The 71,653-nt window shown below is 47.8% G+C and overlaps 1 non-coding gene across 1 annotated transcript; it reads right to left on the reverse strand.

Moving 5' to 3' along the window:
- Positions 1–32,956: 32,956 nt before the first annotated feature.
- LOC149991592 (U6 spliceosomal RNA) lies at positions 32,957–33,060 on the reverse strand. Its single transcript, XR_016508736.1, has one exon. It is a non-coding gene; the product is annotated as a U6 spliceosomal RNA (small nuclear RNA).
- Positions 33,061–71,653: the final 38,593 nt, after the last annotated feature.

The following is a 71,653-nucleotide window of genomic DNA, read 5'->3' on the forward strand; positions in this document are numbered from 1 at the left end:
CATTTCACCTCCATTGGTCCCTTGCATGCCTGTTTGTTCAGCATTAGACTGCTAGTCCAATGATATGTAAGTCAGTCTTTCTCATGCCCCTTCCCTACTCATATACTTACAAGGACTCTCTGATATGCCATGGGTCATGTTCTGGCTCTCAAAAGCCTTCCTCACCTGTGCTCATGCTCTCCATACCTCCAAGTGCCCACTACTTGCCAGTATTCTGGAGCCTGGGGTGGTGGACATCATTAGTGTTCAGCATTAGGGCACAACTAACTTCTGCTAACATTTTATTGGCCAAATCAAGTCAAATGGCCACATCTAATTTCAAAGGATGGCAAAAAAATATATATAACTGTACATATGCCAGGAAAATAGAGAGCTGGAAATACTTGGTGAACTAGTTCTTAACTAATATGCCAGATAAACTGGCCCCTCCATACCCTACTTCATCCAACTTCTAGAACTTATTTCAGGCTGCTTTTTTACCTTTTAACCACAACTCCAGGCCATTCTTTTCCATAAAACCTTTTTTAGTATTTCCAGCACATGCGTTTCCTGCTTCTTAACTCCTAGGGCCTATAAGATGGTCCAAATTAAATTGGTTATTCATTGGTTCATGTATGAATGATGAGACCACTTTTGCTTTTAACAAACATACTTGAATGCATTTGCATATACATATATTTATATACACACGAATCTACCTTATCTCCTCAAAACTATCACCTGGGTGACTGTTTATTTAGTCCAATGATGGGTTTACTGCTCAAAGATGTCTGTAGAATTGCCTTGGAGTCTGCGGCACAACTGTTTTCTTCTCTGTCAAAAGGTTATAATAATGGTGCCTATTTTATACTAAAAAAGTTAGTGCATATGAAGTGCTTAGAACAACAGCTGGCACACAATAAACACTCAATAAACTTCAGCTATTATTATTACTCCTCTAGAAATCTGTGCTGATAGCAATCTTTACCTCCTGAAGGTGGCTTTGATTTCTTGCTGACAATTCAGAGGTCATCCAGATCTGTAGCAGGTCTTGTTGGTGCCCATGGGCCCTCCGCCCATCCCAGAGGCCCCTGCTTCCTGCCTGTCTCTGCCAGAAGGGGTGTCTGGCCTTGGAAGGGATGAAGGCATTTCTCAGGGGCTGGCAGGAGGGATAACGGCACTGCAGTTGCTGGGGAGTGAACACCCTTGGGGAGATTCTCAACCAGTGAGGCAGGGGAGATAATGGATCGGTATCTCTGTTTCCTCACAACTCAGAGGGTCCCAAATAGGTCATTTACCTACAGTGGGGATCTGCTTTTTTTTGTTTTTACGCCCCTTTCTTAACTCATTTTCTCCACTCTTGCAACTGTATTTCCTGGGATCACCCCCTGAATAGATTACCTGTACTCCAGGACTAAGACTTTAGGGGAGGAGGCAAACATGAAGCTCAGCTTAATGCAATGAAACTGAATTTTTCATGTGGTCTGTTAACTACCTCTGGCGGTGGATGTGAAAGTCAAGTTTGTCGAGGTTTTGAGTGGTGAGTGCATCATCAAAATAAGTTGCAGCCTTGTACGATGTCAGCAGTGAGAAAGACCCCTCTGGATGCATGTGTTTTGGGTGCAGGCTCAGTGAGGACAGGACACTGTTGCCCGCTTGGTGGTGGGTTTTGTGAGCTCTGGGGAGCCAAGTGCAGAAATGTTTGCTTCTTGTTCTGCCCTCTGCGGTGGGCAGTGGACATGGGCCTCTCTAGAGTTAGTGACAACCTCTTCCCTATTTTCTGAAAACCTGCAGGATGATGAGCACCAGCAACTGTTCGGGGCAGTTAGACTACCGATAATGTTTTGTAATCAAGAAGGAAGATATTAACCAACTTGTGCACATGTGCAGTGGTGTCAGAAAGAAACTTCCAATCAGGGAAAGAATAGAAAAAAAAAAAAAGAAGAAAGGAAGAAAACGGAGCGCCTCCCCCAAATAGTGAAGAGGTGGGTGCAGACAGCTGTGAGAAGCCCTTGGAAGCCGCTCTTTGTCTGAGTTCACCTGCATCTATAGCCAAAGGCTGCCCTTCCATCTCATCCATACACATCAGTTACAGCATTCAGAAAGATAGACCTCTGCCTGCTTTTCCCCCCAAAGATCATGAGCTTTTAAAGTTTGTTTAGGATTGCATGTATTTTAGAAACGTGTAGGTCCAGAGAAGGGAATATTTGCAACTGCAGAAAAAATTAACTCACAGGAGAGTTCTCCAGAGTTCCAGAGTGAAAATGGTGATTGTAATATCTGCATTGCTTGTTGTGAGGATTAAATGAGGTAACATATGCAAAAACACCTGACACTGCTCCCGCTCCTAGCAGGCAGTCAGAATGTGAGACTTATTATTCTAATAAATGTAGTTCAATATAATACATTCGTTAACTTTTTTTTATGCCATTCTGTTTGTTTGCTTGTTTGTTTGTTTGTTTGTTTTGCCTATTAGGAGCCTTATTCTAACCTTGGACAGCTTGGGACCCACCTTGAGTTAAGCATTGTCCAGTAGGTTATACCCATTTCTTTGGCCTCCGTTGTACACAGTGGACAGTACTATGCTCTCTATGTACATGTTGTAGAGGTTTATGGCATCATCAGCAACCCCTCCACTTGAAGTAACAAGCCTCAAGGGCACCCCACGGGGCTCCAAGGACTGCAGACTGCAAACAGGAATGAACAGAACCAAATTCAGCCAGTTCCTAGTGTCAGGGAGGAAACTGGCTGAGAATCTGAACACTCCAAACTTGACACGGCAGCGAGGGCCTCTGATCCAGCCAGTCCATGTGAAAAGACTGCTGGACCTAGAACCAAATTCCCGGGCAGTTATATTTTAGGGCTGGGAAATCCATAGAAGCCCTTTTCCCCTAGCTGCACGTGAACTTCGGGGAGCAAAAATTATGCTTCTGCAGGAGCCAGGAGAAAAGCCAAACTCTCCAAACCGCCAAGGCAGCTGTCTGAAACGTACACGTTATTAGGCTGATTGAAATAATCAGAAAACAGCTCCAGAATGCTGGCTTGGAGAAAGGCAGGCAATTTCTGCTTGGCAGAGAATGATGTCAGCCTCCTCAGCAGGGGAAACCGAATGTTGTCTTTCTCACTCTCTTTCTTCTTTTTCTTTTCTAAAAACTTCCCTGCATCATTTGGTGAAAAGGGCTGTTGGTGAATCTCACCTGCTGCGCCCTGTGGCCCACTGGCACTCCGGGTCACCAAGTGACAGGAGAGATGCATAATGACCCCCCGTAAAAATGTTGACTTTGGATTGTAAGAAACTGCCTAGTACCTGGAGCCTGTGTTTTTCTCCATCTCTCCTTCTTGGCCTCTCCCTTACTCAAGTTGTCATTAAGCAAGTAAGAAAAGGCTAAAAAGCCTGAAAATCTGACCTCGTGAGGCATAAGCAGCCGTCCCTATCAGAGGAGATAGATGGAAGCGAAGGACTGGAGAAAAATGATTCCTGTCTTCCTGTGATAAAATTGAATTAGCGCTGGTCGCATTAATGCCCACTTAGAGTGCAGAGGGGCTGTGACCCGGTCAGGGCTGGGGTGAAGAGTTGTGAGGGGCAGGGGGAAGAGACCACAGCAAGGCCCTTGCCATACTGCGGCTTCCTGGTTCTTAGCATTCCTTAGCCTCCTCTTCAACCTGGGCCCAGTGGTCCCTCTTCAATGTGCTGTCTGGCCTGGGTTTGCAGGTCTTGAAGGAGGTATTGTGGGTCAGCTGAGTGCTAGCCTTTCATCCAGTCCTTCGGGAGAAATCTGCAAGAGGGGTGGGTGAGGGCTGGGCAGGGAGATGTTGGTGGTTGTACTCTCTGGACAGGCTGCCCAGCAGGACTCTGGCACTGATAGCTTTTGCTGCAGGCAGTTGCTGTGCGAACAACCCTGGGGGAGGCTGAGGACCCAGCGATAGTGGACGGGGGGTGGTGGAGAGGAACCTTTCTGTGTGGTATTTGCACGTTGGTGGGATCGTGCTGCTTCCAGGTTTCCAGCAATAACGAGGCACATTTGCTACTGCAGGTTCATTAACGAGGCCTGCGGGAGTGAGGATTGGCTTGGCCACTGTGTTAACTGGACTGTAGGAAAAAAGAAAAGTCAGAAAAGGGAGAGCAATGATCAGGTTTGGGTTCAACTTTCACTACTCCTCTGGACTTGAAAGGTTCCCCACTGACAACTGCCTTAGCCATTGCCAAGGTGGGGGCAGGGGAGGAGAGAGGATGGGGGACTGAGAAAGGGGGTGTTGTTACTTCTATGGATCCTCTGCCCTCTATTTTTTCTTGTTAATACTGGGCACAATTTTTGGTGTCCTTGGATCACAACTGGGCATTTCCCCCAAAGTGATGATCACAAGACATACCTTTTCAACAAAATAGGTTCTGCCAGCTCAGGCATGGGGCCTGAGCTATATGCTCTGCCTGCCCACTCAGGAGGAAAGACCACTTCAGAATCCTTGCCCCCCCCAAAAGTCATAAAACAAGGAGCCCCCTGGATGTGCCATCTTTCCTTCACTCCTGTTCTCCCTCCAGGCTCTTACATGTCTTAGTTTTGTCTCCTGCTCTGGGTGGCCATCCTGCCTCAGGAGGCTCCTGAGTCTGTGGGACACGTGGTAGCCCACAGCAGCCCTTGTACAGTTGTGGTCCCAGAGGCCCTTGCCCTGGAAACTGTTGTCCTACCTTCCTGTGCTCGAAGGTGGCTTGAATTCACAGCCAGCACTCCTGTTTGTTGGGCAAACAGACAGTCAAAACAGTCCAGCGCCAGGAGGCTTGGAGTCTGGCAGCTCGCCAGGGGATCTGGCAGCTGCCTCCCAGGTATGGGAGGAAAGGCTATCCATTTGGGCATTATTTAGGGCCCACCGGCTTTTCCCCCTGCATCCACAAGAGGTGTCAAGACAATGACAGAGGGAGAGGAGGAATTGGGGATTATTTTTTTCTGCCACTTGTCAGGAGATCAGGAGTCCTAGCAAGAGGTTACTCGGGGAAGGTGGATGATGTTATCGACCAAATTGGGGTTTGGGGATTATCTATGGATTTCATTTATCTGTGTTTTCCCTGGTCTCTCTTGTTGTAGGTAATTAAGAGCTGATTGCTGGTAATTAAGAGTTGTTGAGAGAGCAAGCAGGATCCAAAAAGGAGACTAGCGTGTTTTGTCTCCTTTTGGACAGACTCCTGACATCCTGCCCCTCCTCCTCAGCCTGGCCCCCTTTTCATGGGTGTGTCTCTCGCAGGCATGTGGACCCTAGAAAGCAAGTTGCAGCTTCTCAACTGGATTATTTACGTGCAAACTGCATTCTGGCCTCATTCGCTCCTGTTATTCCCAAGCCTTAAGTAAAAGTCTTGCGTAGCAGGTTGAAGTTCTAGTCTCCTGACACTCAGGTGTGTTAAGAGGTAGCTTTTCTTTATTTCTCCCAAACTACAGCCTTAACTGGGATCTTGAGCCCCCATTTCTCCTGATGTTAGACAATTTGAACTTGTCAAGTTGAGGTAACAGTCACTTCGGATTGAAACCATGGTCATTTTGAGGCTGATGTCTCTTCAGAATTCTCTCTTGCCCTTTCCGCTCTGGTGTGAGCTGTGGCCCTGGGTGGAGTAGGGCAGGAGGGAGTCCTGTGCCATCCTGGCATTGACCAAGGGATATGTGTCCACATGCTGCCCTGTTTTCTGGCCCCACCCACTGGACTGGAGCGCAAATTCTGATGTTCTGGGCAGCCATGGCCTTAGGTCCATAGGTCACATTGGACCTACATGCTCCTGGCAGGCCCCTGCAGTGAGTCCTTCTGGATCCTGTGTGGGCTTGGGTGCTCTTGGCTGCTCTCTCCACTGTGCTTGGGTGTGCAGGTCTGGGCCACCCTTGGTACTACTGCCAAGGCCACTCCTTCAGCCAAGACCCCTCATTTAGCCATGGCCACTTTACCACTGCAGCTCTAGGCTAAATATGGTCCTTCTCTCAAGGGCAGTCAGTCTGCTCTAGATTCACCAAGGCTTTGTGGAAGAGACCTTAGGAGATTTTTCATCCCCTGTAGATTAACATTTATTGCCCACCTCCAAAGTGTCCTGCACTTTGCATGGGTTATCACCTTTAATCCTCACAACTGCCCTGTTAGGATATCCATTTTGCATATGAGGAAACTGAGGCACAGAGGTTAGAGAACTTGCTCGACCATCTGCCTGTGGTGCCTTGGCTTACTTCCCTGCAGCCTGACCTCCACTTCCAGCTGTGGATATGGTGGACAGTTCCATGAGGACTTCAACTCAACTCACAATGACAACATCTCACTGAAAGTATGAACCATGCATCTGTGCCTTCCCTTTTCTGCCTGGGGCTGCTCTGCTGCTATAGACACTGGGGGAGCCTGCTTGTCAGGCAAACACACACATCCTGGTAGGAGGCTTGCTTGCTCATATGCTGGCTGTCCCCTGAGCCCTTCGCTAGGGCTGTTGGCCAAACACCTACACATGACCTCTCCATGTGGCTTGGGCTTCTGCATAGCATGGCAGATGGGTTCCAAGGGTGAGTGTCCCAAGAGAGAGAGAGAGGGACAGAACTAGGTGGAAGCTGCTTGCATTTTATGAACTAGCATCGAAAGTCACATAGCATCACTTCCATCATGTTCTATTGGTTGGAACAGTCACTAACCCACCTGGGTTCAAGGGGAGAGGAAAAAGATACCACCCCTGATGGGACTGGCAAGATTCTGGAAGAGCATATGGGACAGGATACATTGTTATGACAGAAGTGTCCAAGGAAAGAGTGAAGACATTGCTCAAACATGTTCAAAGCTCATATTCTAGAAAACCAGCCCATGGAGCACTCAGGGCGCCTTTTGGTCCAGGTACCATATAAGCACCTGCCAACTTGCCTTGATCTGAGAGATACCAGGAAGTCACTCACCCCAGGTATTGGAACACAGGAGACACCCTCTTCTGGGTTAGTCTGCTGCAATCTAGGGAAAACTAAGCCATTAGGGCTGCTATCACAGACGTTCTGGGAGGTATATTCTCAGAGGTTCTGCAATGATAGCACCCCATCCCTGCAGCTTTGTGTCAACCTGGTGGGATAAATGTTCTGATGAAGACTTCGGGGAGCATGAGGGAAGGACACCTCCCCCACTGGGGCTTGCTGTATAGGCTTGGATTGGGACATTTCCTGGAGGAGGTGACATCGGACCTGGGTAGTGAGTGACAAGTTGGAACTGGCCAGAACACGGTGGGAAAATGGCACCTCTGCAGAGGGGATAGTCTGTGCAAAGGCAGGGAGGAGAAAAGAATGGACAGATGACAGGAGGATGGGTGGAAGTGGTGAGGGAGAGAAGAGTGTACGGAGTGCTGGGACCATATCCACCAGATCTGCAAAGGAATTGGGATCAATGGAGAAACTGATTTTCTCTTTCCTCTGTCTAGGGCATCAGGAAATTCCTGGTTTCCTTGGGAAGAAGTTGTTAAGAATATGTGCTAGGCAAAGAGGAAGAGAAGAAAAATAGGAACCGGAGGAGAGTGGGGAGGGAATGGAGAGGAGGGGGTGGGGGAAGAGGAGGAGGAGAAGAAGGAATAGAAGGAAGAGGAAGAGAAGGAGGAAGGAAAGGAGGAGGAGATGGGAGGGGGAGGGGAAGAGGAGAGGAAAAGAGACAGGTCTTTTGACAAAGGACTTTTTTATACCCTAGCCTAGAGCCAGCTGGGACATTCTGGCCACATCTGAGAGCCTTTACTTCACGGAACCTTTTCTTGTCTGTTTATGCCCTGTAGTTATTCATTCATTGATTTCATTGATAGGCACTTACTGTTTGCACTCTATTTCCTTAGGTTTCCTTCTCATAGTTTCTCATTTTTAACAAATAGATTTTGGGATACAGCCTAACAAAAAAAGTGAGCTGATGGGACAATGGACTGGCATATTTGAACTCTGATGTCCAGCCAATCCATGCCACATACCCCCTTACCTCCTTCCTGCCCTCAGCCCATCCGCTCTTGATTTGAAAGCTTGCTCTGTACCAAGAACAGGACATGACAGTTTGTGCTCTTGGTATTTATTAGGATTAAGCTGAGCCAAGGGTAACTGAAAAATCCCAAATGACAGTGGTGTGTCCACAATAGAATTCAATTTCTCTCTTGTGTTTAGGAAGTCCAGATTTAGGCAGTTCTGAGCAGCTGTGGCATTGCACAGGGTCAGACACCTGGGTTCGTTGATCTTGTTGTTCTGCTAAGTATGGCTTCTACGGTGGTTGAAAACCATGTCCAAATATTCTTCAACAGTCTTTCCAACCAGGTGGCCCCGAAGTCCCCTTTCCTTGAATATGGTCCTGATTCTCTCTTCTAATGAATTAAATGAGGCAGAGGTGATACTGAGTGACTTCTGAGAACAGGTTACAAAAGGAGATATGGCGTCTAAATGGTTCTCTCTTGCATCCCCCCAACTCCCAGATCTCTGGAGCCTTGAGCTGCTATGTAAGAAGTTTGGCTGTCCCAAAGCCACCATGTTGAAGATGTTCGAAATGTCCAGGTATTCTGGGCCTTTCACCCCCAGATGTTGGAGCCCAGGCACCAGACATACGATAGTAAGAAAGCCTTTAGATGATTACAGCCCCAGCCACCATCTAACCACACATGAAAAAGCAGAATTATGGAGCTGAACCCAGCCAACTCCCAGGACAATGGAAAAAAACAACAACACAGAAACCTTCAATGATGTTGTTTTAAGCCGCTAAATTTTGGAATAATTTGTCATGCAGCAGTGAATAACTGATTCAGTTCCTGTTCCCAAAGTCACCTCATGGCCGAAAATGCCTTCCAGAGTTTGAAGTTTATTGACTGAAATACTGACTGGCCTGGAAAACCTCAGGCATCTGATTGCTATGCAGATGGCCAGACCCACTTGTCTACATGACTGTCTGACTGTTCTGATCGAGGGACCACATATTTCTGGTCCTACTGGAGCTTGCTGAGCTGATTGTTCCACTTGGGGACAGCCTTCCTGAGGACAGAGGACTCTTTGGAGCATGTGATGGGCCCTCTGAGCTTTTGGGGACCCTGACATACCTGCTGCCTGCCTTGGCAGCTTCTCCCCATCTCTGCACTAGCTTCTTGCTCACAGTCCCCAGGTGACTTGGTACATGTGGTTGACACAGAGCCTTTCAATTTCCTTCCTCCCCTCCCCTCTGGCCTCCTGGCTTGCAACCGATTCTTCCTGTTTGGGGGGCTGAGGGCACTGCGGCTTTGCACTGGCTTTCTCTGGCCCCTCTCTCTCCCCAAGGCAAAAGGTTTGGGGAGCAGGGCAGGAGGAACAGTGGCCTTCATCCCTTATGGTGCAATGGGAATGGCACTAGACTGAAGACCTGGGCTGTCATGCAAGCTCAGCTACTAATTGGCCATAAGATGTGGGCTATTCCTTTACCCCTGGTCCCAGTTCCTCACCTACAAAGCCTTCGCAGGTTCTGACTTTGTGATTCTGTAATATTTTGAGTGTCCTTGTTATCATAGGCTAGGCTGTTTGGAGGATCTGAAAGAAATTGTATCCGTTAGTGATCTTTCCACTGTAAACCGAACCCAAACCAGTGTTAGCAAAAGGGAAATTTTATTGATTTATATTACTGAATGGTCCAGGGGTAACCTTCTTCAGGTATGCTTTGAGGTAGGACCTGCATATGACACCAGCATCCATTGTTTGCTTTGTTTCCTCTGGATGGGCTTCAGTGGCTGCACTCAGACGTTGTTCCCTGCACCCCAAACCCATCCAAATCTGGAACTCCTAACATCCTGCCACTGCCTCTCCCTGCTGCCTTGCCTTAGTTGCAGCCATTGTACCCTAAGCCTTGTGTTCTCCACAACCAAACGAAGCCCCAGAAAAGAAACTGTGTCCCAGTATTCCTAGCAAAAGTCCTGATATTCACTCTGATTGGAACAATTCAGTCATGTATGCCCTCTGATTAAGCCAGTCAGGCTGATCCCTCACACTGGGGGCCTAGCCAACCCCAACTTTCCAAACTGCCTGGCTGGGAAAGAGAGGAAATGGATATTGGTGGAGTGTGTGTGTGTGGGGGGGGGGCAGGGAGTACCTATACTCAAATATCTTACTCAGAACGCAGATTTATACTGAGGACACAGATTGCTGGACCCTAAGTGTCCTTCTTATAGTGCACTGGAGTTCAGCAAAAGGGAAACTCCATCTGAGCTCAGCAGTCAGGGAGGGCTTCTTGGAAGAGGTGGGACTAGTATGTTGAGGAAAATTTACACGGGGGAGGGCAGACTAGAACCTTCTGATGTATGGTTTACAGTCCTGCATCTTTTCCCAGCCTGGAATCTATGTTGCCTAGAGTTTGAAAAGGTTGCAATTACGGAAGCAAAAGAGAAACCTGGTACTAGTGTCATGGGTGAATTGTGCTTCCCGAAAAGTCATGTTAAAAGCCTAATCCCCAGTACCTTAGACTGTGACTGTATTTGAGGCTAGGATCTTTAAAATGGGGTCACATGGATAAGCCCAAATCCAATTGGACTGATGTCCTTATAAGAAGAGATTAGGACACAGACACACACAGGGAAGACATGTGAGGACATGGGGAATAGATGGCCATCTACAAGTCGAGGAGAGAGGCTTCAGAAGGAATCAACTGTGCTGACACCTTGAACCTGGATTGTCAGTCTCCAGAACTGTGACATAATAAAACTCTGTTGTTTAAGACACCCAGTCTGTGGCTTTGTGTTATGGCAGCCTGAACAGACTAATGCAACTGATTTCAAAAATTACCAGGAACCCCACCTTTCCATGGGGTTGGCTTCCCTACCTGGAGCCTGCCTGTGCTCTCAGCACGATGCTGGCCAAAGGCCTCTCTCTTACCTTCCTTTACACCAAAGTTGATACTCTACCCACAAAGTCTTCCTAGATGCTGCCAAGTTATCTTCATTCTGAACTTCCTTTTGGTCATCTGCTCTGACGTGTCTTTAAGGGTTAAATCCTCGCCCTCTCCCTGGAGTGCATACTTTTGCAGAAGATGAAGCCAGATTCAGCTGTTTTTGAAATAGCAGATGGAATTTTCCCCGATGTAAAAATAATGGTGCCCAATTCTTGTGGGAGGTGGACGGGGCTGGTGCTGGCACTGCCAGCCTTTCTTCCCCTCAGAAATAGCCCCACAATGGCCTCATTTTCCAAAACTTGCAACTCAGCGAGTACTTAGCCTTTAGCAAGAATAATCCACTTTGCAAAAGTTGAAAAGGGAGCCCTGGCAGGGTGGCTTAGTTCGTTGGAGCATCATCCTGTGCACCAAAAGGCTGTGGGTGTAATTCCTGGTCAAGGCACATATCTATGTTGTGGGTTCGATCCCCAATCTGATACATGTTTCTTTCTCCCTCTCTCTCTCTCTGTTTCTCTCTAAAATCAATAAAAACATGCCTTTGGGTGAGGATTTAAAAATGCTTTAAAAAAGCTGAAAATGAAGAGAGATCCATTTGTCAGTGTAGGTAGCCACTCAAGTAGCAGAAATTGAGGAGTTTCCCCATTGCTTGTTCACCAACCTTGAGGTTAAAACATTGAGCCTCTGACAGGTTCATGGTCAAAGATAGAATGTACATGTAGGCTTGGGCTTTCCTTATAGCTGATGAGCACATCCTAGAACAAAGTGGAGTATGGGGCTGGGGAGGGTAGATGGTCTCAGCAAATAGTGAGCTTGGAGCCTGGGCCCTTGTTGGAGGTGGTGGGGAGAAGCCCTGAGAAGCAAGAGATAGCCAGAGGGGACTAGGGACACAAAGGAAAGAGCATGATGGGAAGGGGAGCATTTTTCTCATAGGCCATGGACAAAGACATCTGAAGACACTGGTGTGAACAGGGCTTAATAGATGCGGCCCTTACATACAAGCCTTTTCCCCAAGATCTCACATTAAAAACCAACAGAGGAGGCCCAGGCACCCTTTGGCCCTCATCCTGGAGGAAGCTGGAAGGATCCCTGAGCACTCGTTTTGTTAATGGAGTGATAAAAGCTATACAAGTCAGTCTGTTTGGGGTGGGCTTGGCTGAGCTGGGCAGTGGAGGGAAAGGAAAAGGGCAGTGAGGGTTTATGGGCAGGGCGATTGTTAGTTGATTTCTGTGCATGAGGAACCGGAAAGATAATTTTTCTGGAGCATTTAGGGCTCCAATTAGAATCTTCCTTCTCTGACAAGGGTTTTCCTTCCATTGTTGTGTGGTCTTGCCTTCCTGCCCCCAGCCTCAGCTCCTGGGAGGGAGTCAGTAATGGTGGGGGATATGTGCCAAGAGTTCAGAAGTCTGAGGGGCTGCCCTGGGGGTGGTTGCCTGGGCTTGGAAGCAGGGACTCCAGGAGGCAACCTTGAGATTTTGAGCCTCCCTAGTGGGGTGCTGAGCCCATGACTGAGCCCAGGAACCAAACAATCCTCTCCCACTTCCCACGGTGATTGTACTCCCTGCCCTCCCCTACCCCCCTCTACCCTCCCCCACCATGACACACACACTCACAGAGAGCTGGCTAGCAGTCCTGCCACTCCCTGGTCCTGGTTTACTCAGCAGTCTGACAGCAGTCTGATGAGAAGAGACCTGCTGCCTGCCACATGAGTAAGTCTCCTGGCAAATTAGCTGCAGGATTTGAAATCCATTTTTATTCTGCCCATTATTAATTATTGTTTCTGCTGTTCATTACCAGCTCGTTTCCTTGATCAGCTCCCAGAACAAAGGTTCTTCAAAGCATTTCTCTCCCCATGGAGGAGCCCGAGGGACCACCACCATTGAGCCCTGGCCCTAAGTACCCCCACTCTGGCAGAGGAAGGTCTTTTCCTGCTGATTTCAGAGATGGAGAAGGCCATGGGCAGGTGCTTGCACCTACCCCTTCTCAAGCTCCCTCCTCTGACTGCCACCCTGTCCAGAGCAGTCAAACTAGGAAACCTATTCTTATTTCTAATTTTGTACCATGAAAACAAGATTTAACATACAGTAAAGTCCACCAACCTTCAGTGTACAGGTTTTTTATATATGTATAGATCCATGACCACCCAGAGCAAGATAAGGACATTGTCAGCACCTGTCCCAGAAGCTCCATTTGCCCCCTCCCAATTGATAGTCCCCCAAAGGTAACCATTATTCTGACTTCCAACAATATAGACTTGTTTTTATCTATTTTTGCACTTGCAATAAATAGAATCATAAAATATGTATTCTGTCTGTCTGGCTCCTTTCACTCAACATTACCCAGGACATCCATCCATGTTGTTGTATGAAGCTGTCATTTGCTCTTTTTCTAATGCTGTGTAGTGCCCCTTTGTATGACTATATCATGGTCATTTATCTGTTGTCTTAATAGGTATTTATGTTGTTTCCAGTTTTGGGCTGTTACGAATAAAACTGCTATGTGTATTTGTGTGCATGGCTGTTAGTGAACATAAACACTCATTTCTCTTGGTTATACACCTTGAAATGAAATTGCTGGGTCATAGAATATGGGATAAAGCTATGCCTTATTTTTAAAAGAGAAAGCCAAAAGGGCAATGCTTAGGTCAAAGGTCTACAAGGTAAATGATGGCATTTCAGACATCATGTGGTGGGGAGATGTTTTGCTCATGTATATGCTGGATTGTTACAGATATGGCCTCCAACAAGTCATACCTCCCAGGATCCACATCCATAAGTAGTCCTCTCTTACACTGACATTGGGTTTAACCACATGACTTGTTTTGACCAATAGGAGATCAGCAAGCATGATGCAAGCATAATATGGTAAGTGCTTGGTCATTGATGCCTGCCTACTTCACCTGCTGTTCTCACCAGGCAAAGAAGCCTGGTCTAGCCTCCTTGAGATGAAAAGACCAATGGAAAGAAGGATCCAGACTTGGGGACTCGAGGAGTGAAATTTTGGGGATTGCTTATTACCTCAGGAGAACCAGGCCTATACAAAAATTGGTATCAGAAGTGGGGTTCAGCCATAACAAAAACCTAAACTATATTTTCCTGGCTTAGGGTTGAGTGATAGATAGCAAGTTGGATGGAAAGATAGTAACCAGTGGCTAAATATTTGATAAAACTATGAGTGAGACTTGCTGGTGTCAGTGCTGGCCTGGGAGGAAAACAGCACTGCCACTGTGACCTTTCCCATCCACTTATCTTCTCCCCCACCTCCTGTTCACTGTCTTCTGCTTACAGATTCTGCCACTTTCTTACCAGCATCAGCATGAGTTTTCTCTGTCATACAGTTTTCACTTGTCTTTTCTTCCTTTTTTCTTTCCTTTATTTTGTGGCCATTCTAACTCCAACACTTTCTAACTCTAGTTTAAAAGAGAGTAGAGAAGGGGAAAGATCTGGAGGCAGGGGCACAAGTTTAAATCTCAGAAAAGAATCTTGAGAACTGATGCCTTTCACGACTCAACTGGGCTGCAGAAACATTGGGACAGAATTTTAGGAGTCAGGTTGTGTTTTTTACACTTGGTGTTAGTCAATTACACCACGATGGTGTAATTCCCCCTCCCAATTCCTATGAATGTTGGACTTGAGGGCCAGTTGCCCTCCAGGTTCTCCTTAGAGCCTTACCACTACCAGCCAACATGTTCTTTCAGGCTCACTTCAGCTCCTTGGGTCCTCCTTTTCTGTTGCAACCCCCAAATGGGGACAATAATATAGGCCCTATCTTCTCTTATTTTGAAATTATATTTTCTTGATTATGCTATTACAGTTGTCCCAAATTTTCCCCCTTTGCCCCCTCTATCCAACACCCCCCACTCCCTCAGGCAACCCCCCCACCATTATTCATGTCCATGGGTCATGCATATAAGTTCTTTGGCTGCTCCATTTCCTATACTATATTTTACATCCCCATGGGTATTCTGTAACTACCTTTTTGTACTTCTTAATCCCCTCACCTCTTCACCCATTCCCTACACTCCTTTTTCATCTGGCAACCATCAAAATGCTCTCTATATCCATGATTTTATCCCTGTTTTCTTGTTTGCTTAATTGGTTTTTTAGATTCAGTTGTTGAAAGATATGTATTTTTTTTTTTTGCCATTTTATTGTCCATAGTTTTGATCTTCTACTTTTTCTTAAATAAGTCCCTTTAACATTTCGAGTAATAATGTTAATAATTTCATATAAACTCCTTTAGTTTCTTTCTTGTCTTGGAAGCTCTTTATCTCTAAATATCTTTGCTGGGTAGAGCAATCTCAGCTATCGGTCCCTGCTTTCCATGACTTTGAATATTTCTTGCCAATCCCTCCTAGCCTGGAAAGGTTCTTTTGAGAAGTCAGCTGACAGTCTTATGGAAACTCCCCTATAGGTAACTAACTTCTTTTCTCTTGCTGCTTTTAAGATTCTCTGTTGATCTTTAATCGTTGGCATTTTAATTATGATGTACCTTGGAGTGGGCCTCCTTGGGTCCATCTTGTTTGGGACTCTCTGGGCTTCCTTGACTTGCATGTCTATTTCCTTCATCAAATTAGGGAAGTTTGCTTTCATTATTTTTTTCAAATAGATTTCCAATTTCTTGCTCATTCTCTTCTCCTTCTGGCACCCCTTTGATTGGAAGTTGGATCTCTTGAAGTTGTCCCAGAGGCTGCTTATACTATCCTCATATTTTTGGATTCTTTTTTGTTCTTGTTGTTTTGATTGGTTGTTTTTTGCTTTCTTATGTTCCAAGTCATTGTTTTGGTTCGTGGCTTCATCCATTCTACTGCTATTTCCCTGTAGATTGTTCTTTATTTTAATTAGTGTATCCTTTGTTTCTTACTAGATCTTTTTTATGCTGTTTAGGTCCTCAGTAAGTTCCTTGAACATCCTTATAACCAGTGCTTTGAACTCTGAATCTGGTAGGTTGGCTACCTCCATTTTGTTTAGTTCTTTTTCTGGGGTTTTATTCTGTTCTTTCATTTGGGCCATATTTCTTTGCCTCCTCAATTTGGCAGCTTCCCTGTGTTTGTTTCTGTATATTGAATAGAGCTGCCTTGACTCCCTGTCTTGGTAGCGTGGCCTAATGTATTAGGTGTCCTGTAGGGTCCAGTGGCACAGCCTCCCCATCACCCAAGCTGGAAACTCGAGGTGCACCCTTCATATGGGCTGAGTATACCCTCCTCTTGTAGTTGAGCCTTGATTGCTGAAGGCAGGCCAATGGGAGGGATTTACCCAGGCCAGTCAGCTGCAAGGACTGGCTGTGACCACTGACCACCAACCACCAACCTCTGCCCTCTATGGAGGATCAGCTGTGCAGGGGCAGGGTAGTGGTGCTCCGACGTGGTCTGTAGCTGTACACTGGGTGTGCTTGCCCTGGGTTTCCTGGGTAGTGCAGGCCAAAGTCAGCCCCAACCTGTGGTTTTCCCAGGGTCACTGTGACTGAGCTATAAAGCAATCTGAGATGGCTGCTACTTGTGCTGGGCTTGGAGATTCCCAGGCAAAGCGAAGCTGTGAATCTAAGCTGACTTCTGCTAGTGCTGAGCCTGGTGATAACTGAGGCCAGCTGTTGCTTGCTTGAGAGGATTTAGGCTCTGCCTTCTCATGGAGCCGTTGCGAGACTGATGGAGTAATGTCTGTGAAAACCATGGGAGCTGTGCAGAACATTGTGCAAGCGTAAGGCAATGCAGCATTATTAGCTACAGGAACTGCCATCAGCACGAATTGTTTCACTTTTTGGGCAATGGGTTTTGAGTTTGTCAAGGTCATTTTGTTTTATGGCCTCTCTTCTTAGCAATCCACATAAATTTGGTGTGTTCAGGAGCAACAATGTGCTCTGGAAGTTTTCTCTTATTATTTTTAGCTGTATTTGCAAACCAGTGGAGCTATCTACAGTGGCCATCATCTTTATAAGGCTCTTTACAAGAGAACTGCTGGAGAGTCATTGGCCTCCTTACCTGCTGGAACCGAAACATGTCTGTGTCACTGGAGCTGCTTTTACATCAGATTCCCTCTTGAGGTAAACCCAAGCTGGGTTCTCAATCCAAGGCCTGTGGACACACTTCAAGATGCTTCATGGTTGTGTGTGAAATTTTGTGTGAGTGGGTGCAGACATGTAGGTACACCCCACTTATACATGGCACATCTTTTTCTGGGAAGAGAGGCCATAGGTTTCATCAGTTCTGCCAAAGTGGACCCCAAAAGACTGAAATCCCCTGAACTTTCAGGCCTAGACCATCACTATGAGATTGGGGTTCTAAGACATTAGTAAGAAGCTCCCAGTGTTAAGAACTGTTGTTCCCAGAGGGAAAATTGCCCAAGGTATCTGGACCTACTTTAGCTAACTCCATAGACATGTGGCACTGTTGAAAGGTGTGTCAAAGCTGCGTGTTTGTCAGGATAGATGTTTCCTGTCCTGGTGGATCCAGGTGTGACCACTTTATGCCAGGTTGACAGGGGGGTTTGGTAAAAAGGTAACTTGAGTGCCAGGTGGAAGGTATTAGCACTCCCATGTTATATTGAAAGTGGGATGCATCCAGTAGGTACTGTAGAGGGCGAACGACTTATTCCTGTTTCTTTCTTTAGAAGATGCTATTTCCCTCTCTTTTAAAGATACTAACACCAATCTCACAGTAGAGGGAGAAGAGCAGAGCATTCAGGGTTAAACTGGAAATTTTGGCTCAATAGATCTTGAAGAACAAAGAGCTCCAATATAACTCTTTCAACCATGATTACTCTCTTATTTTTATTTTTTAAAGCGATGCCAGCTATGGAAAGGGAGATGTGGAATTACACAAATGATTTCTCAGTAAACGTTTTGTGGAGAATGGTCTATCAGGGGAAACCCCACCTGAGCCTTAATCGAAAACTAGAATTAGGGACTGAGTTCCTGTGCTGCTGGATTGCAGTGTGTGCCCGTGGGTGCAGACAGAGGAGAAGGGAGGGGCTATGCTGTGGCGGTAGTTCTGGTTGAATAATGTGAGGGGATGGTGCCGATCAAATGTGCATAACTGATCTTTTGGGAGCTGCAGCTCCATGACTGTCGTGAAGTAGAAAGAATTGTGTCTGGAGATGAACAGTGCTTTCCTGTTCACCCCTTAGTTCTACTACTTTGGGGGGATTTGGAAATGGGGGTGAATTTTTAGTTGTCACAGGGTGCTAGTGGCATTTAGTGGGCAGGGTGTCACGAACACTTAACATCATACAGACCTGTTTCAGCCCAGATACCAATAGTGCTCCTATTGACAAAGCTAGTAGTTGCAAAGAAAGTTCCAAGTGTTCTTTCTAAAGACCCCATTGGTTCATTAGGGGCAAAAGATCATTTTCAAGGTGACCAAAGGGATTGGGGCAGGGCCTATCTGAAATAAGAGAGTTGGTGAACTTATTGAAATCCTGCCTGTGCACCCTGTGGCCCCAGGAGGCTGGGGAAGGAGATGCCTGAGGACCCACTGAGGTCCAACTGTGGCCACTTGTATGAAGGTGTGATGGGGGAGGGTTATTGTACTGGGTAGGGAAACCAGTTACCCTAATGAAGAACGAGAAAGACCCGTGGCTGTTCACTGTGAGATTGGTCCCACCCAAGTGAGACAGCTGAAATGTCAGAGAAGCATGAGAGTGCCCTGGCTGGTATGGCTCAGTGGATTGAGCACCAGCCTGTGTATCAAAAGGTCACCAGTTTGATTCCCAGTCACGGCACATGCCTGGGTTGTGGGCCAGGTCCCCAGTTGAGAGAATGCAAGAGGCAACTGATCGATGTTTCTCTGCCTCTCTTTCTTTCTCCCCTCCTCTCTGAAAAGAAATATGTAAAATCTTTTAAAAAGAGAGAGAGAAAAGCATGGGATACAGAAAGGGTCCCTTGCTCATCACTGCTGCAGACTATGGGAGCCACCTCTGGGAGGTAGGTGCCATCCTCCAGCAGTTATGTACGTGGAACCAGGCACCTCAGGGCTGCAACATTTAGTCACTCCACTGAATGAGAGGCAAGAGGCTCTATCAAGCCCAGTCAACTGTTGTCCTCTCCTGCCTGCCCACCTTCTGTCCCACAGCTCTGTGGTTGAGCCACGCCAAGGGACTTTAAAAACAGGTACTGAGTTCAGCTCTTAGCTAGTGTTTATCTTTTGCTAATCACTGGTTTTCAAGGCAAAGGAGCCAGATGACAGTGGCAGAACAGAACTCAAATACTGCTGGGGGAGGGGAGCTGACTTTCCACAACGCCTGGGGGAAGACACTGGTGCTCAGCTGCTGACATTTTTACAAAACAAATAAGTGTGGAGCAGAGCTGGTGACCTCAGTGTGATGGAAAAAGACAGTCAGCAGAGTGTCTGCCAGAAATGGCGTGTTTCTCAGCCCACCTGTTAGGAAGCAGAAAGGGAGATGTTGACTAATATCATCACAGCAAGCAGTTATTGAGTGTGTACTTCATGTCTGGCCCGATTCTGAGCAGTTGATGTGGGTTATCGAATTTCACTTTTACCATCCTATCTGGAGGGGTTGGGTAGGGTTCCCTTCTTAGAGAGGAGGAAACTGAGGCAGAGATATTAATTTACTCATCCAAGGTTGTACAGCTAAGAAGTGGTGGAAAATTGATTTGATCCTGGCAGCCTTGCTAGTGAGCCTAAGTAGTAAGCACCCAGGCCTGTTGCCAGGAGTCTCTAAACAGGCCTTGTGAAGAGGGACTTTTATGCCCTCTGTGTGTGTGTTTTGGCCTGTGTTCTGGTTAGCTATTGCTGCATAATGAATCATTCTAAAACTTAGTGACTTAAAAAAACACCCAACTATCATTTTATTATTATCTCCTGCTGTTCTGGGGTTGACTGGCCTCAGCTAAGCAGTTTTCTTCCTCCTTCCCTCCCTTTGTGCGTGTGTGTGTCTCTCTGTCCCCCCCCTCCCCATTCCCCACTGTCATTTAGAAAATGCCTGAGGCTGAAGTAACACTGAAGGGTTCCTTCCTTATTCACATGCCTGGCCCATTGATGCTGGCTCTTAGCTGGGATCTCAGCTGGGGCTGTCAGCTGGAACATATCCTTGAGGCCTCTCTGTGGAATCTGGGCTTCCCCAAAGCATGGCGGCCAATTTCTAAGAGTAAGTACTTGAGTGAGAAAGCCTTGGAAGTCACATAGTGACACATCTATCACTGTCACAAATCCACCCAGATTCAAGGGGAGACAACATAGACCTCAGTTCTTGATGGGAAGAGTGACAACGAATTGTAAGAAGGGCATGTGGCATGGGAGATCTTGGTGTGGCCATCTTGGAAAATGCAGTCTGACACAATGCTTTCTTCTTCTTCTTCTTCTTCTTCTTCTTCTTCTTCCTCTTCCTCTTCCTCTTCTTTCTTCTTCTTCTTCTTCTTCTTCTTCTTCTTCTTCTTCTTCTTCTTCGTCGTCGTCGTCGTCGTCGTCGTCGTCGTCTTCTTCTTCTTCTTCTTCTTCTTCTTCTTCTTCTTCCTCTTCTTCCTCTTCTTCCTCTTCTTTACATTGAAAGGGCCTCTGTGAATTCAGCCCTCTGTTCTGTCACTGTCATAGTTTGCCCACTAGGAGCCAGGCACTAAACTGGAGTTGGGGATACAATTCCTGGTCCCGGGGAAGACAGTAACTATCAGCCATGAGAAAACACCTATAAACCATTTGTCCCAAAGAATCATTGCCTTTATTTGTTATAAATGGACATGGAGGTATGGAGGTAGCCCTAAGATCAGGAAGGGATACAGAGGGGTCCACCTTGAACTGGCCCCACCCTGCCCCAGTCCTTGTTCAGGCTTGGCCTTGTCTTTCTTTGTTCTTTGCTATTATAGGCTGAATTGTGTTTCCCCAAATTCCTATGGTGAAAGTCTCAACTCCCTGTACCACAACATGTGACTGAATTTGGAGAGAGGATCTTTAAGAGGTGAGTAAATTAAAATGAGGCCATCAGGGTGGACTCTAATCCAATCTGACTGCTATCCTTATAAGAGGAGGAAATTTGAACACACAGAGAGACACCAGGAGCATGCAGGACACAGAGGAAAGGCCATGTGAGGACACAGTGAGAAGTGGCCATCTGCAAGTCAAGGAGAGAGGCCTCAGAAGGAACTAACCCTGCTGACACGTTGATGTTGGACTTCCAGCCTCCAGAACTGTGAGAAATAAATTTCTGTTCTTTAAAGCCACTTAGTCTTAAATACCCTGTGGTGTATTGTTATGACAGCCTGAGCAGACACACACATCTGTCCTGTATCCCTTTTAGGGAAGCCCTCTTCTGGTGAGGTCACCAAGGTAGGCACAGGCTCCCAAAAGGCCTCTTCCAGATATAATTACCTGGGATGGGTGGGAGCCCTGGAGTGGGGGCAGCCCTTGTCCCCCAGCTTGGCTTGACAGCATATAAATCTGCTTTGATTGGATTTTAGGATCACCTGAGGACTCTGGATTCACCAGAAAAGGGTCATCTCAGGGTAGGCAGGAGGCTGGTGCAGTGTCAGCCAGTCTGGGGGTGGGACGAAGTGGCAGGCAGCAGGGCAGCCCCTGCCTGGCCCCAGAAGGTTGTGCTCTATGGATGATCACCAGTCCTTGCCTGACTGGAAACCCTGGTTCCTAATGCAGCTCCCTAAAACTCCTGGCCTAGTCCCTGGGGGTGTTCAGTTCAGCCTTGGATCTGTCAACACTGTGGGTACTTAACCATCAGAAAAGCACCCCCCCCACACACACACGCCTCACCCTCCCATAAAACAGCTGAAGCCCAGCCCACTCCTGGGCACAGGGCAGGCAGTCCTTCCTCCTCCCAGGGTTGTTTCCACCACATGTGAATCCAGGGCCTGCCTGGCCCCGATGCATTTTTTATTTTGCTATATTCTTTCCATTGTCCTGATGTGAATAATTTAAACTGGCTCAGAAGGAAAGGGCAGCCCTTACCACAGAGGGAGGCTGTCAACTCTCTCCCCACCATGAATACACACACACCCAGCTCCTGTACCTCCGTTTGATTCTGTCTTCTGTGCTTCTTTCTACCCTGTTGTTTCCGTCTGTCTGCCTTGTTCTTGAACCTGTTCTTGAACCTCTCTAGTGCTCTCATGCTCAACATGCATATGTGAGGTGCATGTGCATGCTTATACACCGCCCCCCCTTCTCACCCTCCTCTCAAGGTCTCAGTGGGCAGAGTGTGTGACATTTGTGTGTTTGTCTCCAGGATACAGTTTCTCCCTCTTAGTGTGAATTGTCTGGAGACATTTCTTATTTGCATTTCTCTTTCTGTTTCTCATTTCTCTTCTTTTCTTTGACTGACTCTGCTGTTTGCATATTTGAGGGAAAGGGCTGCGTCATTTGTGAAGTGGCCTTATTTTACCATCTCTTTTTGCAATCACACAGCATCTAACTCTCTTGGGGGTTAAGTAGGGAAAGGAGAAAATAGGGCCAGAGAGGATTCATCATCCTTTCCAAGAAGGCTGTGAATTTCCAGAAGATATGAGGGGCAAGGGGCAAGTTTGAGGCTCATAGACACTCAGGGGCTTCTGTGTGTCACCTGGGCCTTCTGTAACTGGTAAGTGGAGCTGCGGCTGGCCATTGGCATTGTCTGTAAATCAACCTTGGCCTCTCTTAGCCTTGAACCAGGAAGCAGGCTTTATTTATCAGGAGAAGGCATAGCCAGGATTTCCTGAAGGTTCTGGCCTCTAGCCTGTTGTTACCAGTGCTGTCCAATAGAAATATAATGCAAGCCACAAATGTGAGCCACATATGTCATTTGAAATGTTCCAGTAGCCACATTAAAAAGGTAAGAAAAAAGGGTGAAATTAATTAAAAAATATCTTACTTAACCCAATTTATTAAAAATATTACCATTTCAACATGGAATCAAGAAAAGAAAAAAATATTAATGACATATTTTAAATTCTCTTTTTGGAACCAAGTCTTCAAAATCCAGTTTGTATTTTATGCATACAGCACATCTGAATTTGGACTGGCCACATTTCAAGTGCTCAATAGCCACACGTGGCTAGTGCCTACTGTATTGGACAACACAGGCTTGGCCTAACCCTAACCCTGAGGTCTGGCACTGCAGTTTGGGCTGCCTAAATGGCAGCAATGTTAGTAAGTTGTCTGTATGTACATATGATGAGAAGAACGTGAGCTGATGTGCTGGAAGTTCTCTGAGCCATTATTCTCCCATTACCATCATTAGCAGTAATCGTCATCACTGCGCTGGCATAGCCTGCATCTGGCTCTGTTGCTGCCTGTTTCCAGTTCAAGTAGCATTCTGTGCTGAGGCAATTCAGACCCAGATTCTATTATCTGGGGGAGCTGAGGATGTAGTTTCCACATGCTCTAGGCCTGCCCCCTGCTAGGCCTCGCCTCCTAGGTGCATGCTCCTCCCCCTTGCTTTAGGTTCCAGGTACCCCTCCGGCTTTCCCCTTCTATATATAGTGCTCTGTGGTGACAGCTGGTCATCTGATGACTCATCAGTCGCTGTGGGTATCTCTGGATGGAACCCTGAACATTTATTCACAGTGTTTTTGACAGCTTCTGAGCTCCTCTTAGTACGTGCTGGCTTTTGGGGGTTGTCTTAAACAAACACATGAAGATTGGGCAGCTTGATTAATCAGTGAGCCCCTAGCTGAAGGCCTCTGGGTGCTTGGAGAATGCAGCAGGGCTTTGGGGAATTCGTTCTGGGTAAGCCGATGAATGCAGAGGCATCAGTGCTAAACAGGCTTGAATGGAGCCTTTGCTCTCTTCTTGCTCATCCCACCGAAGTACCTAGCTTGCCCCGGATTGCCCCTGGCTGTCAGTCCCGGAGATGTTAGCTCTTTTCAGAAGTGGCAACTCTCCCCACAGGAGAGACTGTAGCCCCCATCTCATTTCAGTGGGAGTCAATTCTGGCTTTGGAACTAGCAGCAGCTGGGTTTAATCTAGGCTGCTCTGCTCACCATCCTGGGCAAGTCCCTTCTGATCACTGCACTTCCGCTTCTCATCTTTGCAATGCGTTCATACCAGCGTGGCTGTCTCATTTCTGGACTAGATGAGGGGCCGTCTGTAATGTGTCTGCCCACAATCACTGTTCTTATTGCCCAGCTCGTGGGCTCTATGACTTCCATTTCCCCTGAAACAGAACCTGACAGGACTTGTGTGGAAGTGTTTTCCTACAAAAGTGCTTCCAGGAAGCACCCGTAAGGGGAGGAAACCAATTTCAGACAAAGTCCTGCTGTTGAGGGTAGCTTCAGCCTGACCCCAATGGAGGGGTGGCTCTGGAAGGTAAGTCACACCTTGGAGTGTGTCCTGACTCCAGGCAAGAGAGCTGAGTTGTCTTAATGCTTAGCCAGGTATTGTCAATGGTTTAGGGCTAACCTAGGAGTGGCGTTCTGAGAGTGAACTGCTTAAGTAGCTCCAGTGGGGTGGGGGTGTGCCATAAACAGAATCATAGGTGCAGGCTGTCACAAGGAGAGGGGGTTCTTGCAATCAATGAAAGAGACCTGAGAGGTCTGTCCTTCCCCTCCCAACAGTGGCCAGCATCCCTGCATGGATGGGACTGGTGTCTGGGAAGGGAAAAACAGTTGGAGTGAGAAGGAACAGTGCTGCCCAGGCCTTCCTTTCATACCAGAGGGGAATTTCACTGGATGAGGAGGACTCAGAAGCCTGAGCTACTTCTGGCCAAGCCCAACCTCTGGGGGCACCCAGACACTGGACATGGGAGGCTGGAGGCTCAGACCCAGGATTCCAGTGATATTAAATTTTTCACCACACAGAAAAGGCTTCTGAGACTTGCTGCCAAAAATGCTTCAAAATTCGTGCTCTTAGTTTCATTTTTGTTTCCCTTCGCCTAGCAGCCTTTTTTCTTTCCTCCACCTTCTCCTCCCAGACTTCCAGGGTCTCTTCTGCAGTTCACTCCACCCACCAGAGCTCTTTGGGTCTATCTCAGCTCCTCACCCCTCCCTGGCCCAGGCCACCTTGTTCTTTCCCATCCTCTGACTTCTAGCTTCTGCATCCTTCCCGCTTCTTTTCTCCACCTCTCTGGACTTCAGCAACTTGGCCTGAAGGCTTCCAAGGGTGCATCATGGTGCACACCCCCAACACCCTTTCTCAACCCACCAAGGCTCTGTGCCCTATACCAGGGACAGGAGATGTGGGGTCTGGGTCCTGGACGGTATCTCCCCTAACTTTCCATTCACAAGAAATGATGAGTTTATTTTCCACTGTGAAGAATTCCAAGTGTGAATGGTTTTACCACTACTCTATTCTTGGTGCAGCTGGGATTCTATTTATCACTGGGTCAGGAATTTGACTCTTGGCTTTTCCATCCCAGCAGAATCCTTCTCCCTTCCTTTTCCTTCCCTTCTCCCTTCCTCTCCTCCCTCCCTTTTCCCTTCTCCTCCCCATCCTCCTCATCCCTCTCTACTTCTTAACCCCCTTTTCTTTCTCCTCCCCCTTCTCCCCTGTCATTCCTTCCCTCCCCATCTCCCTCCCTTCCCTCATTTCCTGTTTTTCTCTTTCCCCTTCCTCTCTCTCCCTCTCTTCCCTTTCTTCCCCCTCCTCGCTCTTCGCACAGTTTGGCTGTCCTCAGGGAGCCTGTGACCCCGGCAAGACATGGGGATGGGCTGCTTCATGGTCCACAGGTGAACAGCCGACAAAGGCAGTTCATGGCAAGGAAACATGTTGACAAGTGGCTGAAGGCTGGTTCCTGACTTCAGTTTTCCACCCTGACAAGCACCTTCACTACTGCTACAGTCATTATTATTATTTTTAACTTTGAAAACTGTTTAACACAGGGCATTACATACTCGTATACTTGATATTCAGTGACAGCTGAATCGAAAAAGGATACCTTTAAAGGGTCGTTAATACAAATGCTCTTTGAAATTTTTACAAAAATTCTATTTAGCTATTTGAAAACAGAGTATTGTATTGTCTTAGTAAAAGTACTTCTTTCAGTTGCTCACTTATTTTTTCTCCAATTGCTCTTGCTTATTAAGTAATAGTTTTGTGGTGTCATCCCCAGTTCTCAGCAGCCCTGGAACTCAGTGGTGCCTAGCATGGTAAAGCTTTGCAGAGGAATCGTGTGTCCGCTCTTAGAATCTCACTAAGGGGTCCAGAGCCAGAGAGCCACCTGCCAGCCTTGGTGGTGAACAATGCACCTTTCAAAAGCATGGTCTTTGGTTAATATGACCACCCCTTGACAAGGGTGCCTTCTGAGGAATTGACTAACCATGAATGAGCCCTCCATAAATTGCTTTCTGGCAATTTAAGGTGGGTCAGCCTCTCTGCTGCTAAACTCGGTTGAGGTCAGAGTTGTGAGGTGTGGCTCTCACAACTTCTGGTAGTTAATCTCACACAAAGGAGAAACACTCTCCTGGACACAAACAGCCGCACCTTGCCTGCCTGAGGGCAATTTTGCCAATGTTTTCTATTAGTCACAGAGGGGAGGGGTGGGTGGGGCAGGGTGGTCAGTGTGGACAGTCATTGCAAACCCATAGGCATTAGGAGGAAAACCAAAAATACATTGCTATCTAAGGCCCCATGCTAAGTGCTGGCATAGAGGTGGTGTTTGATGGAACTCCACATACAACACAAATATAGCACCTACAAATCCTGTGTTTTGGCCTTTGAACTCCTTTGAGGAGATGGCTTGCTCAAGGAGGGCCGCCCTGAACCCTGGGGCAGGCACCTTGGTGTCCCTCCACAAGGGGTTGGCTCTGGCACCAAGAGCGGGCTACTTCCACCAGAACTTGGACCTTTTTCCAAGGTAGTGCCCACAGTAGGGCAGCCTGCACCAATGCCTCCAACTATGACTCTTAGGATCTGCAGAGTAGACGCCCCAGCTTTCTCTTTTGGATGGGACAATCTGAGGTGTGTTCCACACTGTCAACCAAAGTGTCCCATGGCACTAAGTGCCATTTCCTTACAGTGGTAGCTTGCTTATTAATTCATCCTCCGGCTTCCTTCCCAGCTCTCTCTCAGGCCTTCACTGCCCTATGGTGCTTCCAGGAATGGCTTCTAAAGAAACTGTACTCAAAACCTCACATCAGCTTATGCTTCTAGAGGAACAAGGCACTTCACATCTACATTAAGTCTCCTTGTGCTTTGTTAGGGCACTCCCCCTACTTAATAGCGCTTATCGTGATCTGTAACTCTGCATTTGTTTGCATGCTTATCGAATGTCTGTTTTCTCTAGTGGAATGCAGGCTACCTGAGGGCAGAGACAATGTCAGTTTGGCTCACCTGCTAAATCCCTACACATCACCCAACCCAGGGCTTCACACATGGTAGACGCACAAGATAAATTCTGTTAAAAGGATGAATGCAAAGTCCTTAAGGGAGACAGCTTTCATGCTTAGTGGTGGTTTTAAAACATGATCCCAAAGTTTTCTGACACTCCTTCTAATGAGAAGGGGGTGGTCTGTTTCTCATCCCCTTGAATATGGATTGCTGATAATAGCTTCCACCAAGAGTATGACAGAGCTGGGTCATAAAAGGCCAAGCAGCTTCCGCCTTGGGTCATGTGAGAACTCTGATTACCCCGAGTTGGCCATGCTTTGAGGAAGCCCAAACCACATAAAGTGGCTACATGTGGGTGCTCAGATTGACAGTCCTGGCTGAGCCCAGACTTTGAGTCATTTTAGCCCAAGTGCCAGACCTGTGAGTAAAGGAGCCTCCAGATGATTCCAGCCTCCAAACCTTCACATCTTTTCAGCTGAGACCTCAGACATCATAAAGCAGAGAGACAAGACATCACTACTATGCCCTGTCCAAATTCCTAACCCATGGAAACTGTGAGCATAATAAAATGATTGTTAAGCTGCTAAATTTTGGAATAATTTGTTACTCAGAAATCACTGGGACACACTTATTGTAAGTTTATTAATTACTCATTCATCCATCATCATTTATTAAACTCCTACCATATGCCAGATAGTGGTAATACAGAGGGGCCCAAAGTAAACATCCCTACCTTCCAGGAACTTACACTTTAGGGGCTGCTGTTGCAACTGTGTCTTGCAAAAGGCTACATGTTGCTTTTTAACAATAATGAGTAGATTTTTCAAAAACCACTTCCAGATGGTGTGGGGGGAGGGGCGCTTCCTGAGTGAGTTGCCAAGGGAAGCTCCAGAGGTAGGTGGATTAGATGACATAGACCCAGAGAGCTCTATTATTTGCTACTTGTCAACCATGACTGTCCCGCAAGTCAACCACGGGCTAACTGTGCCCTCACACCGTGGGAGGCGCCATCCTTGAGGCAGAAGGACAGGGAAATGACTCCCCACAGGCCCTGGAACAGAGATGGAGTCTGCCTCTTAGAAGAACATGGCTTTGGCTTGTTTCATGCTAGGAGTAGGAGGACTTAGGCAAAACTGGGGCCACTGCCTGGTACTCCAGCCCCCTTATCTGACTCCAGAGCACAGATTTGGAGCCAAGGGTGCTCCCCTGTGGCCAGGCATGCCTATCTCCTGGAGTCTGGGCTTGGGAAATGAGTGTGATTTTATGCCGCTTGTGTTTCTGTTTCTCCTTCAAAAATAATAAAGCTGATATTAAAAATGTCTGCCTGTCTCAGTTCTACTGAAGTGAAACAGAGAAAAGGACTCAGTCCTTCCTGGGATCAGTTATAAAGAGAATTTTTCCTGGGGGCAGCCCTGGGATTCTAGGTGCCAACTATAGGAAGAAAGCACATTCCTAGGGGGAAGTTTGGGAGTCAGGCCTTCCCTGTCTGCCTGGAGCTTTTCCCTCCTGGAAATTTGCTTATATATGGAAAGAGGCCACGTAAGGGCACTGTTGAGTATGGTGAGGCCCACCGCCCCTAGAGACTGGCAATGGAAGACAAAACAGCACTGAGAGGCTGCAAACATGGCTGGGTGTTGAAACTTCAGAGAGGTTACCTTCCCCTTGGGCTCCTAGCTCTGGTCACCACTGAGATTGTCTCACACTGTACCCTGAGCAGGCCTTCCCAGATGACCGAGCAGCTCAGCTCAATCAAGGCCGGGCCATTCAATTTGGGCTTTGCTATTCAGTTGTTCAACAACTATTTAGTGAGCCATGTGCCAGGTACATCTCCAGCTGCTCATGCAGCTGTGAACAGAACAGATGATGCCTGCTGCCCTCATGGAGCTCACATTTTAATAAATATTTTGGAGGTGGGCAAAGAGAAAACACAGAGAACTTGGAACCTGGATTATTTGGCTCACAATCTTGAGCTTGATGTCCCTCCTATTATGATTTCCTGGCTGGCTAACATCTCTTCTCCGTAAGCATATGCCAACTTTGAGCCTTACCCTTGGTGGGTGCCCTTAAAAATGGTCCAGCCCCAAGACATCTAGGTCCAAGATGACTAGATCCTGGTTCTCTGTCTAGGTTGACTAAGGTCGACCTTCTGAACACCACTTCCCATTTCCAACAATTTCTTTCTTGAACCGATGACAGAACAGGTGATGCCATCCCCGGGGAACCCTCATCCCTACTCCTGTCCTGCCTGAACTCTAACTGGATAATGTTGTCACAGACCTTCTGGGGTAGCCCACAAGAAACCGACACTGTAGCAGCAGGTGTAGATTGCTTCATTACCTGGAGTTTCCTTATGATTCTGAAAATAGACTAATTTGAGGAGGAGAAACATTTTCCCAAGATAAAGATTTAGGGTACCATTGTGGTGAACAAGGCCCTCAGAAACAGCACCAAACAAAAGAGCATGTTAAAACATGTATTTTTATTTGGATGGTGGGGTGCTTCTTCTGTCTCCTTGTTAATTCCGGGCGCTCCTCTCCTTTAGATTCCTGACTTCCTCTGGTAAGCCCCTCTGGATTAACCTGTCACAGTCTGTCAGTCTTGACGCCGCAGCTTTCTGTGTCCAGGTCCAGGTGGCATTATATTATCTCCAACTTCTGAGTTGCACTGTTTATTTTCCATTGAAAATTAGACCAGAAGCCACACCAAGGTGGGGGCTGGGATTTATTTCTTTGATGTATTTCCCATCCTCTAGTGTTTAATTTACAATATTTTCAGGGCATGCCCTCTAAAAGTTGGCAAGCCCATAGCAAACCCATTTTGAACTCCAACTCAAATGATTTTGAACTTCCCAAGTAGCAGATAACCAACTCTTCCTGCCTCCTCATCTCTCCCTCATCAACATCACTCCTCCCCTTCTAAAGAACAAATTGATGTCCTGTGGTTCTAGTGGAGGTGTGTGTGTGAGAGAGAGGTAGGGGAGGGGAGGGAGAGAGAGAGAGAGAGAGAGAGAGAGAGAGAGAGAGAGAGAGAGTGAGTGAGAGAGAGAGAGAGAGAGAGAGAGAGAGAGAGAGAGAGAGAGAATGGGGTCGGGATGAGAGGAAGGGGTTGAGTGTTTCCTATAAAACACATTTTACCTGCTAGTCTCCTTTGTGATGCAAACTATTTCCCAGGAATTGTCTTCCTGTGTGTGTCTTTCCTCTCGTATGGCACAACCTGCAGCTTCTCCCCTCCTACAAGCTGTAGAACAGAAAAGACATTGTGGGGAAACAGATTGCCACAGTTCAACAAGGCCCACTAAGATCCATGAACTCAGAGCTCACTCAGGCCAGGGGGCTCTAAGGCCCCTCCCAATTCTCATGCTTTTGTTGTTGTAGCTGTACTTTTTTTCTTTTTTTATTGTTGTTCTATTACAGTTGTCCCAATGTTCTTCCGTTGCTCTCCCCTGCCCTGCCCAACCCTTCTCCCACAGTCAACCCCCCACTGTGACCCATGTCCATGGGTCATTTATACCTGTTCCTTGACTTGACCCTTCCCCTTCTTTCCTCCTTTTCCCCCCTTCTCCTTCCACTCTGGTCACTGTCAGTCTGTTCCTTGTTCCCGTGCCTCTGGTTCTATTTTGCTTATTTGTTTGTTTTGTCTCATTAGTTTGTTTTGTTCATTAGGTTCCTCTTACAGGTGAGATCATATGGTATTTGTCTTTCACCTTATGGCTTATTTCACTTAGCATAAGTTCCATCCAGTTCTATCCATGCTGTCATGAAAGGTAGGAGTTCCTTCTTTCTTTCTGCTGCATAGTATTCCATTGTGTAAATGTACCACAGTTTTTAAAAAAGATTTTTTAAATTTATTTTTAGAGAAAGGAAAAGGAATGGAGAAAGAGAGGCAGAGAAACATCATAGGTTGGTTGCCTCTCACATGCCCCCAGCAGGGGACCTGGCCCACAACCCAGGCATGTGCCTTGGCTGGGATTCGAACCAGTGACCCTTTGGTTCACAGGCCAGCACTCAAGCCACTAAGCCATACCAGCCAGGGCATAACACAGTTTTCTGATCCATTCATTTACTGATAGACACTTAGGCTGTTTCCAGCACTTGGCTATTGTAAATAATGCTGCTATGAACATAGGGGTTTGTAGGTTTTTTTGAATTGGTGTTTCAGGATTCTTAGGGTATAATCCCAGCAATGAAATCACTGGATCAAAAGGCAGTTCCATTTTTAGTTTTTTGAGGAAATTCCATACTGTTTTCCACAGTGGCTGCACCAGTCTGCATTCCCACCAACAGTGCACTAGGGTTCCCTTTCTTTACATCCTCACCAGCACTTGTTTATTGATTTGTTAATGGTGACCATTCTGACTGGTGTGAGGTTGTAGGTTTCTCAATGTGGTTTTAATTTGCATCTCTTATGGCTAATGGTGTTGAGCATCCTTTCATATGTCTGTGAGCCCTCTGTATGTCCTCCTTGGAGAAGTGTCTGTTCAGGTACTCTGCCCAGTTTTTAATTGGATTGTTTGTCTTCCTGGTATTGAGTCATATGAGTTCTTTATATATTTTAGAGATCAAACCCTTGTCTGAGGTATCATTGGCAAATATGTTTTCCCATATGGTTGATTCCTTTTTCATTTTGATGATGTTTTCTTTAGCCGTGTAGAAGCTTTTTAATTTGATGTAGTCCCATTTGTTTATTCTTTCCTTTATATTTCTTGTCCTAGAGGGTATATTGGTGAAAATATTGCTGCATGGGATGTCTGAAATTTTCCTGCCTATGTTTTCCTCTAGGACTTTTTACGGTGTCATGGCTTATGTTTAAGTCTCTTATCCATTTTGAGTTTATTCTGGTGTATGGTGTAAGTTGGTGGTCTAGTTTCATTTTTTTGCATGTCCCTGTCCAGTTCTCCCAACAGCATTTGTTGAAGAGGCTACTTTTATTCCATTTTGTGCTCCTGCCTCCTTTGTCAAATATTAATTGACCATAGAGACCTGGGTTTATTTCTGGGCTGTCTGTTCTGTTCCATTGATCTTTGTGTCTGTTCTTATGCCAGTACCAGACTGTTTTGATTACAGTGGCCTTGTAATACAGTTTGATATCGGGTATTGTGACCCCGTCTGCTTTTTTCTTCTTTCTCAAGATTGCTGAGGCTATTCAAAGTCATTTTTTGTTCCACATAAATTTTTGGAATATTTATTTTAAATCTGTGAAATATGTCATTGGTATTTTAATAGGGATTGCATTGAATCTATAGATTGCTTTGGGTCGTATGGACAGTTTAATGATGTTAATCCTTCCAATCCATGAACACGGTATATGCTTCCATTTATTTGTATCTTTCTTAATTTCTTTCTTCAATGTTCTGTAGTTTTCCAAGTACAGGTCTTTTACCTCCTTGATTAAGTTTATTCCTAGGTACTTTACTTTTCTTGTTGCTATAATAAATGGGATTTTTTCCTAGTTTTTGTTTCTGATATTTCATTGTTGGTGTACAAAAATGCCTTCGATTTCTACATATGGACTTCATATCCCGCTATTTTGCCAAACTCACTTATTAGGTTGAGTAGTTGTTTCATGGAGCCTATAGGGTTTTCTATGTACGCTATCATGTCATTTGCAAATAATGACAGTTTTGCTTCCTCCTTTCCAATTTGGATACCTTTTATTTATTTTTCTTGTCTGATTGCTATTGCTAGAACTTCCAATACTATGTTGAATAAAAATAGTGAAAGTGGATACCCTTGTCTTGTTCCTGATTTTAGGGGGAAAGCTTTTAGTTTTTCTCTGTTGAGTATGATGTTGGCTGCAGGTTTCTCATATATGGCCTTTACTATAATTAACTATGCTCCCTCTATTCGTATTTTACTGAGCATTTTTATCATAAATTGGTGCTGTACTTTATCAAATGCTTTTTCAGCATCTATCGATATGATCATGTGATTTAAAAATGTGGAATGCTTCACAAATTTGCATGTCATCTTTGCACAGGGGTAATGCTAATTTCTGTATCATTCCAATTTTAGTATATATGCTGCCTATGTGAGTACTGTAGCTGCATTTTTAATCTGACTGCTCTGGGTAGCTTTTCGACCTTTAGGAGGCTGCCTTCCCACCCACTAGTGTGACTAACATTAAAAAGACACACAAGCTCTGGCTGGTGTGGTTCAGTGAATTGAGTGCCAGCCTGCAAACCAAAAGGACACTGGTTAGATTGCAAGTCAGGGCACATGCCTGAGTTGGGAACCAGGTCTCCAGTTAGGGGTGTATGAGAGTCAACTGATCAATGTATCTTTTGCACAGTGATGTTTCTCTCCCTCTCTTCCTCCCTTCCTTCCCCTCTCTCTAAAAATGAATAAAATATTTAAAAAAAAGACACACAATTCCACATATTAAGGATGTGGAGAAACTGGCACTTTCATCCATTGCTGGTGGGAGCATAGAATAGAAAAGAGTTTCTGATTAAAGTTAAACACATGCCTACCTGTGATTCAGCAATTCCACTCTTGGGCAGTTACCTAAGAGAAATGACAACCTATGTCCACACGAAATTCTGTACATGAATGTTAAAAGCCACTTTGTGCATGATAGCCCCAAACTGGAAACAACCCAGATGTTTATCAACAGACCAATGAATAAACAAACTAGTACATCCATTCAATGGCATAATATTCAGCAATACAAAGGAAGGGCCTGCTGATACTTAAAACAACCTGGTTTAATCTCAAAGACATTCTGATGAAGAAAAGAAGCTGCACACAAGTGAGAAGTTACACACTTCTGCCAAGTGAGGACACAAGAAATCTTTGACCTGGAAGAGGGCCTCACTGCACTATGGTGGCACCCTGATCTCAGACTTCCAGCCTCCAGAACTGTGAGCAATACATTTCTGCTGCTTATTTTTAAAAAAGGAAAAACTACACACAATATGCACTGTATAATTCCATTTGTGAACCCTGAGGACTAAGAAGGGCTCCCGGTGGCTAACTGGGCTCAAAAGAAAAAATGAAAAGGAAGAGCCCAGCAGCCTATTCTGCACAGGGGCCTCTCACACAAACTGCAGTTTGAAAGAGCGTCTGCACTAGACTGCCTCCACCTGTGCAGCTAACCTGCCTGCCTGCACAGTGTTTCTGCCCACTGAGCCAGTCCTTAAAATGGAGCTTGTGGTGTCCTATTACAACCAATAGGACTGAAGCTTTCCCTATCCAATCGGGCTGTGCTTCTCTGACCAATCAGAGCAGCTCTATTCTGACCACTCAGGGACCAGGGGTGGGGACTTTTGTCAATATAAGCCAGCTCCCTGTTACCTTGTAGAGCACCGTTTTCACAGTTCCTGGAGGTGAAGCATTAAAGATGTCTCACCAGGAGCAGAGCTATGTGGGCTGCCTGGGGCTTGTGTAGATCCAGGCAGAACAAGGTGACCATTACAGAACGGAGCTGGCTATCTGAAAAGGTGCCTAGCCCTAGGACATCCCTACAGCCGCATTGTTTTCACAGCGGCCTGTTGTAGGACTATTGAACTTTTCCGCAGCAGTGTTGTTTCCATGACCATGCTGTATTACTGTGGGGCTGTTTGCACCAAATAAAGTTACCTTTTTCACCACACCCCGAAATGGGGCTTCCTGTTGATGTTGAATTGGCCCCAACAACCCGTCAGTTGACACATTTGGAGTTTAAGAACAGGCAAAACCAATTTAGGTGGTTCTCAACCAGGGGTGAATCTCCATGCTATCCCCCATTAGGGGATTTGGCTATGTCTGGAGATATCTTTGGTCGTCATACTGGGGGTGGCCCCTATTGAGCATCTAGGAGGTTGAGGCCAGAGATCTGCTAAATATCCTACACTGCACAGCTTGGCTCCACAAATTGTCTGGCCCCATATGTCAATCATGCCGAGGTGGAGAAACCCTGGTCAACCATGATAGAAGTCAGACAAGTGGTTACCTCTTGGGATGTGCTGAGTGGAAGGGATACAAGGGAACTTTCTGGGGTGCTGGAAATGTTCTATATATGTACTGTCTAATATTGTAGCTGCTTGTCACATGTGGCTATGTAAATGAAATGAAATACATTAAAAAATTCTGTTCCTTAGTTGCACTAGCCATATTTCAAGTGCTCGATAGCCACATGTGACAGCTACAGAACACTTTCAACTTTGCAGAAAGTTGTATTAGACAGTGATGCTCTATTGCTTGAACTGGGTAGTATAAAAGGCATAAGGACCCTCAACATATGCTCATTTTATTACATGTAAATTTTACCTCCATGCATATAGCTCAGTGGGATGAAAAAATCTTTCCTGCAGGGGAGGAGTGGGAATACTGGTGAAGTCACAGCTCCCCTTGTCCTCTAGGCTGCCCCCCACCTGGGGCCAGGCCTGCCCATACACCTAGAAGCTGGGCTAGACTTTGAAGAAGGAGGGGCTGCTGAGATTCTTCAGAGGGGCCTCCCCAGGGACAGAAAGAGCCAAGGCCATTTACCCTTCAGGGAATTCTCTGGCTCCCAGTGGATTTACAAGTGGGTCAAGTGGACATGTGCAAAGAAAAGGCTCTGTTTCCACTCCCCACCCCCCTTTCACTAGGTAGCCTCCCCCACCGGGTGTGCAGTCTCTCCCGGCAGAAATTGCTCCATTCTCCGTCACTGCCGCCGCTCTCGCTCTTCTGCTGTGAGGGTTTTACAATAACAGCATTGTAACCACTTTGAGAAAACCAATAAAAAGGCGGTGACAAAAGAATAGCCAGCCGGCTGGAAATTGCACGCAGCAGTGAGGGCCTGGGCCTTTGCCGCTACGTGTTTAATAGTGCTCCGGGGCTGCAGGCTGCAAAGACGCACGTGTTTATTTGGGGGATGTGCTGTCGCTTAAATAATGAATCTCGCATAAGCCTTCAGATGAATGCAGGGAGCCCTGACTCCCACTGCTGCTCAAGTCTTCTCACCCAACCAGGGTCAGTAAACAGAGGTGCAACACTCTGGTCAGACCTGGAGAGCCTGCTGCCCTGTGGTGTGATGCAGAGGAAAGGGCATATTCATTCATTTATTCATTCATTCAGCAACAAAACCTACTGACCACCTACTAAGGTGATGAGCCTTGTGCTAGGCATTGAGCCATAACAAACACTTTCCAAGCCTGCTGCAGTGTACATATTGCAGAAGTTCCAGAAGCAACTTTTGGCTGAGTTCAGGTCCTGTTTCCTCTCTACCGGGTCATGGCCACCCTGTCCACTTGACCTTTTGGGGCCCTCATGCTCACCGTCTGGCTCCAGCCCACTCCTCAGCTCCCTCAGTCCTTGCTGCTCCAAAGAGGAACACAATGTCCTTTATGTATTTATTAATTCTCAGCCTAAAAAATTTCAGACTCACAGAAAAGTTGCAGAAATAGTATAGAGTCCTGCTCTCCCCTTCACCTAAATTCTCCAAAAGTACTTACTTTACCAGTTTCCTTTATTCTCTCTCTCTCATTCCCTTCTCTCTCTCTCTGTATATATATGTGTGTGTATATATATATATATACACACACACACACATATATGCATATAGACAGCAGATAGGTAGATAGCTATAGATATAGATATTTCTGAACTATTTGAGAATAAGTTGCAGACATGATGACCTTTTACCTCTGATACTCTGGTGTAGATTTCTTAAAAAACAAGAATATTCTCTTACATAAGCACAATATAATTATCAAACTCAGGAAATTAACATTGCTATAATACTTTTATCTAATCTACAGACATTCACATTTCTTCATTTGTCCCACTGCTGTCCTTTATAACAAAAGAAAAAAAAATTCTGTTCCAAGATCCAATTGAGAATCACATATTGCATTTCATTGTCATATCTCTTTAGTCTCCTTTAATCTGGAACAGTTCCTCAGTCTTTACATGAATTTCTTGACCTTGACATTTTCAAAGCCTACAGGCGAGTTATTCTGCAAAATGTCCTTCAACTTGGGTTTGTCTGATGTTTCCTCATGATTTGATTCAGATTCTGCATGTTTAACAAGAATATCATAGAAGCCATACTATATCCTTCTCAGTGCTTCATACCAGGAGGCACTTGATCTTGGTTTGTTAACATCATCATTTGGTCAAGGGGTGTCTGCCATTTTCTCCCATGTAAAGTGATGACTCTTTCCTTTGTATTTGATAGGTATTTTGTGGGCAAAGCCCTTTATTATTTTGACGGTTTTGGTTTCCAGAATGAATGGCTGGCACAATACAGGTGTCACGGCCCCTCTCCTGCATTTCCAGTTCCTTTTAGATGAGATTGTCCAGAAGTTTGCCAGGACTTCACAGTTTTATTAGTGAGGACAGGGCTTCTGGAACCTCTCATCAGGATTCCTTCTTCACACTCCCACCTCTTCTTCCTAACCCAGAGAGCAGAACATCAATCTACAAAACAACACCAGGTCCTCCAGGTGACACCCTTCCCACATAAACTGAACTGTTTGTTACACCACCCTGAAATAATCCACTTTAGGCATTTCCTTTCAATTCTCTTCTCTTCTCTAATTCTCTGGCTCCCCAGCAGGCCTGTAGATCAGGTGTTAATAGCACCATGTTACAGAGAAGGAGCTTGAGACCCTGAGGGGTTAAACCACACTAGACAGACCTCTTTGGGCTTTTCTGCATTTGTCTATGATTCCCAGCCTACTCTAGAATCAGTATTTATTTGCTTTCCTTTGAAGCCATGGAATCCTGTGCTGTAGTGCTGTAAACACCATTTAATTTCCAAAATGGCCGGCATTGCCACCTGAGTGTGTCTCATTGCTGATGGTGTGGGAAGGAGCACCTTGACATTTCTGGCTGTGATTTCAAGTATCCTCATGTAATAGTTACAGCTTTTATCCCCCAGAGCAGACAGACACTCAGAAAGAGGACAAGGAATATAAAGAAAGAGGCCAGTTGAAGACGGCCAACTTAGAAAAACAACAGGGCCCTCTTTGGATGAGAGCAAGGCTGATAGGGCTTTTTTTTCTTTTTTTTTGTGCCAAACTATATATTGGATTAACAAATAAAAGATCTCAGTATCATACTATCTGTTATAAACAACCCCTCTCCCCTAAAGTTTAAATGAGTATTTGGTAGCCGTACTCTTTGCATGGTCACATACATGTATATGTGATACAGGTTCTTGGGTGTATGTGCATGCCCATGCATGCATATATGCCTCTGTGTGTTCAGATGTGGAGAGAGATTTACACACTCTGTGCTATGCAAAAATATATGAATCACAGGAGAATCTATTTAAAATATTGATATTCTCAGTTAAATCAACACCGTACAATAATGTCATTGCACACACGAGCTCTATCTTGAAGCCAGAGAGGGGAAACAGAGACTCTCCTGAAGTGCTGCCTGGAATACCAGAATCGGCAACTTGCTACAATAAGCCGGAACGCCCAGAAACTACACTTGAACTAATGCCTAAAACCTGACGGAGACATACTTCATAGTTAATCTGGTTACTCGGGGTTTATTTCACAGTCAGAAGTTCTTATGATGGAAGGGGCTCCTGCTGGCTTCTCTTAGACACATGACTGAATTAATGAATGAATGAATTCAACTTACCAGAGGAGATTTAAACTGCTTACTGAAACAAAATCTGGTCATTTTTCTTCCTTCCGTTTTCTTTTAAAAGATAAATACGAGCCTCATATGGATGCTGTAAGAGTCATTAATCCTTGATAACCGACTGTTTTATCTTTTGATTAAAAAAAGACAGGCTGACTGACAGTAAGCTTACAACGGAAGGCTCATTAAAAACCGGGTTCAGATGTGGCCTCACAAATAAACACCCCGCATTCCATTAAGCAGGCTGCACCCAGGAGCTAAGGCCGCCGTGCTCCGGGCTTAAAAAAATGCAAGGGACAGGTAAACCGGCTTTGTCTTGCTGAACCAGCAGAAAGCGCTCAAGTTTTTTCAAAATGAGCGCTTTCTGCGCTACTACCTGGTTGTCAAATTTTAATGGGTGCTTGTTAACAGGGACTCTGAAATATTGTGATGTATGTGACCATCGGCAGCTTTCCGGCCCGCCTTTGGGGATGATCGCGGGGTATTTTAATAGGTGCGTTCACAACCCCGGGGGAGGGCTGCTTAAGGTGGTCCTTGGACGTCTCTAACACTCGCAGGCTTGGGGTGGAAGGGCCTAGCCGCTGGGAAATGCGGGATCTCCGGAGCCCAGGAACAGGGACGGAGGACTGCTGGGCACCCTCTCCCAGTGACAGGTCCGGGAGGGTGTGGGAGTGAGGATATCACAGGCGGCATTTCCTTCACACGTCTGCCTGAACCCAGGAGAGGTTAGGGTTTAGCCCTGCCTGCCCTAAGAGCTGATTCTATTTAAAATTCTCCTCGTTTAAAACGGATGGGGGTGCGTGTGGAGCGGATGCCTCTTTTCTCTCTTCTTTCTCCCTCCTCTTTCTTCCCCGTCCACCCCTCTTTTCTTCTTTTCTTTCCCCCACCCCCTCTTCCCTCTTCTCCCTTCCGCTCTTCTCCCCTCTTTCTGACCCTCCTCTTTCTCTTCTTCCATCCCTACCCCTTCCTCCTCTCTCTTCCCCCTCTCCTTACCCACCCCCTCTTCTTCCTTTCTGCTTCCCCCCTCCTTCCATCCCCTCCTCCCTCTTCCCCCTCCTCCCTCTCTCCTTCCCCTCCTCCACCTCCTTTTCCTTCCCTCCCTTTCTCTCCTCCCCTCCCCCATCCTCCCCTTCCACTCTTTCTCTTTCCCCTCCCCCTTCTCCCTTCCCTTTTCCTCCTCTCTTCCCAGTCGCCTCTCCCTTCCTCCCTCTCCCCTCCTCACCCCTCCTCCCCCTGCTCCCCCTTCTTTCTCTTCCTCCCCTCCCTTTCTTTCCTAATGCTCAGTCCAAGTCTCAGAGTATCCAAATGTCTTCTGTTGCCTGTTACTAGTAAAATGCCACTTCTCAGACTCCAGCTTGCCTGCGGCTCTCCCTCAGCCGCTCCCTCCCCCAACATCCCTCAAACACTTGTGAAGCTAAGCTTGCTTGCCCTGTTGTCAAAAAGGAAGTATGGAAGGTGGCTTCTTGATGCTTTAATCTGTGGATGGGTCACAAACTTGAGACTTGCAGGGCTTCAGGGAAAGAGGGTCTAACTGGGGGGAAAGAGGCTGCCCAGCTGCTGAGGCTGCTCAGACCAGGGGCCAGATGCTGGGCCATTCTGAGCAGGGATCTTCACCTGGTTAGGGAGAATCACTGTTTGCAAAGAAGCCCTCAAAATCATTTTCAGAGAGAGGCTGAGTTTGCCTGGATCTGGCAGTGGTGTGTGTGTGTGTGTGTGTGTGTGGTGTGTGCATATGGCAGTGGTGTGTACATATAGTGATGGTGGTGTGTGTTGTGTGTGGGGGCATATAGTGATAGTGGTGTGTGTGCATGTGGTGTGTGCTATGTGTGTGCATATGATAGTGATGGTGTGAGTGCATATGGTGGTGGTGTATGTGCATGGTGTGTGGTATGTGTGCATGCCCTGCATGTGTGTGTGTGCAGCACTCTTGCTTCCCTGGAGAGAAGAGATGAATGCTTTGGTGGGGGAGGAAAGCGACGCTCTGCCTAGAGCCGCCAGGCACCAGCGCGCGTTCAGAAGAGGCGAGAGTGCTTTGCCAGTGGAAAGCTTATTTTGCCCAGCAGGACCAAAAATCCAATTAAAGAAAGAATGAGGGAAATGCGAAGTCTGGACGGAGAGCTGGCACCTCCCCGGCCGACTTCCTTGGCAGGGATCTCTGCAGAGGGGAAGGCCCAATGACGGCTATGGGCTATGGGGATGGCCGGCCAGAGAGGCTCCCACGCGCCATAGCCAAACACAGGGGCTGCTGCCAGCGGTCAGGCCCCGCCTGTACCCGCAGCCCAGCACTGAGGCCTCCTGCAAGGACCCACCAGTGGTCTTTGGTGCAGAGCCCCGGGCCGCCTGGCAGCAGTGGAAGTACCACCCCAGCCCGGCTCTTGGGCCATTTGAGCCACCCACCCGCCCGCGCCTATTGACATTGGTGAGAATCGCACAGGCAGATTAAAGGCAGCATATGGCCCCCCAACTGGAAGCCAGCGGAGCTGAACCAACACTGGCAAATTGTGTTCAAACCGCATTGAGAATCCTGGCAGCTGCACCTGGCATGGGGAGCAGCCGGCGACCTGCATACAAAGGGAGTTTTATACACAGGGGGTGGCAGCAGCAGCGGTGGCGGCATTGCCACCCCCTCCTTCCCGCAGCCCACTCTCTCCTCCCCCTCCATCCGGAGCTGGGCATTGGCCCTGGGAGGCGGGGAGTTATTTGTCCAGGTTTCTGAACCTGGAGAAAGGAGAGGAGCTCTTATTTAGAGCTTAAAGCCAGGACAGATTTACTAGGGTCCTCTGCGAAGCTCCCCTTTGTACTTATGTGCCCCCGCCCCAATTTAACAATGGTCAAATTCCCCCAGCCATGAGGAGGCAGGGAGGCAGAGAGGCAGGGGAGAGAGCAGGAGGCCTGCAGGGTCCCCAGGTTGGCCCATAAAGAAAAAGTAGCAGTTCATCCTCTCTAGCCTCTGTGGGAGGGCTCAAGTGAGGGAGCCTCCAAATGTCCCCCAGCACCAGTGTGACATGCAGACTCCTGGGCCATCACTTGTCTCCCTCCCTCCAGTACTGTCTAATTAAAAAAATGGGAGGCAGAGACATTTTTGTTACCTCATGCAAGACCGGGCAAACATTATGCAACTGACATATAGAAATAAGAAATTGAATGTGATGGAGTTGGGGGTGCCCAGAAACTAGTCGTCGGCAGCCGTCCGTCTCGAGAGACGATGGTGTAGCTTCTTAAGAGTCTATCTGCACCGCCGAGAATGGCTGTGCAGTCCGACTCGGGAGTGACACGGTATCTGTCTCCTCCCGTGTTGAATCGACATCTTGCGATGACGCTGGAGTGTCCTCTCCAGCGAAGCTGAAGCTACAGAGCCTGGAACTAGTGAACTTGCAATAAACCAATTGAACCGGGTGGGGGCAACATTGGCAGAGTAAACATGCAAAGTGAGCTTGGGTTGTAGCACCTGGGTAATCCTGGGTGTGAATACCTGGGTCAGGTGAACATGCTGAGTGGTGAAATCAGGTGGACAGACCCATGGGGATGTGAAATGGGGGAGGTGAAGCATTTGGGGGTGATCTGCCTCATGGAATAGAAATGAGAGAACATCATCTCCTGGCCTCATATTTTTTCTCTAGTCTATGAGAATCTAATTATTTTTTCCCCCAAAGGATGCTCCATCCTGAAGGAGAGCTGCAACCACATGAAGTCATTAAAAATGCTGTCTGGTCCCTATCTTCCTCTGGTTGGCATTGGGGAGGGGGATCCAGGAAAGAGAAAAATCAAATTCTTTCCACAGCATGGCTCCCACACTCTGGGGAAGTGCTGTATGGAGCCATGATTTGACTGGTTTCCTGGAACTTCAGGGATCACCCCATGGTGATACTTTCTTCTTGTCAGGCCACCTCCTTGACCCCGTCATAGCTAGTGGGAACTAGGGTTATGAAGGATGGTTGGGACATCCTCTGACAATGTGAGGTGGAGACTTTGGGATGGCTCCTTGGCAGAGGAGAGGGAAGCTGTCTCAAATGAGACCCACGGGGCTAGGAGCACCACTACCATAATGCCCCTCTGGATGATGTGCTGCCCAGCCATGGGTTTAAAAGCAACTTCAGTGCTCTGTCACCCTGGCCTGGATCTCAGAAGCTTTCTTCTTTTGTGGCTTGGGAGACAGCCATTTTGAAAGACAAGCCTTGGTTGTTAAGCATCTTCTGTGTGCTGTGGATAGTCGTATGCAGGAATTAGGGCATAGGATTCTGCAGGAGGGCTTAATCTAGTCTTTGGGTTTCTTACATGAGGAAACTGACTGCATGAGGCTAACTTGCCTAAGGTAACTCAGCAGTGGTTGGTGTGGCTGATCCTGGCTATCAACCACTCCATGCAGACTTGTGCTGGGGGTGTGGCTGCTTTTCTTGCCATCCAGTTAGCTGTGGGAGTTGGCTCTCCACAGGCAACCAGGGCAGGACACCCCCTCCCCCACTGCTCTTTTCTCCCAGAAGAGAGGTCGGTCACTTGTGGAAGAGAACAGTCAGCTGTGGCTGCTCTTTCCTGGGGCAGGGCAGAAAGGAAGAATATGGAAGGAGTACTTTTGGACTGCTTTTCACCACCCATTCCTCCTCCTTAAAACCTAAAATTTCAGCGTATCAATGCTGATGGGGGTGCGCCCTGGGAATCAGGATTTGCTCATAAGGGTGGATGGACTGGGAGAGGCTGGCACTTCCACAAAGCAGTGTGGGGAGGAACTGGGTGCACTCTGCTTGCTCTCCTAGACTTTGCAGAAATCCCCAAGAGCTAAGGAAGTGGGCTCTGTTTCGAATCTCTGTGGGAATACTTCATGCTAAATAGAATGTTCTCTTTCTCTGGTCTTCATTTTTGGAAACGGCACTCTTGCCTGAGGGCTTCTTGTGCCTTCAACGACTGAAGTAATTTCTGTGCTTGGGCAACCAGCTTTCTTTTCTGTTTTGAAAATTAATGTGCTTGTGCAGTCACATGCTTACCTTGTAGTTGCAACAGTAATTCATGGACAAGCTGTGTGGCAGTGGTGGCCTCCAATTTGTCCATAGCTCCTTGTAGTCACCCCCTCCTGTTGTCTCCTCCCACACTGACTCTGGACTTCACAGTGGGACTTGCTTTGGTCAATGGGACACTATCAGACATGATTAGCAGAGGTTTGAAAAGTGCTTGTGCATTAGGTCTTGCCCTCTCTTGGTATTCTTGAGACCTCTACAATTGCCAACATGTGAATTTGCCTGGGTTACAACATGCGAATGTGCCTGGGTTAGGGGGCTGGAGGTATGTGGCCCAGTCACCACTGTCACCAGCTGATAACCAGCACCCAGCGCCAGACAAGAGTGAGGCCCTCCTAGACCAATCAGTGCCAGGCAAAGTGCCAGCTGACCACAGCTACATGAGTGAGTGCAGATGGACCCAGCCTAGCCTAGCCCAAACTGTAGACCCATAAGCTCATGAGCTGATAAACAGTTGTAAAGCATATATTACATAAACTGCCATTTTAACCATTTTTAAGTTTAGAGTTTAGTGGCATTAAGCGCATTCACATTGTTGTGCAACCATCACGACCATCCATCTCCAGAACCTTTTCATCATTTGCAATGGTTCTTTACGGAGCAAAGCTCACTGATTTACAAGCTGTAGAGGCTCCCCTGACTCCATGACTGTCTTGCAGTGATAAGCCTGCCTCTGAGGGGAGCCAGGTGGAAGGCTCAGGCTAGGGTATGGGGCTCTGGAGTGTGACCCAACCTGAGCTGAAAGAGAACACCATCCCAGTGCCTCAGCTACAGCTTCCTGAACCTCACACCAGCTCTCACTTCATCCCCACTGTGGAGCCTGCCCACTTCACAGGAGTCAAAGATGCTGCTCTTGCCAGAAGTGTCAGATTAAACACAACACTAGGCTCCTGCCCTCAGGCATATTCACCTGTGATCTTGCAGGAGCGAGAAGGAGTCATCAGGGAGGACAGAAGCACAGCGTCTCAGTAAGTGGTGTAGAACTTACAGGCTGCTCCTCTGATGAGCTCAGGTGTGGGGTGCAGTTGAACCTGTTGTTTACTGACCCACCACCTGGGGTCTGGCACCTGACCCTGTGCTCAGGGATGAGCTATGACAGCTGCTGCAGCAGCTCTGCTCTCCTAGCTGTGTTACTTTGAGTGAGTCACTTAAGCTTTCTGAGCATTGGTGTTTTCATTTGTTAAAATAAGATAATGGTTGTGCCATAGCTTAGGGTGAGGATTAGATGAACCAGTGCTGGACACACGAACAGATACTTAATATACGTGACAGGCCAGATCCTCCCTCCCCCGCCCGACTACCATCTTTCCTCATCCTTTGTGGGACTTTGTTAGCATCAAAAATTGTGCCTTGAGAGACATCTTCAGTAGTAGCTGGAGAAGTACTCATTTGTCTTTTGGATTTTCACTCTGAAGATCTATAGTTTTCTTCAGCCTTAATGTGCAGGTCAGGACTCTGGGGTGTTGAAATAAATAAGGGAGGGATAAAGGAGGAGGGAGAGAGTAAAGGAACTTTTGGATGCTGTTGCAGACATCTATAACATTCATTTTCTTCTTCTTACATAACAGAACTCCTGATTTTTAGCTTGACACATAGTCATCTATAATAAACACAATGTTTCACACCCTGTCTTACTGCTAGGTATGGCTAGTTGACTAAACACTGGCTTATGTGATGTCATGTCCTGAGACATCTTCCAGGAACTTCCTTAACAGAAGTTGGGTCATACCCTTTGCCCTTCTTCTTCATCAGCCTTAACATCGACTATCTGGAATGCAGATGTGATGGTTGCAGCTCTAGACACCATTCTGAACAATGAGGATCAGGTTGCCACCCAGGTACGGCACAGCAAAGAGCTGGATGGAACCTGAGTCCCTGTTCCAGGTACTTTTGGTGTTTAACAAACCACTACAGAGTTCATGGCTTAAAACAGCCATTTTATTGTTCTCATAGGTTATGTGGATCAGGAATCTGGGCAGGGCTTGGCTAGGCAATTCTTCCATTCTTGGTGGTTTTCACTGAGGTGACTCAGTGGTACTCAGCTGGCTCAAGGGCAGGTATGGAAGATCAAATACAACTTTACTTGCATGTCTGAAGCCTGGAGTGAATGACTAAAGATGAGGACTGCCAGCCAGGGCACCTACGCATGGCCTCTCCATGTGGCTTGGAGTGCTTACAGCATGGATGCCTCAGGGTAGTTGGATATCTTCCATGAGCCCCAAGCAAGAATATTCCAGTGAACAAGTAGGAAACTGCATGGCCTTTTAGAATCTATCCTCAAAGGTCTCCAGCATCACTTCTGCCAACTCTACTGGTCAAAATAGTCACAAACCTGCTCAGATTCAAGGGGACAGCAATGGGACACCCCCTCTTGATGGGAAAACTATCAGGATCACATTGTACAAGAGCATGAGGAATGAGAGATACCATTGTGACCAGCTCTGGAAAATACCACCTGCCATAGTCTCTGAGTATTCAGGGAGCTGAGCTGCCATGCCAGCCCCAGCCACCTAACTTGGAATTTGAGTGAGAACTACACTTTTGACTCATTTCATGCACTCTTATTTTTGGTCTTTGTTGCCCAGAACCGAACCCTGTGCTAATTCTCAGAGATCTGCTCTGTGTGGACTTTGAGGCACTTAAGAAAAGTGAAAGACTCTGGCCATCCTATGGACTTAGTTTGAATTAGTGTTTAGCTAAAATAAAACTCCTTTTCTAACAGGAATGAACAGTACTTCCACCCCCTGCCCTGTCCTTCAAGGCCCAAATCAAGATGATGTATGTATACATATCAGCTGTATACACATGCAGCATGTCCTTGAATAACATCCTTTCATTATAACGTTGATGAGATGCCGTGGGAACGTAACTCTTGTTTATATCAATTAGCCTATAGTAAAATTGGTTTCATTATCTGTCATTTCACTTAGTTGCAGAACTTTTCAATGGTGCTAAGTGAGGACATTGAGTACATGTATCAAAAAACCGTAAGGACATTTCAGGAGATACAGACTGGAGAGGGACCTCTCCTAGTTTAAACCCAAAACATGTGCTTACAGTTTTAAGGCTGTGGGAACCTTATTCAGAGAGTCCTGTGATGGGCCTGGGGATTTGGAGATAAGGGACCAGGGCCTGCCTGTGGTGGTTGTAACCAAAAAAGCCCATGATCCTCACAGGAGGTTGAAAAAAGTGGTCATCTTATCCTTGGCCTCAGGTTTCCAATTCTAGTGGGAGGGGGAGCCCCCCAGGAGGTCAATCCCCAACAGCTCCAAGGTGTCATGGGGACAGAGGCATGCTCAATGCCACAGGCTGCTTTGGTGTCTTGGGTCTCTGAAGCAGGTATGTGGTGGTGGTGGTACTGTGCAGGAATGTTTCAATCTTTATCAGCCAGGGATTGAGATAAATACAGCTACCAGGTCACCACAGGTGAGGAATGTTCCCTTTGGCCCAGATTGACCCAGGAGCCCAGAATCTACTGGCTTATGAGGTTCCCAGGGAGTCAGGAGAGAGTAAGAGGAGCAGTTCACCCTATTGGTTCACTTGGAAGGTTCTGGAGACTGACTACCGAGTTTAAATTCCCACTTGCTGCTCCCTAGCTATGTGACCCTGGTCAGGTGAATTCACTGTGCCCCAGGCTCCTCATCTGCAAAATGGATCCTAACTCCTTGGACTATTGAGAGGACTGAGCGAGACAGTGGATATTCAGGTGCTTAGCCTGGTGCCTCAGCCATGACTGCTCTAAATTCAGGCAGAGGCAGAGGGAAGTCTGGGTCATCTCCTTGGACCTGCCCGGTAGTTGGGCCCCATTCTTCTTGTGATGCTGGCAGAAGCATCTGAGGGTTAGCCCCACTTTGCAAGCACGTTGTAAAACCTCTGTTTCTATCACCTGTGCCAACACTCCATTGCCCAAAGCAAGTCACAGGTCCTAGCCAAAGTCTAGGGCTGGGGAAATATACTCCACTTCTAGTGAAAAAAAAAACAAAACAAAAAACAACCCTGCAAAATCACATGTCAAGGGTTGTGGGTGGATAATTCTAATGCAGGGAGAGGAGAGAAATCAGGGAACAATGATCTACCTACTCCTTTATCCAACGGCCTATAAACAACCCATTAATATTATATGAAATCTACCAGAACCAATCTCCTAGGTCCCTATGTCAGTGGTTCTAGACTGTGTGTATGTGTGTGTGTGTGCATATGTGTGTGTGCACATTTGGTGTAGAAGATGAAGTGCCTGTTGTCCCTCCCCACCCCCCACAAACCCCTGCCCTAACCCAAGTACCTTGTAACTTGCTGCCTTGGGCTCAATAAATATTTGTTGACTGACTGATAAATACAGGCTGACAATCACAGGGACAAAGTGAATCCCACTGAGGCTTGAACTGAATGTCAATGAGTCTGAGGATGACCTTCTTGCTCTGAGTAATGGCAAGGCCCCACCTTCAGGTTCTATCACAAGAATGAAGTTTCTGGAGCTTCTTGCGTTCCCCTCTCCTTCCCCATCCTCACCCATGACAGCCATAAACTGGCCCATAGGTGGCTTTCTTCTGAGACATACAGTTTTCCCTTGATTCTCCCCACCCAGGTAGGATGTGTGGGTCTGACATGATGCTCCCTCCCACCATAACCTCCTGAGCTGTCTGCACTATCCAAGTGTTTCTAGGCTTCTCTGTGTCAGGCAGCCAGAGGGTAAATGTTTTTAGAGGCAGTTACCTATGTCAAGACGCTGGTGGCTGTGGGTGATGGCAGGATGGCAAGATGTGTGCAAGGCATGATCTGCGTGGGAGTAGTGGAGATAGTCACACATGTCTACCAGATGCTGGTGCTGTGAAACCAGGGGGGTGCGCAGGCTTGGTGGGATGGTGGGAGGGATGGGGAGTGGCTCTGCATGGGGGAAGCAGCTGCCTCTCCACAGTCATTTAGGACTCGCAAAGTCTGGTCAAATACTGATGAAGAGCTGGCAAGAATGAAGCAGGGTCCTTGTCTCTCTGCTTCCCAAGGAGGAGAGCCAAGTGGGGATTCAGCGGGAACCAGGATGGCTGATCAGAGCATCAAAGGAAAGTTGCAAGCCTTAAGTCCAGCAGGTAGACTTTTGTAGGCAAGGGATCTCATTTGTTTTTATTCTTATTTTTAAATAATTAATTTCTTCCCAGTGGTCAAAGCAAGTCATGGTCTATTGTGGAGAATTTGGAACTAACAGAAAAGTGTAACAAAGATGATAAAAACTACTTACAATCTCTAGCTAGACACCACCACTGTTAACATTTTAACATATCTCCTTCTAGCTTGTTATAAACATATACACAGTATCATAGTTACGAGTGTGATAGGGGAGGCCCTGGCCATGCAGCTCAGTTGGTTAGAGAGTTTTCCAGATATGACAAGGTTGCCAGTTCGATTCCTGGTCAGGGCACATACAAGAACCAACCAATGAGTGCATAAGTAAGTGGAACGACAAATTGATCTTTCTTCCTACAACCAATAAGTAAAAAATTAATTAAAAAACACGTAATTTAAAAAAAAGAATGTGAGGAGAGTCTTGCTTTCTGGGTTCAAATATGTGCCCTGCTATATTAGCTGTGTCATTTTAGATAAGTTATTTAACTTCTGTGTGCCTCAGCCGTCTCATCTCTACAATGGGGATATGAATAGTACTTATCTTTTAGGAATGTTGCCAGGATCTAATGAGATGATACTGTAAGTGTTGGCACATAGAAAGTGCTTTAAAAATGCTAGTTCTTATCAGCATATTTCCATATATCACAATTGAGGTCAAACCCCTACAAATTTTTAAATGCTGCTTGTTCTCTCACCTAATGTTTTACTAGGAACATTTTCCTGTATCATTAAACACTCTTATAGAGCATCATTTTTAATGGGTTCAGAATTTTGCATCCCATGGAGTCATCATAATTTATTTAGCAATTTTCATATTGCTGGACACTGACAGTGTTCTCAAGTTTTTGTAAATATAGATGATACTGCAATGAACATCTTTGTCAGCAGCTCCTTAAATTTGTTTATAATATTTTTTTCTTGTTATAAAAGTATAATATATTTATTATAGAAAAAAAGGAAAAATACAGAAAATTATTCTTCATATTTATATACAAAAATATAAAGGAGACAATAAAAATGATCACTGAGAGAGAAAGAAAGAGGGGATGAAGAGATTGAGAAAAGAGACTCTATCACCAGAAAGCGGTGTCCTGGGCCAGTCTGTAGTCTGTCATAGAGGCTCCACTCAGTGCCTGGCAGCATAGACAGGGCCAGTTAAGTAACAACCCAGGACAATATGCGGGACATCACAGAGCTTTAAGTGATTAATTGCCAACTAAGCACTATGAATTTCCTAACCAGCAGTGCTTGCTCCAAGTGACCAGCTGGGACACGGAGAGTCTTTAGGGTTTTTAAAGGATGCTTTGTTCTGCTGTGTGATAGGTTTTCCGGAGTTTTTACCAGCCAGGAAGCTTTCTTTCCTAAGGGACTTTCAGACAAGGGGGGCTCTAAGTATCCTCGGTTAGGAGGCCCTTCTCACTCACCCCATCTTCTAGCCCTACTCAATTTGGGTGTTTGCCTTAAAGATTAGAGCCTCCTCTGACTTGAGCCCATCTCCTCAGGTCTCCTCTGAAAGCCCTCAATAGCCCATGCTGCTCAGATGATGCCCTTACCCTATTGAAGGAAGTTGTAGGACAGGCCGGAAAGGAATGTACCCAACGCAGAGTGAGTTCAGAGGGAAAGGGATGACTTTGAAGAAAGAACTCTGGGCCTGTCAAGAACTTCTGAAGTGCTGTGGCCTATGCAGCCTGGAGTACTCGAGATACAGGGGCTGTGATGGCATCTGGCAGACTATCTACAGAATTGGCCACCAGCAACTCCTCCCATCCCTGGGTGTGCATGCTGCTCCTCCCACCAAAAAGAAGAAAGAAATGAGTCCATCTTCCCTCTCCTTCAATGTGACTTGGCCTTGTGACTTGCTTGGGCCAATAGAAGTATTGCCATGTGGCATCTGAGCTGGGCCTTAAGAGGTCTGGCAGCTTCTGGTTTTGCTACCTTGAATGAACTGCCGGGTGAGAAGTCCAGGCTATCCTGCTGGAGACAGAGACTGCATGGAGGACAACAGAGGCAGCTCAACCAATAGCTGGCCAACCACCAAACACATGAATGAGGCCATCTGGAAGTCCCAGAGCCAGCCAAACTCCCAGCTGAGTGCAGTTGCATGAGTGACTCCAGCTGATTCCACGTGGAACAGAAGAACCACCTGCTGAGCAGAGCTGATCCATGAATCATGAGAAAAAGTCAATTGTTGTTTTAAGCTATTAAGTTTTGGGGTACTTCTTAAGCAGCAGTAGATAAATAAGATATTGATGTTTCAAATTTTTGAAGGGCTGTTAATGGAAGAGGAGTGGGATTTGCCCTTGTAGGCCCCAGGGAGAATAGAAAGGGATCAGCACCTTTGGGCTCAGTATAGGTGGGGACTCTGCAGCATTTGGAGCCATCTAATTAATGGGACCAAGTGTGACCTCGGTGCATTTTCTGCAGGGAACGAAGGAAAAGCTGAGGCTGCTTGTTGGTGTCTGGAAGGGGAACTGTGGAGGCCAGATGGCTGGCACACTGTCTCATGTGGAGCTTCTGTGATCCTTTGCTCCCCTCCATATTCATTCCATCCACTTTGCCCAAAAGGAACTCTGATGCCCTACCACAAGCCTCTGGAAGACAGAACCAGTCCTCCTTCCTGTTTCATCTCTGGGGGCTTTTGTTAGCTTAGATATTTTTTAAAGTTCACATGCTACCTCTTTCAGAAAGTTTTTAATGTGATCTTGGCTTCTTTGGAACATACAACCCTTACCATCCTCTACAGTGCCAAGATTGCAAGCAAGCTCTCTAAAGAGAGGGACCCTGTTTTATTACTTTCTCTCTCTGCCCAGTGGTTAGCCCAGGGCTGATGGCATAGGCATGATCCAGGGAGGTTGGATCTTTCCTCCCTTGCCACACTGGGGTGGGATCTGGAGCTCAGAAGGGGACCAGCTGGGAACAAGGGGGCGAGGACAGAGCAACCCTGGCAGGGATCTCCTGAACCCAGCAACCAGTGGCTGGTTTGCCACATCTGTTCTCCGTGTCTGTGGACTCCACGAGTGTTCAGGAGGGCCTCTGTCAAGCTTGCTTTGGGGCTCAGAGAATCTTCCTTAGAGAAGCAGGATCTGTGTATATATGTGCGTGCCCGCGCGAGCGCACACACACGCGCGCGCGCGCACACACACACACACACACTCAGCACTCAGCACTCAAGCACGGAGACTGCCTCAGGGGAGACACTGTCTGCAGGAACCAGACTCCACAGCCTCCTCAGGGACTCGTCATCACGTCTCTCGTCAAAGTGTCACTTGTCAGGCGCGGCACTAGTTCAGCGGAACTCACCCCCTCGCTCACACTGAAGGAAGGGCCTCTGAGGGGAGTGGGCTCCGCGGAGTTTCTAGGCAGACGCTGCCTGTCTTGTCCTTGGCAATTTTTTGGCCTGGCCCCAGAAACCCTAATGAGCCGCGGGCATGAAGACAGCCACCAAGGTGGTTATCAGAGCTGTCCATACATGGCTTCGGGAAGCAGCCTGTTCTCTGCTGCATGTGGGGCGTCATTCAGTCTAATTCTCAGCAATTCCTGGAGAGTAGCAGGTTTGAGCAGGACTTGCCCTTTCCTTTTTGTGGAAAAGGAAGGAAGAAGAGAGAAAAAGAATCTGTGTCACCTGTGCAGAGGCAGGAAGATATGGGAGTGGGGGAAGGTGGTCTGAGGATAAGTGGCTGGGAAATGGCCTTTGGCTTCCTGGGCTTTACGCCTGCTCTGAGGGGTCTCTGTGTAGAGACAGAGCACTGTACTTGCTCTTGGTTCAGAAGCCTCTCATCTGACTCAGCGGGAGTCTTGTCTTCCCTGAGCAACTCTCTTTCCGTTCTGGGTCTGACCCTGCAGCCCCCACACAGCCCAGAGCAGTCAAGCCTGTGGCATAGCCTTCAAACCACTCTCCCTGGACACCTCTGAGAGAAAGGCCCAGATCTACACTTGTACCTGCTCCTTAACTAAAAATATAGTGAGCATCTGCCCCATGTAAGCCTTGAGTTTCAGAGAGTCACTAGAAAGAGACAGCATATGCAAAAACAAATGCTGGGCCAGACCATCCAGTGCCACCCTGGCCTGTAGTGTGGCATCTGGTGCCATGTCTCTAACCCCTGCCCCTTTCTGTTGATTCCTCTGTTCCCCAACCTGGTCCCCTGCACTTAGGAGTCCCTGGCCATAAATGGGGAGCTGTTACACACTCAGTCATGGAGCTCAACCCAGTGGCGTGTTGGAGCAGGCTGCAGTTCACAAGAGCCAAGTCCACTGTGTGCATCTTTTCCCACCTCTGCATTCAGTGATGGCAAGTCTGGTAGCTTGGGATTGGCTATAGTAGGAGGTTTCAGTCTATAGAAATTGACAAATGCTAGAAAATAAGATGCACCCCTGTCCAGAGTCAGTTGTTAAACATTCACCAGCACATCACTGGTTATATCTCCACAGCAGGCAGCTGAGAGGGGCACTACCAATGACAGCACCCTTTCCTCAAGGGTATCTTCATTGTGAACATGGGCAGACACAGGCACATACTCAAGCAGGCCGTAGGTGGGCTTCTCTCTCCCCCTCCTCTGCTTTCTACCCAGCAGCCTCCTCCAGAGCCAGCCTGGCTTGGCTGTTGACCTAAGTGGTTCTCAGGTATTCCTATCCCCTGACTGCAAACATCATCTTTCAGGTGATTGAGCCAAGAGCACAAATTACCTTGAAAACCAGAAAAGGAAAAAACAAACAAACAAAAAAACACCTTTTTTTCCTTGGACACCTTAGACAGGCAGTCCTGGGACAGGGAGTTAAACTGTGGTAGAAAGGGGCCTCTAACATCAGGGGCACTATATCATCAAGGGAATCAGATCATCACAGTTGTTGGGGAAACTAAAGTTCCTGGAGAAACCAAGTCATTTGTTTGAGGTCACTCACTCCCAGCTGGAATCCTAATCTCTTTACTCCAAATCCACTGCTGCTGAGCCACACCGTAGGAGCAGCTTCCCTGGCTTGGGTAGATCCTGGTACCAGTGTGTGTGTGTGCCCATATGCATGCAAGTATGTGTGTTTGTGCCCCCAAAGCCACAGAGATGAAAAAAGTAAGGCTTAGAGGCCCTCAAGATCACCCATCTAGCCCTCCTTATCTGCTTGGCCAGTGTCTCCAGAAAACCTTCACCCCAACCAGCCCACAAAGAGTCATCAGTGCAGGGCCTGAATTTTGGAGTCAAGCACACCCAGGCCTGATTTTGGACTCCATCAGTCCCTAGCCGTGCAACCCTGGGCAAGGCATTTGTTCTTTGGGAGCCCTATCCTTAGCTGTAGAGTGAAGATGCTAATGGTGCCTACCTCATTGGACTGCTGGGAGGATAACGAGCTTCTACTTCACAGGGGGCTCAAAAAGGGGAAAAACACTGCTATAGGTTTTATGCCCTATGTCAGCTGGGTCCCCTGAGAAGCAAATACTAAGATGGAACTATACATGCAAGAGGTTTATTGGGGGAAATGCTTATGGGAGATGAAGCATGAGGGAGCAGGAGTAGGAGGGCAGAGCCTTCAGATGGAGTTGCAGTAGTGAATCCTGAGAAAGGAGAAGGGGGAGGAAGGAGGACAGGGAAGAAAGAGCCTCAGACTACAGAATGGCTCTGAGAAAGTCTTGGCCAGCCCAATGGGGAGTTCCGGCATCAGGATCACCCAGAGACAAGTCCTTGGCTAGCCAGAAATGGCCATACTCAGGCACTGGCAGTACGTGACCTTGGTGTGAAAGAGGCAGAGCCTGAAGGCACGCCCAGCTGGAGGCTGTCAATGAATCTCACTTCTTGTGGAAGGTTCTCTGTCAAAGAGCTGAGCAGGGAAGCTGCACGGCTGCCATGGTCCCCTCTAAACTTCCCCTCTTCATTGAGTTCCCTTTTCAGGCAATGCTGCTCAGAACCGTGCAGTTACTGCTGATAACTCTTGCTTCATTATTCCTCCACATCCATCAGCAGCTCCCCAAGTCCAGCTACAGCAACTGCAGGAAACTCCAGAAGTGGTCCCCTGCTCTCTATCCCCGCTGCTCTGCACTTGTTCATACTTCTAGCTGTCTCCTCTTTCATCCCCTCTCCTGAACATCGCCCCATGCCTGGAGTCTGTTCCTCACACTACTGCCTTGATTACTTGCTTGAAAATTCCTGCGAGCCCTCAAGTTAACAGGCAAATGAAAAAACCTCAAAACTGAGCAGGTCATTCATTGGCTGAGGATAAAGCACCCGGTCCACAAGGCAAGACCCTAAGGCTTAGTCTGGCCCCGGCCTCCTTTCTCACAGCTCCCTTCTCTGACCCCTCATGCCAGCACTGCGTTTCTTTCTGCTCCTTGCCATTTCCTGTCTGGGTTTTGTGCTCATGACATTCATCTCCCTGGAATAATCTCCCTGCTCCCAAGCCCCCTGTAAACACACTCTGTCCTTTCAGTTCCGCTGGAGATGTCACCTTCCTGTGAAGACTTTGCCAAGCCCCAGCTCCCCCATGCCAGTGCTCCCACCACCCCCACTGGATCCTCCACTGAAGCAGCTGTCACTTGCTTGTTGAGCTAGAGTCTCCACTAGATTGTGACTTTTTGCCCTCCATGGCATTTTTTCAACAAATATTGACTGAGCCCCCATTCTGTGCCTGGTACAGGCACGGGGTGTGACGGTGAGTGAGGGAGCTCAGCCTCTACCTTTGTGGGCCAACCGGTCTGCAGGGAAGCCGAGCAATTGGAATAAACAGTAACAGGGAACACAGCACACAGCAGGGACACTCAACCTATTTGGGGATGGGAGTGTCAGGTAAGACTTCCTGGAAGAGAGCCTTTTATTTTTGCCTGACTTTTCAGTTGAGGTTTCCAAGAGGATCAGAGTTCACTAGATGGGGAGGAGATTGGGAGGGCAGGGAGGACAATAGCATGTGTAGATCTGTGCTACAGAGAGGGTCCAGGTATGGGAGCTGGATGAGTGTGGGCTGAGATGTGAGTGGGAGAAGAGAAATTCATCAAGAAATTCAGCTCAAAAGGACCAGAGAAAGATGGATGGGGGTAGGGGCTGTCCTGGAAGGAGATAAGACAGAGAAGGACATTTTTAATTGCTGATGGGGAAGGGTGAGGCTGGGGACCTGAGAGGGAGAGGATCTAATCTCTGAAGTTGCAATACGGTAGCCACTTAGCCACGTCCAACTACTTCAATTAATTAAAATAAAATAACTTAGTTCTTTGGGCCTACTAGCCACATTTTAAGTGCTCAATGCCACATGTGGCTAGTGGCTAGGAAAAGTGCAGATATAGAACAGTTCCATCATGGCAAAAATACCTATTGCACGGTGCTGCCCTAGAGTTTGAGCTCCTGGGACCCAGATTTCAAGAGTGTGATTAGCTGAGAGATGGCTGGAGGAATGCTCTTCGCTTAGCACCAAAGGGCAGGTGGACAGGGTGGTGTGGACAGACACATGCTGGCCAGATGCTGGGAGGGGTGTTTATTCTGTGACTTCCATAGTCTCTGTGAAGTAGGAGGGAGGGGAAGGTGTGGGGCTAAATTTGTAACTGAACCAAGAATGTGAGGGTGGGCGAGAGTGGACCAGGAGGGTATAATAGGATTAGCAGGTATGGTGGTGGTGCTGCTGCTGAGCTGGGCCTCTGGGGGTCAGGCCCAGAGAAGGGCCAGCTTGAATGTTTATTGGGCTGATATTTATCTAAGCAGCTGTGGCAATGGGATAGAGGAACTGAGGACCCCCAAAAAGTGGCTGTCTGAAGGCGTGGAGCGTAGAGGTGAGGGCCTCAGATGGGGGGTTGCTCTGTGTACAGTGACAAGGAGACCCATGGTGTGCCCACGAAGTAGGGGGCTGAACGGAAGTTACTGGAGTGGGAGATTCAGCTGTCTACTGGTGGGTGGTAAATCATCTCAAAATTTAGTGACTTACAACATCAACATTTATTTGGCTCACAAATCTGCTACTTGGGCAGCTTGTCAGGGATAGCTTGACTCCGTTCCACTCAGTGTCAGCTGGGCAGCTTGAAGGGCAATATCACTTGGCATTAACTAGGGTGGCTCAAAGGTCAAAGGTTGGGATCATTTGAAAGCTCACACTTTCACCTATCTGGTGGCTGGCCCTGGCTGTCAACTGGAACATTAACTGGGGCTATTGGCTGGAACTCTTAGCCTCTTCATGTGGCCTGGGCTTCCTTACAACATGGTAGCTGGGTTCCAAGGGTGAATGTACTAAGAGAGAAAGAGTCAGATGAATGCCATATCACCATTTATGACCTGAACTAGGAAGTCAGCAGTATCACTTTGGCTACATCCTATTCATAGAGGCAGTCACAAAGACCTGGCCACGGTCAAGTGGAGGGGAAACAGATTCGTCCTCTTGAAGGGGGTTAGTGGCAAGGTTTTGGAAGAGCATGTGGGACTGACCAGAAGTATTGCTGTGGCCATTTTTTCAAAAATACAATGTGCCAAAGAGCTCAAGAGGTGAGAAGCCATGGTCTTATCTGGTCCCAGGAGAGGAGATGAAGAAGTTAGGCTAAGTTCAAATTCCTTCAATTCCTTCATGCAACTAATATTTATTTATTGAGGACCTACTATGTTCCAGACTGTTTTAGGTGTAGGGATACGAGATGAAAAAAAAAAAATCATAGTCCTTATGGAGATTACATGGTAGTGGGGGAGACTGACAAGAAACAAGCATTTATTATGTCAGGTGATGTTAAATGCTATGCATGAATGATGGTCTGCAACAGCATGCACAGAAAGGATGGACAGAAGGTTGAGCAGCTTGGGCCTTTCAGGATCCTGGATTTTCTCACTGGGGTGGAAGGGGCAAGGTCTGTAAACTGTAGGGAGGAGCAGAAGAGTCTGGCCATTTTTTTGAATGCTGTATCCCAGGTTCCTAGCTTCTAGACTGGATAAACTTCGCAGGGTGTAAGAAGAAGGGCCCCTGAGCATAAGTCTTTGCTCAAGGTCACCAGCTGGTTAGTAGTTATGCAGAAACCAGGCCCACGAAGCAGCGGGCACGTTTGATCCTTTGTCCCAAGGACTCTTCTTCCTGTCCAGTTTCCCAGACGGGGATGGGCAGGGGGAGGGAGGTTCTTAGGGACCTATACCCCAGGGTGTGTGTCTATGCACCCTGGTTTTAGTCCTACAGAAAGCCAAAGGGGCTGAGGAGGAGGGGGTTGGAGCAGGAGAAGGCCGAGGGAGGAAAGGACGTGGGGATTTAATTGGACTCAGCGAACCCTTCCTCGACCAGCCGGCGTAAATCCTTAGTGGAAGCCACCAGTGGCTGGCTCTCCCCGGACCTGGGGAGGCCGGCAGAAGCGCGGTCGTAAAGGATGGGGGGAAATCCAGGGTCTGAGCTCCCCCTATAGCCCAGCGTCCCCCTGAAAACCTGCCCTGGCTGAAAAGCCACTAGGACCAGGCTGCTGGGCGTGGTGAGAGGACAGAAGGTGGATAAAGGGTCCAGGAGCGGCGGGAGGGTGTCCAGGAAGGCTGGGGCCCAGGCAGCGTGGGAGGTGCGATGTGTATGTGGAGATTGGGGCCCCCAGCAAAGGGCGGGGGATCTCGGCCAGGCGGTCTTAGCGAGCAGTATTGATCGAGGGGCGGGCGCAGCGAGCGCGCCGAGAGCGGCTCCATCCATTAGGGCCGCTGTTCGCCTCCAATTAGAAAAAAAATCATTACTCAGCAGCCAGCCGCGGCCTGCGCGCCGCCCGGGACCGCCTGCGAGCTAGCGAGAGAGCTAGGGAACGGCGGGCCTCCCCCACCCTCGCGCTCCCCACCCCCCGCCCCCGGCGCCCCTCCTCCCCCTGGCCCTAATGACAACTATTAGAACTGCCTCCCCGCACCCACCGCCCGGCGAGCACAAAAGCGCGAGATTCATTTGGTAATCGGGGTAATTACAGCGGGGCGCGGGGGCGCACGCGGCGATGGCGGGCGCGCCGGCGGAATGCTAAGGGGCCGGGCAGGCCTCCGGTTCTCACCCCGCCGCCTTCCCCGCCAGGCCCCTCACCCGAACCGCGCTCAGGGCCACGTCTCGCCCCCACCCCCACCGCCATGTCCTTCCCTCCACACCTCCAGCCGTGGGTATGAGGCTGACGGAGGTTCCCGGGCGCGGGACGAAAAGCCACCACATCCCCCACTCCCCGCCACACTCCCTCCCAAGCCCCCGCCCCGCACCCAGCCGCCATGGGCCTTGGCAGAGCGGCCTGCGGCGCTCGGGACAAGATTTGCCACGTCCGGGATCCGGAGAACCCCTCCGAGGTCCGGACGCATAATAAATACCGTGTGGAATGTATTTACTCTGCCGGCCCTAGTTAATTTTCACACCAGCGCCGCGCCGGGCGTCCTCCCCCGCGCGCCCCGGCCTGTCGTTCCTATTTACGGGCGCGAGGCGCCGTCCCTTGAGAGGGACTTTTTTTTTTTTTTTGAGAGCTTTAGGATGGATGCAACGTGTCATTAAACCTGAAAGGGGCTGTTACTTATCAGTAATGGTGTTTTCCATAAGCCTTTCTCCTCACCTTCGCGGGCACAGGTACCACCTGGGTGGTGTATGGGGGGGGGGCGGGGGTAGTAAGCTCTACAGGAGGCCGTTGAGACATCGCTGGAGACTCCCGCCCCCAAACCGCGGGAACACGGACGCTGAGGCCCCCTCTCCACCACCTGGAGGCGCCCCGCTGCACCCGGGGGAGGAATCTTCCTCCAGAGAGGCATAGAACAGCAAGGTGTTAGAGGAGGTGTTCTCGCCTCCTTAGCTGGCGAGAAATGCAGCCTCTCGGTTGTCCCATTCTGGCAGCAGAAAGGCTCAGTGTGATCGGCACTGGAGCAACAGCCCTTAACTGGGGCGATTTCCCATCTGCCTCTCCGGGAAGCAGGGTTGTCTTCCTGCACAGGACTTATCTTGTGGGGAAGCAGAGCTGTGCGCTGGAGGCAGGCCCAGCGAATGGAATGCTCTCCTGGCCTTGTGTGTTCTTAATGACCCATAAGAGAGTCCTCAGAGGTGAAAAACAAAACCCTACAGTCCCTTAACCCTTCCGTGCCCTGTTTGGTGAGATTTCTTAATCTGGTTGTCACATTGTTTCCGCTCTTGATTTCACCCAGGATCTGCCGGCTTCACCGCAGCCCCACGGTGCCAAAACTGAAGTCTGTTCTCCCACCCCTGGGTGAGGGGGTTTTCCCCTGGGCAGGCCTGCAAGGGCTTGTTGTAGGGTGCTGCAAAGCCCTGAAAGTGTGGGCAACTTTTTGAGTACATATGCATTTTTCTATGGGGAGGGGGTTCTTAAAAGGATCTGAGATAGCAGCAAAGGTTTAGAACCACCTACCAGCTACTTGATCTTGCCTAGGTCTTATTTCTGAGCCAAACTTTATTATCAGGAAGAATCAGGCTACCCCAAAGCTGTTGTTGTGATTAAAGCAATGAGATAATGCCTTAATATTTTTAAATCGTACAGGATTCTACAAAGATGAATTATTAATGATGCCAAGATGGCTGTGTGTGTGTGTGTGTGTGTGTGCGCACGCGCGTGCGTGTGCACGCATGCGTATGTGCATGTTTAGTGAATTGGTAGTTAGGGGAGGGTGTGTGTGGGTCATTGGGGATTTTACTTTCCATTCTTAGGGAACTTCTGTTCTGAACACCCTCATCTCTACCTCAGGGCCAAGTGGGATTGATCTGGAATGTTGACCTTCTTTAAAAATCAGAAACCTTTTTGGGTGGTGGGTGGGGGGTGGGGGTCATGGGCAGCAGCATTTGTCTTCCTGCTCACACCCCTCTGGTCCTCAGGAGACTCATGACTTCCTTTGGAGGGTAGTAGTCATTTGCATAGAGTAGGTACTCAATACACCTTTGTGGAATAATCAAAACAATGACTGGGTAGTGAATGATCATGGGCCAGCCCCAAATCTTACAAGTAGAAGAGGACTCTGGACCCTTTCCACCTTAATGTGTTTATTATCTCTAGGGATGAGCCTTGAGGAGCTCAAAGATGAAAATAACCAGAATCCAGGGTGTTCAGCATCCTGACATCTCTATGGGGATGGGTGAGGTGATAGTTAATTCTCTTCATCCACACACTAAGAAACTGCCCCCAGCTGCTGCAATTTCCTTCAGGATCTGATGCAGCATTCCTGCTGAGGCCACACTCTCCCCAGACTGTTACCAATGACAGCATGGCAATTGTACCAGGGTTGGGCCATCTTGCCTGATGTGGGACTTTTCTGATGGGCAGTCTTTGCTCTGGGCTCCCTATCTGCCTGGCTGAGACTTTCTCAGAGCTGTGCTGCATCAGCAGTTCCTCCTACCCCACCCTCCTTCCTTTCCTCTCCTTTCTCAGCTGAGAGACCGGTATCACCTCCTGAAGGCTCTTCTTGCCTACTCCTGCTTCCTCCCCACTTGATCCTTTATAAGCATTTTCCTTAGTACATCTCTTAAAGTTCTAATTCCATCTCGGTGTCTGTTTCTGGGAGGACCCGAACAGCTACAAGGACTAACACCCAGACCCCTGTGCTCTCCATCATTTTAGGTAGTAAGTACCCTATGTGTGCAGGGCCATGTAGAGTCAAGGGTAGAGCTAGAAGCTCTTGGCCTCTTCTTTGCCTCTGTTCCATAAGGTTCTAGGCACCAGACACACTCCCGTGCCCCTCTAGGGCCAGGTGGCCAGCTGCCACACTCCTGCAGTCATGCTGCTTGTGACTGGTATTTATTCTTTCAGTTGCTCCTGGGTTTGGTCAGGCTCATCTCTGCCCAGGGTCCCTCTTGCTCAAAAGCCTGGCTGTAGTTACCAGCTTGCCTGGCTGCTCTTGGAAAGTCAATCCCAAGGCCAGACTGTACTCTGAGACCCACAACTCTTTCTGAATGGCCACTCTCAACATGAATCTGAGAACCAAATGCCAACAGTGAATCAAAGGCTCCCCAGACTGGCTTCTGCCTGGGATGGGGTGAGCCAGGAAGCTGGTAACTCCTGCTCTGTTAGAGATGTGAACCGAAATCAGATTGAAAGAAGGGAAATCAAGGAGAAAAAGCACCATCGGGAAACAAAGGAACTGCTGCTGTCTCAGCCTGCTCCAGGAAAGGCAGTCACCAGGCCAAAGACAGATGAAGTGGAAGGCTGTGTTTTTTTTTTTTTAAGGCGAGGTCAGAGGTCATTAGCTTGGCAAATGTGTCATATCTGACATAAGGAGGGTGGTAATTTGAGGCTGGAAAGCAAAGCCTTGTCTGAACTCAGGCCTGGGAGATGCAATCCACAGAAAGACTCTTCACTGGGGAAAAAGGACAGGGCCTGGACTAGGAAAAGAGTGGCCTGGGGGGATGGCACCCTGCCAGCTGTTCGAGCACCACCTTTCTAAAGAAGATAAATCTGTGAGCTCTCACTTTTCCCATCACTGGCAACTCTGACCGCTCATGGGACTGAGGCCAGCACCCAGTAGCCTGGGCTGTAGCACTTCAGAGACTGCCAGTGCTACCCCTGTAGGCTAATTATTTTTTTCCAGAACCAAAGGCTTGGTGGTGCTAGGCTGCAGCCTCATGGCCAAGGGTTTTGGGGACAGTCCCTTTGGTCATAAGGGGGTCCGGGGTATCTACAAACCCTCCTCAGTTCCTGGGAAGCCAGCCAGAAGCGCTCATCCCCTCCAAGGTACCAGTGAGGTTATCTGTTGTTCCGTGGCCACTGGGCACTGTGGGTCTTTCCAGTTCTGTGATGAGGAGAGCCAGAATTACGGGGGAAAAACTCCAGGAGGACAGGCTTATCCCACGCACTCGTGCCCGCCCCCAGACCTCGATTACAGATGGAAGGATGCAAGGAGGGAGCAAGCAAGCCTGCTGGGACAGCTGCTTCAGGCAGGGGCGCAGTAACTCAGGGCGCATTGTTGCCTGGTGCCTTCGGGATCAGAGGCCTGCTCAGCGGTCTCCTCCTGGCTCCACCACCTCCGACTCTTCCCTCCAGTGCTCCCAGCTTCTCCAGTTCTAACTCTCCAGGCCTTCAGCTTCAAACCCTTCCATCTAACTCTGACCCATCCTTTCGCTTTCAAGCTTAAGCTCCAGGAAGTGCGGACAACCCCCACAGTAAACAAAGCCAAATGTTTTCTTTATCTGGAGCCTTTGCTATGCTAATGTGCATTGTGAATCTTCCGGGGGGGAGGGGGGACGCACCAATCTTTTCCACTGTTTGACTACAAAAGGCCTCCACCTACCCCCATATCTATTAACCCTCTCCCAGAATTAGGTGAAGAGGTGTTTGGGAAATGTTCCTCCTGAGAGAAGCTAGGTAGGGGTGAGATTTTTCTCTCCTAGGTTCTGCTTTTTTTAGTTAGCGGCCCAGAAACCCCTCTTTTCCCTTAGGGACAGGTCCTGGGAATAGAGTTCCTGTCTTGTTGCCTTTTTGCCCTCTTGGACCCTGTGAATGGATTTATCTCTGGAGGGAAAAACCAGTATAACCAGCTCAATCCCTTTTTTGTCACAGTGCAGGGTCATATTCAAGTTTTGGGGTCTAAAATGTAAAGGTGAGTTTTGGGGCCTTCTTTGAGAAAATGAGTGCAGAGGTACGAATTATAGCTGCTAGGGCCTTAGAAGAGGCCTGTGCAAGTGAAGGACCCTGAAGTTAAGCTTCATTAACGTCAAATAAAATCCACACCTGTGCAGAGGCCTTATTATGGGTGTATGTGTAGCTAAGACACGTCCATATGTTATGTGTGGGTAAAGTCTATGGTCTTGGATGGCTCTTTGGTGCTTTGTTATACCTTTGCCAGGCCGTGTCCCACCTGCCTCTTGGCCTGAAGCCAGCCTGTGGTTTGTTCTGTTGGGCCAGGCGTCACAAAAGTGAGTGATCCCTGGTGCATCCTTTGGGGACTGCAGACTGATGAAGGTAGCACAGTAATGATTGGGCAGATCTGTTTGCCCCATCACATCTGCTTTCTGTGGATTCCACAAGGCTGATCCTCTTGGACTGGATCACTTGGATGGCTTTGGCCACTGGCTTTTGGTTGGGTTTGGCCAATGAGACAAGCACTGACAGGCAGTATGTCTGGCAGAAGTTGTCATGAGTTGGGGAGGGGTATGGATTTCCCTGACTGGGCTGCACTTTGGCTGCATGTTCGTGTCCACAGCAACCCTTACCTATAGCTCTCTTCTATCCTGCCAACAGCTCCCACAACTTGCCCCTTCAGCCTAAGGCTTGGTAGCAGCTTCCCATGGTTGTTAGTCCCAGGGCACTTTGCTATCCCTTGTGGTTTCTGTAATCTGCCCACACCTAGGTAAATAGTTCCTTGTTAAACTTTTCCCAATTAGTATCCGTTCCTACTGGGCCCTCACTCACATTGACAGCATGAGTGGTGCTGTGGGAAGTCCCAAAGTCATATCACTAATCACAGACAAGATACCTTGAGTTCCCAATTGGTCAATTTGAATATGCAAATATTAGCCATCAATTGCTTGGGAGTGAGCTTTCCACAGTGGTCTAGAGCCTGGCTGTGGACTCCTTGACTCACCTCTGTGTGGCATTTAGCACTAATCTGGTTTATCCATATGGGCTCCCCATTCCTGAGTGTCCAGATGAGGTTATGGGAGGAACATGACCCCCTCCTCTTCCAGCTTTGTTTATTTGAGGGGGAGAGGAAATCATAATTTGGGGGGAATGTGATAGAACTGCCCAAAGTACATGAGAATTTGCCACATAAATTACGAAACTTAAATGCTGGTTCCAGCAGTGCATTGGTAAATACTTAACAATTGGTGCCCCACCCTCCTTCCCGAAGCCCTGATTTGAAGCATCTGTTGATTTCCATGATGTAAATACTCTGACGACAGCCAATCTCCAGCTACTCAAGTGAGAGCTCTGACTCTGGAGTTGGGAAGAGACGTACAATAGCACACCATTAAATAGCATTTTCACCATGCAGATACAACAGATTAAGTAACCTCAGAAACATAGATATTAGTAAACTATACAAGTTATTAGGAAGGTGGAAGTTATGAGTATTTATTATCTTTATTTTTAATATGGTTTATTCAATTTTAAGTTTTTAATTTATTCAATTTTAAGTTTTTAATTATTTTAATTTTAATTTAATGATTTTAATTTAATATGTATTAATGGCTGTGTTTAACAATTGGCTTACAAAACTCCTGAAAATTTAATGATAGGCTCTCAAAAACTGGTACTCTGGCTTCAGCACACCACGGAAGGGTTCTATTTGCTCTGTTCCATTGGAAAGAAAAATTACTTTTCATCAAGACAGAAAACAAAAACAAAGAAAAGCTACGAGTATTTCAATTGCGCCACCTTGTGGCACGACCTAACACTACCACACCCCCATTATCTGAACGCCCCCCATTTGGTTAGGTTGTGTCTCTATCTGGGGTAGCCAAATGTCCTGGTTTGCCTGGGACAAGTTCTGGTTTATGCCTACTACCCTGGCTTAACTATTAAGCGCACCTCTTTATGTTCTCAAGTGTCCTGGCTTGAACAATAAGTGATTTAGTCACTTTGCTAGATTGTAACTTCCTTGAGGGTAGGGACTGTCTTATTTGCCACTGCATCCCTCTGACCAAGTAGGCAGTCAACTGAGATCAGTTGATGAGCAGTGAAAGTAAGAACTACAGGGAAAGTTTCCCTGCTTCTTTGGTTACATTGATAACGACTGGGATTTGGAAATCTTTTTGTGGTGCAGAGATTTTTATTGTAATGCGGTTGGCCCTGTAATCTCTGACCCAGCCGTCCTCTGCGCAGAAAAAGCCAGGCAGATAGACGTCAGCGCCTCGTCTCCTGGGGGCGTGCGGCAGCCAGAGGGTGTTGGTCTGGCCATCTGGTGCAGGAACAGTCGAGCCGTGTGGGAGCCCAGCTGGCACGGGAATCCTTGGCTGTCCCCGGCAAACAGCATGGGGAGGAGAGCTGTGGGATCAATAGTAATTTCCTTCAGAGGAACGGTGATGTAGTGCAGTTGGCAGTGGCGTTGGGCTTTCCCTGGCACAGAGGTCTCTAAATGCACTTGGCCCTCTTAGCTAGGAAATGGACTTGAAGCAGAACGCTGGACAGGGAAAGGAACAAGGACAGGACTTTCTTGGCCTGCGCCCAAGAGAGGTTGCCAGGTTGGCTGTGGAAGCAAGCTTTCTCTGTGCCTGCCTGTCATCGGCATAAGCCACGTAGACACTTAGAGGCACTGAAAGAGTGGAAATCGTGGAAGCTGGAGCGTTCCCATGGGCCTGCTGGCACCTCCCATGCAACATCTATCTACTCAGCACTTAGGGAGAGAATTCTGTGTGCCAGGAACAGTGCTCAGGTGGTAAAGGTGATCCCAGCTTCTCACCATGTAGAGCCAGAAGGTGAGGAGTTACATGGCATTTGTGAAGCGGACCAATCATTACCGAAATCCTGGCGAGTCCGAGGTGCTTAGGTAGGGGCTAGCAGTCTGGCAAAGATGGGTCAGGGAGGCCAATGGAAGGATGAATAGGAGTTTTGTTGGACAGGGTTGTGGATGGGGTGCTGTACCACCCAGATCCCCCTTCAGCAGTGAGGGGATGGTGGACCACTCAGAATTGCCCTTAGTTCATGGGTGCTGAGCTGCCTTATCCAAGGTAATGCCACTCTCCCTGGGGACCAACTTGTATTCAGTGACTAGTCTGTGGGAGGGGGATACAAGGGTTCACCCCCTTGCCTCAATTTGGGACATCTCTGAAAGGCCATCCAGCTCTAGAACTTTCCATGGAGTCATCTGAGGCCTCTGTTGCAACTGCACAGTAGTTTAAATTCTCCTCTGCCCCATTCCCCGCCCTCACAGGTGTTGTTCCCAAGAGTGCCCTTCAGGAAACCTCCTGTACTCTGGCCTCCATCTCACGACCCATCTCCCAGGCAACCCAGCATAAGCCAGGGAGGGAGGAGGGACAATCCTTCGCAGGGAGAAGAACAGCATGCATTGGGCATGGAGGATGGGCAAGCAGGAGTGACCTGGGTGACGCTGAAGAGTTCAGATTTCCTTCTGCAAGGGGGATGGGGTCTGAATTATGGATCTAGTGATGGGTGGTGGCAGAGAGGGGACAGTAAGTACAAGGAAGTTCAGAGAAGGGAGAGTGTGGTTAGGATGAGCCTAAGGAAATTTGGGAAGGGGCCTGCGGGCACAGAAGGTATCAGGGAAGTCTGCAGTCCAGAGACTCTGAAGCAAAAAAAGACAATCCTGAGAAGCAGATTCTTAACCTTTAATTTTTGGTGGTCCAGAGATTTCATGACATAAAGGTCTTGCATTCCTGTGGTTCTGACCGAGGCGTAGCACATAAGCATTACTTGTAGCTGCCTAGGCAGACTTCTTGCACTTCGTAATGTAAATTATGCTCCTGCAATGGGCCACATGTTCCCCTGGCCTCTTACTTTTTTAGGTTGTTGCTGTGCCCGGCTTGAGCTGGAACAGTGAGGAAGAGCAGGCCTTGAAACTGCATGGGCTTCAGATTCCTCCCACTATATGGTTGAAGCAAACCCAGGGGCAAACTTTTTTAACCCTTCAGAGCCTGTTTCCCGGTCTGCCAAATAGAGAGAAGTAGATAATGAACGGAAACACTTAGCACAGGCCCTAACATTTAGTGAGCACTGAGTAGAGCCCCACATTTTCAGTCCTGCCATTTTGGCTTCCCTTGCTCTAATTTGCACTTCTTTACCAGAAATGCTCCATTTGGTGTGAGAGTTGGGGAAGGTGGTGGGGGTGTGGGTGTTGCAGTAGTGCTGGGGCAGAATCCACAAACAGGCCCCTAAATGGAGCCTTTTAGAGAGAGCCTACTCCTGAAGCTATCCCACATGCGGGCCAACCTGACAGAGGAAGTAAACTTGCCTTTATTGCCTCCATTTCCCAGAGGGGGAAACTGAACTTTGGAGGGAAACTGACTTATCTAAGTCACCAGGGACAGCTGGAGGCCCTGCTCCCTGGCCTTCCAGAGTCCCAGCCCTGTGTCCAGCAGATCTCATGACATGATGTGCAGGTTTATGCTCTTGCTGCTCCTGCAGCTGGTTCTCCTGGTCTCCCCAAAAGGTGAGAAAGAAAGCTGTGGCTTTGGGGCGGGGAGCCTGGAGCGACCAGGAACTGCTCCTGTTTGTTCCCAAGCTCACCAGAAGGGCACCTCCCTCCTCCCCACTGATGTCAGCCGATGACGTCTGGGCCGCATTCAGGCCATGCTGTCATTTGTCCCATGCTCATTCAGCTGATTAAAAGTCATCAATTGTTTTTTAAGCCACCAGCAGGCGAGCCACCAGGCACCATTTGTTATTGCTCGGCCATGCTGTGAGATGCTGTTTAAACTCACTGAGCAAAGCTTTCGGAAACTGGAGGGCAAAAGCGTTTTTTGGAGGAAAGAAAATAGGAGAGAAATGAGTGGGCCCATGTCTCTGCCAGAAGAAACAATCAGGCCAGGCAGCTGAGGGGATGGTCCTCCTTTTAGCAACTCCCACATGGTTCTTTTCAGGGGCCTTTCTCTTGGGGCCAGAGCCACAGGGAACTCCCTTCATCTCTGTCCCTGGTGAAATAATCACTGCTGTGGCTAACAAATGGTACATTTGGGACTTTTTGCCTAGTCGCCCTGCCTCTGAGTTATCCCCTTGCTTTTTGGCTAGGCTAATGTTTCTGAAACACAACTCACTGCCATCCCTGCTCAAACACCTTAAGTGACTCCCCATTGCTTATGGAATAGGGAGTAAAGCTGTTGCCTGGCATTTGAGTTCTCCACAGGGTTGTCAAAGTCCATCCTCTGACTTTTCCAGCCACTGTGCTTCAGCCAAGCCAAACTTTTCAGCCTCCCCCATATATGACTTACTTGGCTGTCTTTGTTCATGCTGCTTTTGCATGAAATGATGCACTATTGCCCCATCCATTTGCTTAGTATATTGAACCTCAGGATCTTTCAAGGACTGTTTGGGAACCCCTCTCTGTCCTGGCATCTTTACTGAAGCCATAAGTCCATGTCCTCTTTCCCCCATTTCAGCCACATGTGAAGCAGGTGCCATGGGTGCCTTACCCACATGCCACGGCGCTCTCACCATTTTCTGTGCGCACACAGTTTTGAGCACCTGGGTCCCTTCACCTGGGGGCTGTTTCTGGTCATGGGGAAGGCAGATAGGAGGTGCCAGGGGATTAATACTCCTTGGGAGTAACCCTCAACCAATGACTGCTGGGAGCTGGTGGATAAACACCACAGCTCCCTTGCCCATGGTAGAATACTATGGAGTGTGAGTTCTATGCCAGCTCTCAGAGGTCCACAGCTAGACTGAGCCTCAGTTGCCCACAGCAGTAACCTGCTCATTGGCTGCCTTCCCTTCCCTGCCTCTTCCCATTGGCTGCCTTCCCTTCCCTGCCTCTTCCCAGATAAACCAAGTGTACTCAGGTTCTTGTCTCAGCATTGGCTTCTGGGGGACCCAAACTCAGACATGTCACTTTGCTCCAGTCCTTTGTCTTTATTTGGTCTGTCCTGGTCCTGCTGAACCATCATTGGATCCCCTACAAGTCCCAACATGGTGCCTAGCCCACAGCATGTACCTGGTAAGTAGGTGACTGGCAAATGTTGAGTGGCTAGAGTCTATATTAGAAAAGCCTGTAAATGAAATAAGCAAACCCTGTTTGGTGTGGATTGTTGTCTCTGCTTGCACAGGCTGGGGCATTCCTACCTCAGTCGTCTGGCTCTGAGAACCCCTACATCTCCCTTCCCTTCTATGGAAATCTTTTACTTCTGTCAAGACCCCCAGCCCCTCCCCTGCATCCTGTCCAGTAGGCTGACCCTGAAAGCTCCCTCCTCTGAATTGCTATTGAATTTTAAAGCACCACTCAGCTTTGCCCTGTCCCCTTCTTTGTATGCGTTAATTTTCTCTCTCTGCTGGGTTCTCCCTTTCTCAAGGGTAAAGGCCTACAATCCCAAGGGCTTCCTGTTACTCACTTCTTCTATACCCAGGAGGAATCATAAGGTCTGATTCCATGTGAATCAGAGAAGTTCAGTGTCATTGGCAGAAACATCTGTTTTTCCAGACATAGCTCAGGGTTTTCCTGACTAAGAAACTTACAAGGAAATGCAAGGCTAAGGATGAGTTTGGTGTCCGTGGGGCCAGGGAAGTAGTAAAGGAGGGAAGGGTGGCTATGACCTGCCTTGGCCTCACGAGAGTTATAGCCCTATGCCTGGACTTCAGCAAGATGTCGTGAGTCTCACAGGAGGGTCTCTCACCTGATGAAGGCAGCTCCCCTTCAGCCAGCCATCCAGAGCTGGGCTGGATCAGGCAACATAAAAAGTCAACAAACACAGGGGAGAAAGCCTTACATGGACAGCAATATCAGAATGCTCGCCTTTCGGCCTCCCTCCAGGCTTCCTTATCAGATGGGGGAAATGTATCTTGTTTAGGCAACAAGGACACTGGTTTTGTTTCTTTAGAACAAGGCCAAAGGGACACAGTTAAGCTCTCTGAGCCTGGAGTCACTCAAGCACCTGGAAAGAACATTCTCTCCCTTAGAGACAGAGTTTTCATTTTCACCTTGCTCCAAACAAAAGCCAGGCGGCTGGCCTTGAGCTACGCCATGGAAAAACAAACTGTGCAGTTCCTCTCACATCTCGGCGGACTTTTCCAGACCACAAATTGGGATGTGCTGTTGGACAAGTATGGATGGATTTATGACAAGAGAACAGGATGGGACATTTGAGGTAGGAGGTGTGGCCATCAAGCACACAGGGACCCGTGGTGTGTTTTCACTGTGGGTGCTAGGCCCGATGGATAAGGACCATAGGAAGTGTCCCTCAGGCTTCAGGCATGTGTTTCTCTGCAGTGACCTGAACTCCAAGAGGCACGCAGGACAGGAGAGGCCTTGCTTCCATGGAGTGCAGCTGCTGTTACCCTGGAAACGGCCCTCTGGCCTACAGGGCCTAATAACATTCCTCAAAGTTTTCGGGAGTTGTGAGTTTTGGAATGATTACATAAACGTGGCTCTGTGGGGGGAGGGCCCTGCATGGGTAATACCCTGCCTCCAGAGTAGGGCCTCGAAGAAAAACTCAGCAAAACAAAGGAGAAAATGCAGCCTGTGGTTTAGAAAGACTCAGGGTTTGCAGAATCCCAGCTGTTGGATGGGAAACTTTAGATGGGAAACTTCTATGTATCTTTCTGTTTCTTTTAAAAAATATTTTATTTATTTTCAGAGAGAGGAAAAGTGAGGGGGAGAGAGAATGAGAGAAACATCAGTTGGTTTCCCCCAACCAGAGACCCGGCCTGCAACCCAGGCATGTGCCCTGACTGGGAACCAAACCGGTGACCTCTCGCTTCACAGGCCAGTGCTCAGCCCACTGAACCACACCAGCCAGGGCTCTTCCTGGGTCTTAGTAACTCCTTGAGCTGCCTTAGCGGAGTGAGAACTGGGTACACATTCAGATGTTGTACAATGCCCTTGGCCATGCTCAGAGGCTCCTCATTCTCCAAACATTTGCTCTCTGGGTCACTGCAGCTATGTGGTTGGGTAGGGAAGCATAAGTTGTCGTATTAGAGAAAAACTTAGTAATGAACTTTGTTCCTACCCAACATCCCTCCCTGCTTACCAGCTTTGTCCCTCCTGCCCTGGAATCTCCAGGATGAGGACCATAGCTGATATAGTGCAGTACAATGACAAAGCGAAGTCAAGAGCCATTGGATTTCCTGAAGTCAATGAAAACAGTGCCAGGGAATTGCTCCCCCCATACAAGGAGCTGCTAATCAGGGTCTGGCCCAGTTAGTCAGTTCTGAACTGGAGAGACATCCAAAAGCAGGAGGCATGATGGGGGTTTCCAAAAGAAGACCTTTGAAGAATAAAGAATCAAGAGAGGACTTTGGGACAATTGATGAAGACCTTGAACCTTTTTTGCCAAAATGATTGTCTTTATCATGGTATGTGAAAGTCAAGAGTGAATTGGAGGCCCTTGTGCAGCTAGATATTTTGGTGGGGGAGGAGAGAGAGAAAAGGTTTTAACTCCTAACCAAACTCGTTAGCATGCTGTAACTAAGAATTAGT

Source organism: Furipterus horrens, unplaced genomic scaffold, assembly GCF_987537825.1.
Source record: "Furipterus horrens unplaced genomic scaffold, mFurHor1.1.pri manual_scaffold_17, whole genome shotgun sequence".
Classification (NCBI taxonomy): domain Eukaryota; kingdom Metazoa; phylum Chordata; class Mammalia; order Chiroptera; family Furipteridae; genus Furipterus; species Furipterus horrens.